We start from the raw sequence: 72,089 nt of genomic DNA, 5'->3' as shown, positions 1-72,089 counted from the left end.
AACTCCAACTTCAAAAAGATTAACCAAATAATATTTATCAAAAATATTTGGCGCTCACCATGTGGATAAATTCTAGTGGGCCACACAATTTCCTAACCAAAAGATAATGTATCTTAATTCGTCATCACTATGACAATCCTCTTTCAAAACCATAATTATAGCACGTCAAGGATGTGAAACTGAACGATCTTCCCTGTTAATTGAATCCTACAATTCAATATTATTTCAAATTACTGCTCATATGTAATTTATCTCCCTCCTTTCTCTTCTTTGATGGTCGGAGATATGCTTGCAACCGAATGATCAAATTACGAATGGATCCCAATTGCATGGCCGTCGCTAAAAACTTTTATCGTTTTCTATTTAAGTTGGTAATAAATGATATAATGGTGAAAGTTAGTTTCATTACATCAAATAAATTTCTGTCATTAAGTAAAAGAACATGTATATGTTAACTGGAAATTGACGTTTCTGAAACAAATAAACATTTCTGACTCTCAAGAATTTTAGGATTTACTTTGTAGCAGTTACGAAATACATGTTTAATTACTCAAATTGGATGAGCTAGTTTTAATTAAATGAGAGATTACACATTCTAAATTGTTGTAGAGTGAGTAATGAACTCTATTGGATTTTGCTTTCAATATTTATTGTGCCTAGTTGCTTGTTACTATAATTAAATTAGCACTACATATTTAACACTTATCCTAAAAACAGTATCTGATATGCCATATATTAGAGTGAAATTAGATGCGTAGCAAATCGTTTCTGCCATGTTAAATATTTTTTTTAATTACATAATTGGATCCTAATATCATGTTAGATCGCAATGTGTTTCTTTTAAGTAGGAATAAATGACTACAATATATCAGGTAGACAAAATGTTTAAAGCTAAGCTAAGCTAAGCTAAGCTTGATATACTATTTGTCTACTGCTATAAGTGATTTTATTACGAAAGTGTCTGTTGAAATGGTTTTTATATGGGTGAACACTACAGTCAACAGTCATTTTGAATTTAATTGGGTATCGATATCTTTATTTAATTAAATAATGATATTCAATGTCACATTATTTTTTATTTTTTATTTATTTTTAAAATTTAAATTTAAATCAATTTATAACTAAAGGTAATGGTATCCAACTAAAATTCATGGTTACCAAATAATTTATCTTTTATATTTTATTAATTTTGTTTGGCTTATTGGCAATATCAGATTATAACATATTTGGATTTGAATACACACTTAGTGAAATTCTAACAGTTGAAGGCAAGAATTTCAATACCGACTACACTAACACATTGACTAAACAACATGCAGGAAGAATTTCAAGGTCCGTGGTTGTCTTTTGGGGTCCCAACATCCTTAACAAATTTATCTTATCAAAACAGTGATGTAGAGTCGGTGCCATAAGATTGTTGGGATCTTAAAGGAGATCGACTTCGAAACTAGACAACATTTTCAAAATTACTACTAACCCATTATGTTTTTTCAAATTGTATATCATTATTCAGTTACAAAGCTCAGACAAAAACTTACTCTCCTTCCAACGCCAACAAAACGAAGATCAAGATCAACAAATATTCTTGATTCAACTAGCTTGGCGGTGGCTCATGACCCTATCTAGGCTTTCTGACCACATTATGTCAAGGTCTCTCGCGACCTTATAAATATATACTGCAAACTTATATGCTTTAAATATGAAATAACGACAGAAAGTTTGGTGTAAGAAGTGACGAGGAATTGACAACGGTGCACTTATATCTATATCAAGCCACTGAACTCGCAAGCATGTATACGAGAAACCAAGAGGCCGAACATATGCAAGTTATATATGAAGTAATTATTTTGTTGGATAAGGCGAGTTAATGTCTCTGACGCTTGTAACTAGCCATTTCAAAGTTCACTTTAGACAATGGGTATCGTTCGCTTCCCTGTGTGGACGGGAGGCTCCCCTCATTTTTAAATTCTTAAAATTATACGGGGTGATTGTCGAAAGAAACTATATCCTACGGAAAAACTCTAATTTTCAGTAAGAGGACATCGAATATTAGGATCAAAAGAAACCAAGATGTCACATGAATTAAACAAATAGGAAGTTGAAAAAGACAGATCGATTGATCTCACCAGGACAACAATCAGATGCAAATTTTGACATCATTTTCTGAGTATTATGAATTGTTTGTGCTTTAATCATTTATATGTCATTCATCAGGTACAGAGCCCGAACAAAGATTTACTCTCAAACATAAGTGAGGGTCGAGAATGACGACGACCTAAGACCTCCACTGGAGGCATTAGGCTAAGTTAACATACCTCTAGCATGGTCATGCCACAATGCCCCTGACCATGAAATCGACCAAGTTAACATACCTCTTACCCGGTCATAGCATAATGCCCCTGACAACTGAATAGACTAATTTACATATCTCTGGCCCAGTCATGCCACAATACCCCTAACCACCAAAACGACTAAGTTAACATACCTCTGGTCTGGTCATGCCTCCTCTGACCACTAAATTGTCAGAACAGGTAGAGATTCCTGTTGAGGTAGTAATAATGACTATTTTTTCAATTGTGTCCTTTAATAATTTCACTTTACACTACTTCCGATATATTTATAAGTTCAATTTACTAAAAGTACCATATATTATAACAATATGATTAAATTTCTTAATGTATGTGTAAAACTTTTAAACGACACTAGTTTAAAACGGTTGAAGTAGAAGATTGAGAGAAAGTTTAGGGTTGGACAAACGGGTGGGTTAGGTCGGATTCAGTCCCAAATTCTCAATCCGGCCCAATCCATGGAAGATAAACACAGACCCAACTTCGACCATTTTCATTTCGGTTTCTGCTGTTTTCGGTTTTTTGGATATATCTGATTTTCGGTTCGGTTAAATCGGTAGTAAATTATTTTAGAAAATTTTATAAAATTAAGTATAAGAAAAATGCAAAAACGGCAAAAGAATTTTCAACACAATAAATGAACATTTACACAGGATTGACAGATGAAAAGAAGAGAAAAAAAATAATTTTTCAAGACTACTCCAATTCATTACCTTCATCATTCATTTTTTACTGAGAAAAATATATTACATAATCTAGATCTGATAAATAAGATTTTTAGTCATATCTCGTTAATATGATTCTATGCCAGTGATTCCAAATCATTGAAGAATCGAAAGAGATGAATATGATAAATAAGATTTTCAGTTAGATCTGGTTAATATGATTCTATATATTCATAGCAGTGATTAGAAACCATTGAAACAAGGATACAGATGAAAGAAAAGAAAGATATGAGAGAAGAAGAGTAGGGCGGCGACTGATTTACTATGTAAGAGAAAGAGAGAAGTAACATATGCTCATAGCTAACCCTATTACTAATAACTACTCCCTCCGTCTCATAATAAGTGTCTTATTTGAGCTTTGTGCGGTTCTTAAGAAAATGATTAGATGTGTTGGTTTTAATGAAAAGGTTAGTATCATTTACTAAAGTACCCTTATTTATTATAGGTAGTGGAGTAGTTGAAAAACGTGAAAGTTAATATATAGGGGTATAGTAGTGGAAAAAAATAATAAATATTGCATTGGTATTCTAAAGAGACATTTATTTTGAGACATAGAAAAAGTGCAAATGAGACACTTAAATATAAAATAAGATCGGTCGGACCGGATTCCGATGGGCCTAAAATTAACATCCAAATTCGACTGGTTCAACCTAATATAACCCCTTTCTGCATTCCGTTCCAAACCGTTTTTCGATCCAACCGAACCGCTTTATCCAAACACCAACGGATCGGACGGTTTTCGTCGAACGGTGAAATTCTGTCCACCCCTGAGAGAAAGCATAGCATAATTCATACTAGTTGCATCTCTACCAAACACAGTTCCATTTTTGGTTGGTATCAAAATACTACTCTTTGGAGTTTTTCTACTTATAGAATGTAATAATGAGAAGCATGTGACTGGTTAGATAAAGTACTATCAATCCCAATTTCTTATACTTTTTCAGTTCTTTTTAAGTTGTACTCCTTCTGTCCCTCAACTATCCTACAACGAGTAAAACATGTACTCCCTCTGGTCCCATTTATAAGAAAAGACATTCTTTTTAGATACATTGAATAAATAATGTATCTGGACAACATACTATCTAGATACATTATTTATTCAATGTATCTAAAAAAAGAATCTTTTCTTATAAATGAGACCGGATGTAGTAGAATAAAATATTGTTTATTAAATAAATAACTATTTCAATTTTTAATAATTTTTTCGTTTTTCTTTTAATTAATAAATTTTTTTATTATTTACAATATGAGTATTATAATAAAAATGTTATTCTCACTTAATCATATACTCCCTCCGTCCCATAATGAGTGACTCATTGGGTCATTTCACACATATTAAGAAAAAGTTATAAAAGTAAGAGAGAGAATAATGTTTTTACTATAGTGTCCCTATTATTTATTGGGAATGATGAAATTTTTATTAATTAGAGGGTAAAATTGGAAAAGTGTATTGGAAATTGAAATGGGTCATTCATTTTTTGACACTATTTTATTCCAAATGGGTCACTCATTATGGGACGAAGGGAGTAGTAGTCTAGTCACGCGTTGTAGGAAGGAGGGAGTACCACTTTTTCAAAAAAAATATTCATTTTTAATTATTGTTTTCCAATTTTAAAATAATATTAATTATCATTATTTAATAAAAAATAAAATATTTTAATAAAAAAATGTTATTAAAAATTATAAAATAATTAATTTTATTTTATCATATAAAAAATCTAAAAAAAAAAAAAGTAAAAACATACTCTCTCTAATTTTAAGAAAAAAATTACTTTATAAATTTATCGAGTATATGCATAGACGGTATAACATAAATCTAAAAATTCCTAGTACTAATTTTGTTTCATAAATAGAATAGTAACGTAGGACTCTAAGAGTACTTTTTTATAGGCAAAATACCCTTTTTGGTCCCTTAAGTATACCCCAAGGTCCATTCTGGTCCCTTATCTCTAAAAAGTGTCAAAGTGATCCTTTAATTGTCCAAAAAGGACCACGTTTGTCCTTTCTGTCCAAATGGCACAAACGGACGTTAGGTCTGTATACGTGGCAGGTGACGTGGAATGATATAAACTCGTTATTCAACGTTCTCTTCTTCATCGTTTGCAGAATTTCTTCCCCAAATTCTAGGGTTCATCGTTTGCCTCCTTTCTTTCCCAAATTCTAGGGTTCATCAGTTTCCAATGAAGCAGACATCATCATCAATCGCAGGTAGGGGTGGGAATAGGCTGGGCCGAGCTAGGCTTTGTCAAGCCTGAGCCTGGCCTGCTATAATATTCAAAGCTTAAGCCTGGCCTGTAGCCTATCATAGGCTTATTTTTTTGGCCTGGGCCTGGCCTTTTTGAAGGCCTGATTGACCTATTAGCCTAATTAAAAGCCTATTTCATTTGAACATTTGTAATGAAATAGGCTTTAGGCCCCTGTTAGTCGGCCTGGCCTATTCCCACCCCTAATCGCAGGGCCATGTTCATACGAATCTAACACGAAGAATGATGGTTTTGCTGCAAACTTGAGATGGAGACCCGTATGTGGGTGTGGAGAGATAGCTTTGCTTCGTAGGGCTTCAACAAGCACGAATTTCGGGAAGCAATTCTGGGACTGTCGTAATTACAAAGTAAAAACGAACTTCACTTGTTTGTTCATGTCATTTATTGCCTTATGAATGATTGGTATTTTGAATTTCATAGGGTTCAACCCAAACAGGGTGTGGCTATTTTCAATGGTTCTTTGATGATGTGATGGATGAGAAAGACCAGTATATGAAGATGCAGAATAGTAGGATGGAGAAGATTCAAATTGAACTTGATGCAGCAAAATGGAGTTGGTAACTCTTAAGGCAACAAATGACAGACTAAAACAAAAGACAAGAGAGTTGAAGAAGATGATGAATTCTGAGAAAAATTGGAAAAGGCTTTTCTGTGTTATTTTAGTGTTGGTCATTTGGAAAAGTCTGTATTAGTATGTTGTAAGGTTATGAATTAGTATGTACTGAATTTGATATTTATTCATGTATTGAATTTTAGTGTTGGTCATTTGTAATGTTATGGTTTAGTGTTGTAATGTTTTAAAGTTATCAATGGCAAAAATTATGTTATGGTTTAGTGTTGTAATGTTATGATTTGTTACACACTGCTAAGTATGTATTGACTTTTGCTAAAGGTCACAAACAACTAATATTCATATGACAGAAAAAGGCAAAAATTATAGGCCAAAATATTGCATTAACTTTAACATTAACCTTGCCATCAGAAATCACATGTTCAAAAGCACAAAATTACTTGGCCAAAATACTGCATACCAGGTTCTAAAAACACAAAATATTCAAACACATTACAAAATATTCAAACTGATGTCTAAAATTCCAAAACACTACATAAAATAAAGAGACTATGGTTTCCATTTTGGTGTGGCCCTTTTAGTAGGTGTTGTCCTCCTTGTTGTTGGACCTATAGCTATTTTTGCAGCAGTCAGCCTTGTGGTTGGACCAGGTGGGATAAAAGGGGCATTTGGCCTTCTAACTGCCAACTTCTTTGCTTTAGGAGTAATCTTCTTGGCTGATTTTGGAGTAGTCTTCTGAGCTTGGGATGATTGTGATGGAGCTGCTTGAGATGACTGTGATGGAGCTGCTTGAGATGACTGTGATGGAGCTGAAGGAGCTGTTTGGGATACTTGTACAGAAGTAGTCTGAGATGGAGCTGCTTGTGATGGAGCTGCTTGTGCAGTAGTTGATGGTACCTTGCAAGTAAGTTTGTTGTGTCCTTGTTTCTTGCATCTACTGCACTTCACAATGAAGCCAGTTCTTCTCATCTTTCTATCCGTGCCATCCAGTTCACCTTGTTCCAAATTCCTCCTTTTTTTGGGTCTTCCTGGCATTTTCCTAAATTTGGGTGGCAGAACATCAGGGTACTCTGTCCTCTCCCATAGGTTTGAGCCATTGACTGGAAAAATGACTGGCTGGTACACTTGCATATATCTTGATTTCCTGTAATACTCAGGGACATAATCATCAATCTTTTGGTTCCTGCTTTTGATTGCTGATAGTGAATGAACACAGGGGAGGCCTGTCAACTCCCACCTTCGACATGAACAAGTCCTATCTTTCAGATTGACTGTAAATTTTTCAGCATTGTTTTCCAAATTCCTCACTTCAAATATAAACTCATCAGACATCCTAAAAATCAGAATTTATATCAGAATGAAGTCAGCATTTATTTCAGTATTACTTCAGAACTTATTTCAATATAAACTCAACAAACAGGATTGAATTCAGAATTTAAATCAGAATGAAATCAGAATTTAAATAAAAATTCAAATCAGAATGAAATCAGAATTTACCTTACAAGCCACATATTTGTGTATGAACTTGTTTTTTCAATCTTCTTTTTAATGTTTGGTAACACATCAACATCTTCTAATTTTTGAAACCTCATCCTGTTTGTTGCCCACCTTTCCATCATGTATACCCTAATCTCTTCCACCATGGTGATCAATGGTTTTGCCCTTGACTCCAATATGACACTATTAAAGGCTTCTGACATATTGTTCAGTACAGCATCACACTTGTTATGAGTTTTGAAGTATGATCTGCTCCAAAATCTTGGAGGAGTGCTCATCATGTGCTTGTATGCTTCTACATTGACCTCTTTCATTACTTTCATCTCTCTCTCCCAAGCTTGGTAGTAAGTTGACTTGGTTGCTTTCCATATAATCTCCTTTAGTTTTTTTCCAGCAAACCTCTTCCTAAAATTGCTGTATAGATGCCTAACACAAAATCTCTGTTCAACTCTTGGAAGAAGTTCCTCCATTGCAGGCAATAAACCCTAAGTCATAAAAAATGAAAGTGTCATACATTTTGTCTATATCATATCAAATTTAATACATGAAAAATGAAAATTTTATACCTTTTGTTGATCAGAAATGAAAGTGTATGTGAGGCACTCTTCCCTCCCACCAAGATCATCAATAAGAAGCTCCAAGAACCATGTCCAGCTATCCTTGTTTTCACTTTCAACAACTGCAAATGCTATTGGTAGCATTTGATCATTGGGATCTCTGCCAATAACTGCAAGTATTTGACCTCCACATAAGCCTTTCAAAAAACATCCATCAAGTCCTATGAAATGTCTGCTCAACTTGAAGCTCTCCTTACAAGCTGCCAAGCATATGTACAACCTCTTGAAATGTAAATTCTCAACAGTTGAACCTTCTTGTGCAGGCTGGACACAAACCTTAATAGTTGAACCTGGGTTAGATCTTAGTAACTCATGTGCATAGTCATACACCCTTGTATAATCCCCTAGAAATGACCCATCAACCATGTCTCTGGCTGCAAACCTAGCCCTTATAGCCTTGGTTTTGTTGACCCCAACATTCCACTTCTTCTGAACCTTTTCCTTAATGTCCTTCAGCTTCAGTCTAGGGTTTGTTTTAAGTGAATTCTGTAACCTCTTGCTCAACCATTTTGTCTTCAGTAACTTTACATGATACTCTCTACTACAGCTATGGGTGTCAACTACTTTCCTTAGTTGCCATGAATCCTCAGTAGGCAACTTAGCACAGTAAGATTCCCATTCACATCCATCCTTACACCTGACCCTAACCCTTATCTTGTCATTCTTAGTGAACCTTAAATCTCTGCCAGAATGCACTGCATAAGTAACAATTGCCTCCTTGAAATCTTCCTTTGTAGTAAAATATGTTCCCACTTCCCATCTGTAATTGGACATATCCTTTAAAAGCTTAAAAATTGGATACTTCTTTCTCCTAGCCCTACTGCTATCATCACTATCACTATCACTTCCAAGATCCTCACTATCATTATCACTCCCTTTACTATCTTCTTTGTTTTCATCAGACATTTGTTTTCCTTTTTTACTTTTCATTTGTTCATTATCTTCAATATCACAGTCCAATAGGTTTCCATCCTCCTCTTCCAGTTCAGTACTATACTCATCAGAATCATCATCAAATACTATCTCCATTGCACTATCATACTCGAAGTTGCTATCATCAGAACTATCATCAGTCAGTCTTAAATCATCATCAACCTCACCACCCACAGGTCCATTATCAGCTCCAACTGCACTTACATCATCTTGTGCTAGATCTCTGGCCCTCTCATCATCTTGTGTTACATCATTAGTCCTCACATCATCCTGTGCTACATCATTGGCCCTCTCACCATCTTGTGTTACATCATTAGTCCTCACATCATCCTGTGCTACATCATTGGCCCTATCACCATCTTGTGTTACATCATTAGTCCTCACATCATCCTGTGCTACATCATTGGCCCTCTCACCATCTTGTGTTACATCATTAGTCCTCACATCATCCTGTGCTACATCATTGGCCCTCTCACCATCTTGTGTTACATCATTAGTCCTCACATCATCCTGTGCTACATCATTGGCCCTCTCATCAAATTCCTTCAATATTTCCTCAATCTCTACTGCTACCTCATCTACTATCTCATTAGGTGGCATTTCATTAAGTGGAATATCATCTAACACAACTTCAGCTTCATCAGCAAAAACAGCCTGGGACAATGCGTGCTTAATAAAGACCTCAACACTAAGATGAACCCTATATAAATCAGCAATCTCTAATGCCCCTCTGTCATCTACCAATATATTCATCCCACCAGTTGGATCCTTATAATATATGTTTTCTATGGCTCGATAACCTAGTTCCTTGATACTACCTAACAGCTCAAAAAAACTCCACTTATCAGCATCTACCCTTAGTTTAGCAATCTGACCTCCTACGTAAACGTTCAAGTCCTCACTCGCAAATTCACCACTATGGTGGATTGTAATGATTAGATACTCGTCCATTTCAAACGAAACCCTAAATAGAAGCGCAGGATATAAACTTCAGAAACATGGAATTAAAACCATAATAGAGTACCAGGCATAGAGATGCAGAAACTTACCTCTGATGTCGTCTTCGTCTTTGCTTTCACCTTGAATGTCGTCTTCGTTCTCGTTCGCATCAACTAGAGATTGGAGTTTCGTCAATGGCAGCTGCGCTAGGGTTTCCTCCAAGAACCAACGAAGAGAAAATGAGGTTTCTATTTCATTTTCCTTTCTATTTTATGTCAATTGCTGATTTACACATCTGGCAATTAAAATAAACCACCTGGCAATAAAGATAAAAACGTAAATGCCACATGTATGCCACCCATGCCTTTCCTTTGACTTTGACTAACGGAGCTGACAGAAAGGACAAACGTGGTCCTTTTTGGACAATTAAAGGATCACTTTGACACTTTTTAGAGATAAGGGACCAGAATGGACCTTGGAGTATACTTAAGGGACCAAATGGGTCACTCATTATGGGACGAAGGGAGTAGTAGTCTAGTCACGCGTTGTAGGAAGGAGGGAGTACCACTTTTTCAAAAAAAAATATTCATTTTTAATTATTGTTTTCCAATTTTAAAATAATATTAATTATCATTATTTAATAAAAAATAAAATATTTTAATAAAAAAATGTTATTAAAAATTATAAAATAATTAATTTTATTTTATCATATAAAAAATCTATTAAAAAAAAAGTAAAAACATACTCTCTCTAATCTTAAGAAAAAAATTACTTTATAAATTTATCGAGTATATGCATAGACGGTATAACATAAATCTAAAAATTCCTAGTACTAATTTTGTTTCATAAATAGAATTGTAACGTAGGATTCTAAGAGTACTTTTTTATAATACTAATTTATATCATTAAATAAAAAATAATTTTTTTATAGAAATTAAGTTAACTCATATCATTAAATTTTTTTTTTTTTTGAAAAAACCAAGTTAATTCATATATTAAAAAATAAAATTTTTTTGGAGTACTTATTTGTCCATATTTATCATTAGTCAATATGGATTGTGGGGCTTGAACCTTGAAAAAGTAGACAGGAAATGATTCCTTTCATTTTCAAAGATCAGGAGGTGGCTTGTACAAGTTCGATTATTGCGTGTCACAATGCCCTTTTCCTTTGAATTATTGCGAGTCAGAGTGCCTTTGTATTGTAGTACTAGTACTATATAAACTTGAGCCGTTAAAATGGGCTAGTCCATATCAGCCGGTCTGTCGAGTCCGAAAAATTATAGGGCTTGAACCTTAAAATTACCGTTCATATTTTTCAGGGACTTTTTAGCCCAGCCCTGAAAAGTCCGCCACCCATTAGAGCTAGCCCATATGGGTCGTGGGTAGCCCATCAGCCCGCATAATTATAAATTTTAAAAATATATATATTAATATTTATATTATCTTACTTCAAAATAACATATTGATTTTTCTTACTTCACTAAATTTTATCTCTATTTTATTCGATATTTCTCTTTTAAATATTATACATTAATATAATACACATTTTTTCATCGTATTATATTAGTTTTTCTTTTTTAATAAATATTCAAGTATTATTTTATACAATTTAAACATATATTGTATTTAGAAACACATTATAGTATTTATAAGAGATAATATAGTACTTAAAAATGTATTAAAAATGTATTATGTTTAAAATAACATAATTTTTAATTTTATTTATAATAAATATCATGGAGTTTTTATTTTTATTTTTTTAAATAAAAAAGCTCATTTAAGGTCGGGTAGCCCATCTAAGGCCGGACTCGGGTAGTAAATCTCGAGCCCATATTATACAGGGCCTTTTTAGCCCAGTCCCGAAAAGCCCAGGACCCGCTAGGGCCGACCCGTTTAGGGGCGGGTAGTCCATATTGACAGCTCTAATACAAACGATTTAAATTTAAATTAATTAAAAAAATGAGAAATCACAAAAAATATTAATATTATTAAATATATTTAATTATGAGTGATTAAATATTAGAAAATTTCTTATTCCATCCATCAACTTCTCACGCACCATTTGCATTTTCAAAAATACTTTATGCTTTTGGAGGTGTATTTACGAAAACATTTTTTTAGTCAATTTTAATTTGTTCCGTATGTGTATTTACGTAATTTTCTCTTAACTAAACTACTACCTCTGGTCCCATTTTTAAGAAAAGATTCTGTTTTCAGATACATTAAATAAATAATGTATCTGGACAATATATTATCTAGTGATATAATTTATTCAATGTATTTAAAAAGATAATATTTTCTTATAAATAGGACCAGAGGGAGTATTATGAAATTTTTTTAATTATTTCACAGGTGTATCTACGGAATCTTCTCTTAATTAAATTATTATAAAAATGTCTCAATTTGGTTCGTATGTGTATCTACGGAACCTTCTTTTAACTGAATTATTATGAAAATTTTCTAACGTTTATGATTTTAAACTACTTCCGTACATACATCTCTGAAAGAAAAAAAAACTAAATATTAATAAAAAAAAATGTACTTCCTAATGTATATCTCCGGAAGTAGAAGACATAATTGAAATTTCGTCAAATATCCAAGAGAATCCATAAATGGATTGAGATATCTCAAATATTATATTGTTACAATGAATGAAATGTACGAAGAGATGACCTAATAACATACATAATATTTAGAAAATTTGAGTGAAAATGCAATGTCTCATTCTCTTTATGGTCTAGAGATCTAGAGCATTGTTGCTCTCATCTTTTCTTGACATCTCAACAAGTGACATGAGTCCTGGTTCAAATTGGTGGAGAACAAAAGCTTGATTGTGCATTAGATTATGTAATAAGAGGTGAGGACACACACTTATATGAAAGATGATTGGATTTAAGAGTAAATGCTTCAATTCAATATCAACTATAAATAATTAGAATGTTGGATCTATATAAATAAATGACTAGAATGTTAGATCTATTAGACTATTTTTGCGAGTTTGGAGGGAAAGGGAGGGAAGAGCTTTGAAAAATAGGAAGAATTGAGTGAAAAAGATAAAAAGATTTTGGGTAGGAGGGTTTTGGAGAGTTTGAGTTTATTCATAACACCAAAAACCCCATAAAATAGAGAACTTAAAAATTGTATTGAATGAGGGTTTTGGAGGGTTTTGAAGGGCTTACATAAATTTTTCAAATATCTTTTAGGTTGTTATAGTATTCTGAAAATTAAAAATTTAGTAATGATAAGGACTCTTTTATCATTCTAAACAAAACTATTTTTTCAAAAAATATCAAATATTTCCCTATATTTTTTTAAAATTTTATTTTTGGAAGTTTTTCCCTCCCCTCCCCTTCAAACTCCAGTAATAGACTACTTTCTTCCGACTCTTCAATAAGTAATATCAAATTCATTATTTTAGTTTCTCGGAAGATCGAAAGTTTGCATTGTGTCTTTCGGAGACTTGATCATGCATTTATAATAAGACACATGTGAACAAATTATTTAATTTAAATGTTAGTGATCAAGTCTCGTATAAATTGATATAAAGTTAGATATATAATAGCTAATGTATTTAAAATTTAAGTACTTATGTGATATCTCTCTTTTGTGATCCTATACTTGAATCTCAATTTATATAAAAAAATATTTATTAAGAAACTAAAAAGTAATAGTTTAGTGTATTTTTTTTGGATTATCTTAAAATAAACTTTGAGGGAGGATATTAGCCTATATTAGTTTTGTAGCCTTTTTGGTTTATTCTAACCGTGTATTTCACCTTATTCTTCTTCCTTATGACGAGAGTCTCCATTGTAGACAATATGGAATGAAAAAATGCTTCCAAACTTCACTATTTGCATAACACAAATCACCATGAATGCAATTTAGAGCATTTTTAAGAGACATATATTATTGTTTTTATCACACACTAAATTGAGTTAAAATATGATAACTTATATATATTATCTTTTTCCTTGATGACACATTAGTCAGGTAATAATACCCAACATTTTAGAGATGTACGTAAGATAACTTAGTCCTCATCTAAATAAAAATACAACATACTCAGCAATTTAACATAGACCATATTCAAATGGTGTACCCAAATTACAGTTTATTTTTATTAAAAGCATACAAGAAATTCACTTAGAACTTAGCTAAGCCATCTCCTTAATCACTTTGCATGGTGGAAGCGGTGACCCACACAAACCCTTATTGTGAAAATAAGCATAAACATCAAACCTCTTCTGCAATTCACCACCCTGCGGTATCTGACCAGACAACAGGTTATAACTCACATTAAACTGCTGCAAATTTTCCACTTTCGTCAACGCCACCGGAATCTTCCCATATATCTTGTTATGATTCAGATCCAACCATATCAAACTCTGCTTTGGAAAATCAACATTTGACAAATCAAAGGACAGCAAGTTCCTTGAAACATCAAGGATCTGTGTCCTTTTCTTGCTCCCGAAAAGCACAGACGCGTCACCTTCAAGCTTGTTTCGGGATAAGTCTATTCTCTCTGGGTCTATCTGGCCTAATGAAGCTGGAATAGGCCCAGAAAGCTGGTTGTGAGATAGGATGATGTCTGGCCCGGGCTTTTTGAATGAACCGAATGATTCTGGAATTGGGCCTGTGAGCTTGTTTCTGTCTAAGTGTAAGGACTCGAGGTTAGGTAATTGTGAAAGTGAACTGGGGATTGAACCGGTGAGGTTGTTGGTGGAAAGATGAAGAAGCTGGAGATTTGTGAGTTGAGACAAGAAAGAGGGTATTGGGCCTGAGACATTGGTGTATTCAATGAAAAGATATTTGAGGTTTTTGAGCTTGGCTATGGTGGGTTGAATTGGGCCTGTGAGTCTGGGAAGTTTGTGGAATTCGAGATTCTGGAGATAAGGGAGGTCACCGACGGAAGGAGGGATCTGGCCGGAGAGATTTGTGTATGGTACGGAGTCTTGTATGATTAAGGCGGTGATACGGTGAGATTTGATGTCGCACTCGATACAGTACCAGTCACAACAATCTGTTTTTGGGTCCCATGAGGCTAGAAGGTAAGGGTTGTTGAGTTCTTGTTTGATTTTGAGGAGAACTTTCTTGTCTTGTGGGTTGCATTTTTCAGAGAATGTAACTGGGGTGAGTAACAAGAGGGAGAGGAAGCTTAGAGCTATTGCAGGATTAAACATGTTTCTCATTTTTGATGGGTTTGGAAATTTAGAAGGTTGAATGGTAAGAACTGAGTTGGAGGGTGCTGATACTTATAGAATGTTTAACCTGTTAACGTGTGGTTCAGATTTGACTGGATAAACAATTTGGAGAAAATCCACTCCTATATAATAATGTGAAACACGTGACTTGTTGAATGCTGGTTGCTTTTATTAGATGAAAAGACAAAAAATATGGAATATGTTTACGCCTTTGTCTGATTTATTTAAAGCTGATTCAAGAGATATTAGAGCATCCAAAGAGAGCAAGTCTTAGGGTGTGTTTGGTTCAAATGAGGGGGAGGGGAGGGGAGGGGATTTAAAGGAGGGAAGGGGAGGGGAGGGGAGGTGAGGGATTTTTTTTAATCAAATAAGTGTTTGGTTCAAAATAAGAGAGGGGAGGGGAAGGGAGGGGTTTTAATTAAAAATATGTTTGGTTCAGGAGGGGAGGGGAGGGATTTTATAAATAAATTACATTTTTACCCTTATGATCTTATATAAGTGATATAATATTCAAATATGAAAATTTCATAAATGTTATATTGGTAATAATTTTTTTAATATTTACGGACTAAAACGTTATAATTTACCATAACGTTAATAAACTGAGTACACTTGATTCATATTATAACTCTCTGACACAAATGAAACTATATGCTAATAATAATTTTTAAATAGTGATGAATCATCTAACAAAACAAATACATAAAATAAGTTATTATTAAAACTAATAATTTAAATTTCTAATAAAATGAATAAAAAAATAAAATAAAGTAAATGATTTAAAATTTGATATAAAGAAAATGTAATAGGATAAATAACAAAACTAGAAGAAAAAATAACATAAAAAAATATTTAAAAAATTATAAAAATAATGTAATGATTATGATTTGTATTAAGTTAAAAAAAATTGAAAAAAATTTGAAGGTGGATATAATTATAATAAGTTGATGGAAATAATCGAGAAAACTCACATAGAAGAGAAGCATTAACACGAAAAAAAATTGAAATATTAAAATTAAACTGAGGATATTTTAGTAAATATAATAATTTTTTACGTTTAAAATTCAGATTCCCTCCCCTCCCCTCCAAATCCCCCCAATTCGGAGGAACTCAAAAAGTGAGATTTGGAGGGATTTTGCTCTCCTCCCCTCCCCTCCCTTCCCCTCCTTAAATTTGAACCAAACATATTTAATTAAAAATTTCCCCTCCCCTCCCCTCCCCTCCCCTCCCCTCCCCTCCCCTCCATCTACTTCGAACCAAACACACCCTTAGTTTGGCATAAACCAGGTGGACAACCGGTCGGACCGGTTCGGTTTCGGGCCCAAAACCCCAAACCGGCCCAACCCTCGGATTAGTAATATAGGCCCATTTTCGTCCGGTTCATTAATCGGTTATTTCGGATTCGGTTTTTTCCGGGTTCGGTTTTCTAGCTCGATTTAATCCGGTTTTGTTTCAATATATTTTTTTATTTAATTTATATAATTTAATTGGCACTTTTTTCCAAATTTTTTAAATTTAAATTTGGACAGTAGTAATTTTATTCTTTAAACAGACAGTATTTTACTTATTCAACAAATTAAGATTATCATTATTACATATAAATTTTATTTGTGTATAGTGTATAAAATGATTTAAAATATATCTAAACAAAAAAGTTACATAATAGGTCATTACTCAATTAAACTACAACAGTCTCAACCCTTCAAAACATGATAATACAAATAAGTCATCCTAATCCATATAGAGCACCGCATATATTCACAGAGTATTGATGAACCTCTTGCAAATAGACACCTAAAAAATAAATAAAAAATAACAAATCAAAATAAAAGAAATATCACAGTATTAGTAAGTAAAATTAAAGGAAAAGTGAAAAATTAAAACTGTAAAATAACATAAATACCTATACTCCAATTTCTTTTCAACTCTTGAACACCCAGAAAATATATAGGATAAAAACAACAAGAAGCTGATTAAGGAAATGAAGAAACAGAAATGGTTGAGTTAAAACATAAATGATACCCATAGATTGAAAAAGACAGAACTTTAGGAATGGTTGAGTTAAAAACCTTTGCCACTTCTTTGATTTTGTGAAAGGGATTCGATTTTGTGAAAGAGATTATATGAAAGGTATAATTTGTGAAGCTGTGAGAGAAAGGAGAGAAGAATAGATTGTACTATTGCAGCGGCTAGGGTTTTCAAGATTCATCACTTGTGTTGTGTTAGGTTTATATAGAGATTTGGTAAAACTTTTGGGCTTCTCAAACAATACAGTCCAGCCCAGTATAAATATTAAATAAAACAAAAAAAATAAGGCTATTATGCGGTCGGATTCGGTTACCTTTGGATTCACTTTAATCAACCGAACCGAACCGTGACTATCCACAGCAAACCGGAAGATGCACCCGTTTGACCCGAAGACCCGACTTTGACCCGACCGAAACAATTCGGATTGCATGGATCGGTCGGATAGTAACGGACGGTGGTTTTTTGTCCACCCCTAAACCATACACAAATGAATTTAGTCAAATCTTCTAAAATTATTTACTAACTTTTATCTTTTTTTAATCCATACATTTACATAAGACTGCCTAAACATTAATTATTTGTGATTTTGCCTAACTAAATATGTTTCATCTACATAATCCATCTTTTAAGTCCCTCACAACTTTATTGTATCAAATTCCAAATATTTTCATAGATGTATAAACAAGAGAAGAAAGGACAATGAGATATTATGCCTTGACATAAATGGAAGAAGGGCTACGGAGGTGAAGGAAATCAAAGACGCAATATACGAACATTTCAGTCGTCATTTCACTAGTAGAGAATCTAGAGCAATACCAGAAAACCTAAATTGTTATCATATCGAAGAGACTCAAAACGAAGATCTTGTGCGTGAGTTTTTCAGAAGAAGAAATCAAAAGAGCAGTGTGGGAGTGTGACAGTGACAAAAGCCCAGGACCGGATGGCGTAAATTTCGGGTTCGTGAAAGAATTTTGGGAGGAAATAAAACAAGACTTTTTGAGGGTCATGTCGGAATTTCATGAACATGGCAGGATGGTGAAAGGTGCCAATAGCTCGTTTATTGTGTTAATACCTAAGAAGAGTAATCCTTCAAAAATTTCAGACTACAGGCCAATTGCATTAATAGGCTGCATTTACAAGGTGTTATCCAAAGTTCTTGCAAATAGATTAAAAAAAGTGATAGGATCTGTCATTTCTGAATCACAATCAGCATTTTTATCAAACAGGCAGATCCTTGATGGGATCTTAATTGCGAACGAGATAGCGGATGAGGCTAAGAGAAATAAAAAGGAATTGCTTATGTTCAAAGTCGATTTCAAGAAGGCGTATGATTCAGTGGACTGGAATTTTTTGGACTGTGTGATGTTTAAAATGGGCTTTCATGAAAAGTGGAGGCAGTGGATAACAGAATGTCTATAATTTTCGGCAGTATCTATTCTAGTGAACGGCAGCCCGACTAACGAGTTCATGATGCAAAGAGGATTACGGCAAGGTGATCCTTTATCACCATTCCTTTTTCTTATTGTCGCGGAAGGGTTTAGTATGTTGATGAAAAAGGCAGTTGACAGCGGCAAATTCACTGGGTATAAATTCGAGAAAGGAACAGATCGTTTCACCCATTTGCAATATGCTGATGATACCTTAATTATTGGGGAAAAAAGTTGGTCAAATATCAGGATTATTAAGGCAAACCTACTGCTGTTCGAAGTTATGTCAGGCCTTAAGGTTAATTTCAACAAGAGCACGATTGTAGGGCTTAACATTCATGTTAGATGGATTGAAGAGGCGGCAAATATTCTAAATTGTAAAAAAGGTGCTACTCCATTCAAATACCTTGGCCTGCCCATTGGTGATAACATGAACAGATTAGATGCATGGCAAAGTGTTTTAGAGGCTGTTAGAGCTAGATTATGGAGCTGGAGAAACAGGTACATTTCCTTTGGTGGCCGGGTAGTACTAATCAAATCAGTCCTTCATGCGCTTCCGGTCTACTTTCTCTCGTTCTTCAAAGCTCCGACAGGTATTATTTCTAAGCTAGAATCGATATTTAAACAATTTTTATGGGGAGGGAGTGAGAATTCTAGAAAAATAAATTGGGTCAATTGGGAGAAAGTGTGTTCTCCATACGAGGAGGGGGTTTGGGCATTAGAAACTTGAAATTGTTTAATTTGGCTCTCTTAGGAAAATGGAAATGGAAAATTAAATCGGAAGGGATCGAGCTTTGGTTAAAAGCTCTAAAGAATAGATATGGGGAGGTAGAGGTCATGAGGGGCATCGTTAGTAGCAAAGACTCAAATTGGTGGAAAAAGCTTTGTGAGCTTGAAATAGGAGATTGGGAAAACTCAACTTATTTTTCCGTTAAAGAATTGTATAAGGAGTTAACAAACTCTGATCCGAATATTGACACTTTTCCTTGGTTCAAGGTTTGGTACAAAGTGATACCACCTAAAGTTTCATGCCTAGGATGGAAGTTATTACATAATAGTTTAGCCACTAAGAATAACCTCCTTAGAAGGAATGTCATAGGACAAGATTCCAATAGGTGTAGCGGGGAATGCGACGTTGAGGAAACCATACCTCACTTGTTTTTCGAGTGTAATTATTTTTCAGGTGTTTGGAAATCCATTTGCAAGTGGCTGCAGATATCTACTGCTCTACACAGATATAGTAGAGATCATTTTGCTCAATTCGAAGGTTTGATTAGAAGTGATAAGGAAACGGCATCGAAAGTCAGAGTCATTTGGTTTGCGTGTGTCTGGAATATCAGGAAAGCGAGGAATGCCAAAATTTTCTGCAACAAAAAAGCGGCAACTGAAAAGATGTTCGATGACACTATTGAATTTGCTTAGAGGTGGCTGTCCTCAACCAACTTGGACGTAAAATTCAACTACGCTCAATGGAGGGCAAATCCTAGGCCATGTCTTGGCCTTTGATTGCACAGGTGAATGCCGTCTCGGATCTGATTTGGTTCAGCTTTGGATTCCCTACTGTTAGTCATTAGAGATGAAGATAGCAGTGTGTCTGAATCGATGTAGTGTTGTTAGAGTTTGTGTGTGGAGGTTTGTCGTTTTTGTCGGCGTTTCCTGTTTGGTTCCTTTGTAAAGGTTATGGAATGTTGGCAGTTCTGCTGATATGGATATCAATATAGAAATTGTAGAGTGCAGGTAGTTTTCTGAAAAATGTGTATCTAATATGAATTTCTGTTCTAGGAGGGATTGGCTGCTGATGTTTCATTATGTGGCAATGGTGTATTTTTCTGTTTTAGGGTGGTCTAGTATGGATGTTTCATTCTGTGGCAATGATGTATTTTTCTGTCTTAGTGTGGTCTAATCTGGATGCTATTTTGATAGCAATATGTAATATAAGTTAAGGATTTTGGCATGGCTCATGCCCTGTGCTTTTCAATAAATTAGTTTGCTGTTTCAAAAAAAATTGGGCTTTTGTGAGGGTTCAAGATCCTATGCAAGACCCTTGGGTCATGGGGGTCACGGCTATTGTAGACAATTTCTTTTGAGGATTTTTTTTAATCCCTTGTGGGAAGAATTTCCAACAAAAATTTAAAAATACTCCTATTTTAAAAATGCATGTTTGAAATAATTTTTTTTTAGATTTTTCCAGAATTCAGAAATGTATCTCCGAAAACACTCATTTTGTGATGTTTTCGGAGATGCGTCTCAGAAAGCTCTGAAAATTATAAAAAAAACGTTAGATTTAAGTATCAGATATTGTTTCGGAGATATATCTCCGAAATAATCTGTTCATATACAATTTTCCCTCCTTCACTATTTCATCATTTTCATCACAAACCCTCTCCAAAACCTCCATCATTCTCAATCAATTTTTCGTCTCAAAATCAAGTTTCAAACGGTTGATCATACTAAAGGGAACATAGAAAGCTACAATTGAGGTAAACATCATTCATTTTATCTCCTATTACACTACATTGTTGATGGTTTAGTAGACTGAAAACTGCGTTAGTTCGGAAGTACATTTCCGAAATAAATCACCTAACAAATTTCGAAAATGTACTTCTGAAATAAGTTTTGGCAAAAATAAAAAACAATTTTAACAACTTTATTATATTTTTGCATATGTTAGATGACTTAAAAGTTTCGAAAAGGGTCAACGTTGATAAAGAGCCGGTTAACAATGTTAAAAACAATTCAACTAACTTTTATATATATATATATATATATATATATATATATATATATATATATATATATATATATATATTCAAATATAAATCAATTCTAGTAAAACTCAATTATATTAAATCAATTATATCAATTTTAATTCTAATAGAATCAATTTTGTCCACCGTCAATCCAAATCATTTTAGTCTCAAAATATGTATGCTTTGAATTGATGATTTCATTCGGTTTTTTTTCAAATGTCGTCTTTTGCAGGAGGTAGAGCAGTCAAAATGGACTATAGCCCATATGAGTCGGCCTGCAAGGCCCAAATAATCACAGGGCTTAAGCCTTAAAATTAGAGCACATAATTTTCAGGGTTTTTTTAGCTCGACCCCGAAAAGTCTGATACCCATTAGGGCTAGCCCATATGAATCGTGGATAGACCATTACGCCTGAATACTTATAAATTTAAAAAATATATATTAACATTTATATTGTCTTACTATAAAACAACACATTGATTTTTATCACTTCACTAAATCTTATCTCTATTTTATTCAATCTTTCTATTTAAATATTATACATTAATATAATCAACATTATTTCATCGTATTATATTAGTTTTTCCCTTATGTTAAATATTTAAGTATTATTTTATACAATTTAAACATATATATTTAGAAACAAGTTATAGTATTTATAAGAGATAATGTAGTACTTAAAAAATGTATTATATTTAAAATAAAATAATTTTAAATTTTATTTATAATAAATATTATGGAGTTTTTTATTTAATTTTTTAAAATAAAAAAAGTAAGTTTAGAGTCAGATAGCGCGAAGCCTTCCAGGGCCGAGTAGTCCAAAGTTATCTAAGGTCAAATTTAAATAATAATTTTCGAATCCATATTATAGAAGACCTTTTTAGTCTAGGACTCACTAGCACCCGCTCATTTATTGTCGGATTAATCCGTTTTAACATCTCAAGAGATTTACCGCTGTAGTCCAATTACTGGGCTAAGATTACATCAAAGAGGTTTTGGAACTATATCATGAATGGCTATTTCTTGGTTTCTTTATTTTCCAAAGTTTAAAGAAATACTTAATGAAGATGACAAAGAAATGGCTTGTAGTTTTGTGAATAAAAGGAAACCTATGAGAAACATATTTAATCCTAAAAATAAAAGGTAAGGAACCAAATCCAAATTCAAATTTTGTAGTGATTTGTCTGCATTGTCATTATGTGCTCTGTGGGGGCAAATGATTCTTTTCATAAAGATAGCATATTCATGAGGTGCCTTCTTCATCTTTAATTATTGTTTGTAGCAATACCACTTTTAGTATCTCTTAGCTGTATCAACATTAAAGGATAAGAAACAAAAATGTGTCCGGTTGATTGAAAAAGAAAAGAAAAACGACTGAATAGATAAATACTTTTAAAGATATTTATAAATATGTTTTCACCAAAAATCTTAAGCCATTTATTTACACCCTATATGTATTAAGAAACTTTAACTCCACTCATTAGGTTTCTTATCCACCATACGCACGTTGTAAAAAATATCATCTTATTTTTATAGATGTATATTCAAATGTATTTTTTTTAAGTATATTTACGAAAACGTATAAAATTAAAATGACATAGATGTACATACAAAACATTATGTTATATTTTCGTGTTCGATTTTTTTAAACTCTAAATCATAAATCCTAACTCTAACGTAATGGAAAATAGTACACTCAAAGAATGTATCGCATAAACTGCACTATAATTTAATGTTCTATTTTTTTAAACCGTAAACCATAAGTCCTAAATCCTAAGGCAATGGAAAATAGTACACCAAGATACATCTATACATGTATAAATTGCACACTGTAATTTGATGTTCCATTTTTGTTAAAAAAATTGAATTTAGAAAGTTTTGTATGTAAATATACGAAACACTCTGTTTTTAATACGTTCCGTAGATGCATCTCTAGAAGATTTATTAAGCTAAAATTATTTGTATTTTCCAAACTTTCACTATGTTTTTAACGCTTCCGTAGATGTACCTACAAAATAAACCAAATCTAAAAAAAAATTCCAAATGTGCATTTACGAAGATATAATTAAAATTTTATCAGACGGCAGAGAGAATCAAGAAGTGTAATGAGATATTTTCTATGTATTTTTTTTATCAAAACAAATAAAAAATAATAGTAAAAAAGTTTATAAAATCAAAACCTTATACCGTGTGGCAGTTACTTTTAGTGTAAAAGTAACTTTTCAATTGTAACATTTACTGTATGTTTTAAAATATATATATATATATATATATATATATATATATATATATATATATATATATATATATATATATATATATATATATATATATATATATATATATATATATATATATATATATATATATATATATATATAAACAAGAGGGCCAAAACCCGTAAGAGAGCTAAAATAATATGACTCCTTTAAATAAAACTAATAATATATATAATAGTAAAATAAAAAGAGAATAATTTTTTTATAAAAAAACATATTTATTAATTATTAAGATGTTTTAATTATTACAAGTATAAAATCAATACTAATAAATTAAAAGTGATGCATTAGCATTAATTAGATAGTGACTTTATTAAGAAAAACAAACATTTAACTAGAAATCTAAAGAGTACTAGTATAAATTTGGAATTTGGATGCATTTAACATGGGTGGGATTGATCTAGAAAATCTCATTTTTCTTTTGGTACAAGAAACATTTCATTCATTTCTATTTTCTAGTATATACATGCACATGACACTTAAGTTTTTGTAGAGAATGTGCAGTATTTAGTCAATTTTTCCTGCATGATGATCAATCACGACGACTTAAATATTTCGATAAAAGAGGGCTTCATCTTGTTGGTTTCCTGCCTAACTCACTTGTCTCTTGAAGAATTCAGAAAGAGGGTTAATAGTAATACTTTTGTCTCTATTATATAATTGTTTTTTTTTTAAACACAAAAAACACGTGACATTTTATTCTCTTCTTTGTCTTTATATTTATTTTAAGTGAGTTTAGATTGAGGGTAAATATAATTGATTTTGAAAGAATTAAATTTGATAAAGTTGATTTCAACAAAATTGAATTTAGAAATATTAATTTATGTTTATTATAATAACATCCAAAACTTCATCATCTTTATCTTTTCATACCATTTCAAATTTAAATAAATATTAAAAAGAAAATCAACATTTTTAAAATAAATATTTATCTACATAATTTAGTATTTTTAAAACTAAATTGAAATGTTAGACTGAGAATCAAGATCTACTTTAAAAAAAAAATTTTTTTTCTAAATTTTAATAAAGATATAAACGTAGAGAGGAAAAATATAAAATATAAGCATGAATCCAAAATTTTAAATATTTAGTCATTTTTATCTATATCAAGCATTTATGAGTGCGATAAAAAAAATATTGTATTGATTCAGTTAAAAAGTTAATTTAAGTATTAAGTGAATAATTTGTTACAGAAATAAAATTCAGATAATAAAGGTTTAGAAAAAATAGTTCAGATTTAAATAAAGTTTTTGTGAGGAGATTGAGGGTGATTTTAAAATTCCTTGAGTTGATTGGATTGATGTGTGTAAGCCTAAGAATAGAGGTGGTTTGGAATTATATATCTCCGTATAGTCAATTTAGCTTTTTTGATTAAGTGGAGACGACCTCTTATTTCGAGTGTCTTTGGCATTTGAAATGATATCTTGATTTCTCGTTATGGTGCGACTATGGTCTCCTATTTAAGAGGTGGTAGAGACTCGGGCTTATGAAATTCATCCTCTTGGTAAAAATGTGTTTCCCTTCTTGGTTATAAACAGGAAGACCTTTCATACTGGTTTGTTGAAAATATCACTAGGAAGGTCATATCAGAGTTCCAGATGTCTTTTTGGTTTAACCTTTGGATTGGGAGTATACACCTTAAGGATAGGTTTCATTATTTTTTATGATCACTAAGTATCATGAGGTGGATAGGGGAGAGGTAAGGAGGTGGCTAGATGAGACCCTTATTTGGAACTTCATGTGGAAGAGGTTTTTTTATGAGGAACTGGTTGTTGTTGAGTTCTTCTTAGTCATTCGAGGGCATATTTTTCCTTAGAGACAGAGCGAATTGAATTTGGAAGCTTGTGAGGGATGGTACTTTCTCGGTGTCTTTTGCTTATCATTCACTTCTAGCATCTTCAAGTTTTTCAAGTCAACTCTCCTCCATAAGAAATTTGTCTCACCCCTTCATTTGGGGGTATTTAGACACAATCTAAGGTAATTGTTTTCTCTGGGTAGCTTTTTCTTGATAGGTTTCCCTCTCTTCTAGAGAAAATTTATTAAAGAGAAAGGTAATTGTGGACTCTGGTTTTATATTATGTCCTATTTTTGATGTTTTCATTGAGCCAGCTTCGCACATGTTTTTCACTAGCGATTACGTTAGTAGTGTTTGGTATAAGATTTTTAATTGGTTAGGGTGACATATTGTTCTTCCTATGGATACTAGTATTATTTTTTAGAGTTTTCTTTCTTTAGGTGGTAAGGATGATAAATGCTTAATTCATGTTAAAATATCATATTAAAACATAGCATTTATCTTACTTAGTTTGGTGTGCATTTGTGCAGGATATGGCCTTAAAGCAAAAATCAGCAATCAGAGTATTCACTGCAGCGAACTATATTTCGTGTAGCGAACGCCAGTGCAGTCAAAGGCAAAATCCAGAAAACAGACAATTCGCTGCAGCGAATGTGTAGCGAAGGCCCGATTCGCTGCAGCGAGCCATATTTCGCTGTAGCGAACAAAGTCAGAAGCAAATCATCCAGTTTCGCTAGCAGCAAGCAGCAGCAAAGGTAGTTCGCTGCAGCGAACCATATTTCGCTATAGCGAACTTTGGCGGTCTGTTGAAGGCGGTTCAAACTCAAAGACTTAAACCTGAAGCAAACGTTCGCTGTAGCGAACTTCCTTTCGCGTAGCGAACTCAGGCGGCCAGATCTGCTATAAAAGGAGCAGAGCATAGTTCAGAAATCATTCATTCAGTTTTTACTCTTGTAACATAACATATAATTGTGATAGAAATAGGAATAGAGGTTGTTTTAGGTAGAAGGAGTTGGATACACATCAAGAGTCGGGAAATCATCGTTAATGTCAATTCAACTCCATTCTCCCATTGTTCATCAAGCTACCATGAGTAGCTAAATCCCTCTCTTGTTGGGATTGGTCGTAGTTCACCGAAACAGTGTGTATTTTCTTTGATCATGGGGTTATATATAATTTATGTTTGAATCATTATTGTTGTTATCTTCGTTTTACCGTCTATTTGATGGATTGAATTGATATTGACAAATACGATTCTAATCTCGATCCAAGATAACAACTATTAAACTCTAAATGCTAGACATAGATTTAAGTTTAATATTCACTTTAAGTATTGAATCTTAATGCTACCGTATCGTTTAATAGGTTGAGAAATCATCAATTAAACCATAAGGTAAGAAATCTCAACAAATGTTTAGACATGACCATTGTTGTGAGAAATACGTGATGATAATGAAATAAGCATAAATTGTGTATAACTGATCCGAGATTTGCAAGTTGAATCGGTGAATGAAAACCAATTCCCAACAAGTTTATTCCTTTGAACTTATCTTTCGTTATTTACGCAATTTTTACTTTTCGTACTTTAAACCAAACAAATTTGAAACTTTATGCTTAGAAATATAGAAATTGTTGAACGGTTTTGATATCACCCTAATCCCTGTGGATACGATAATATAAAATACTTACCGTTGATTTTACTCAACATCAAAGGCAAAGTCTAAAAGGGGGTTTTATGATTTGGCATGTCATGGTATGAACTATTTGGAGGCTCAAAATGAGATTATCCGTTATCAAAATTATCATGGAACAACAAATCTCGAGGTAGTTGTGTTTTGTTTGGAATTAAGTGTCGGGTTATGAAATCGAACTTATCATTAATCACATTTATCTCTCCAATTAAGACTTTGAAATTGTCATAAGTTGTGGGAAGTTAAGGAGTTGTATGAATGGAGTAGTCGGAGTCGTATACTTCTATGAGTACTTCTTGTTTGCTTGCTTTTTTTCTTCTTATTCAAAGAAGTTTTTTCAGTAATTTACCATTGATGATCTAAAACCTCATTGTCGGTAGGACTGATTTTTCTATTTTAGTTACCTCCTTATTGTATTATTCATCTCTGAAGTTGTATATGGATTTGAAGCAACCAGAAAAACTCATCAAAACAATGAAGTCGCCATCGAATATTTATTTATCTCACGAGAAGGGAAAGGAAAACACCAAAGAAAACCTAAAAGGGAAAAAGCAAGGTTTCACGACCAAGAGAAAAGATAAGGGTGTCGGTTATGCGAGGGGAAGGTATGAGCACCCCTCACATTTGTGGTACTCTACAGGATCCGCTCTCGCTTGTCTCTAATCTAAGGGTGTGTGTGTGAGTCTAAAGCTTAATGCTAAGGGAACATGCAATGAAAGAATAAACAAGTTAATAATTAAGTCGCCCGCTAGATTTTTCGAACTCTATGCCTAAGTACCTCCAACATGCAATGGAGAAATCAGAGCGTCATAGTTTAGCTAACTACATTCTGTTTCTATCTCAATCCACGTCTCCTAGCGAGACAGAGTCAAGAAATTAAGGGAGCATGCGATGAACAAGCAACATCACAAAAACCCTAACAAGCATCAGGTAAGACATGTGAACATACATCAGAAATAGGCATGTGAACAGGCATCACAGATAACATGTGAACAAACATCACAGGTAAGCGGGTGAACAGGAATCACAAGATAAGCATGTGAACAGACATCACAAATAAGCATGCGAATAAGAATCATAAGTATAACATGTGAACAAGGATCACAAATATAACATGTGAACACAAATTACAAACATAACAGGTGAACAAGAATCACAAACATAACAGGCGAACAGGAATCGCAAACATAACATGTGAACATAAATCACAAATAAGCATGCGAACAGGAAACACAAATATAACATACACGTAACAGGAATAAATGCATCGTAAACATGTAACATGAAATACATGTGAAAGATATGTGAACATAAATCACATATATAACATGTGAACAAGAATTAGAAACATAACAGGAAACACGAATCACAAATATATCATGCGAAGAGGAATCACAAACATAACAGGCGAGCGGGAATCACAAACATAACAGGCGAACAGGAATCACAAACATAACAGGCGAACAGGAATCACAAATATATCATGTGAACATGAATCAAAAATATAAAAGGCGAACAGGAATCACAAATATAACATACACGTAACAGGAATACATGTATGGTAAACATGTAACAGGAATACATGTGAAAGATATGTGAACAGGAATCACAATCAAGTAAACATACATGTAACAGGAATACACGCATGGCAAACATGAAGCAGAAATACATGTGAAATATGTGAACAGGAATCAAAATTGGGAACATACATGTAAGATGAATACATGCATGGAAAACATGTAATAGGAATACATGTGAAAGATATGTGAACATGAATTAAAATTTGGTAAACATACACGTAACAGGAATACATGCATGGAAATGCCAACAAGCAAGGCAAACATGTAATAATCAAGCACTTTACCAAGTCAAGAAAACCAAACTATAAATCTTGAGGAATATCCACTCACTCAAGTAGCACATACCTTAACCATGATATCTTCCATCAAGGTAGGACAAAGGGGGAGATTAACCAAGATATCGAGTCATCAAGGTAAGAAAAATGGAGGATAAATCTCTTAACCATAATATCATGTCATCAGGCAAGAAAAGTAGGGGATAAGATCGCATCATAGCATCAACGTCGACCAACGCGAGCTAAAGACAAATTGCGGAGTACCGATTGATGGCCCTTTTCCACTTGACCGACTCGATAAAAAAGCACACTTGTTTGAAGCATCAACGCGTGACGCGGGCTAAGAACGACCTAGGACTTGAAAGGTGGGGGCCGATTGCGGGTCCTTTCCACTTGACTTCTTTGAGGACTTATCAATGGGAAATGGGGAAGAAGACACCTTCTTTGAGGTCTTTGGCACAAAAATAAACACACAATGTATCAATAAGAATTCTCCGCTATATAAAAGGTACAATATACTTTGGCTTACGGTTCTCGTCAGATAAGGGATATAAGCTAGTTGGTTATAGTGACTGTGATTGGGTTGGAGATAGAGATGTCTGGAAGAGTACTAGCGGATTTGTGTTCCTAATGAGAAATACAGTTTACATTTGACTATCGAAGAATCAAACAATTGTCCCACTTTCAACTTTTGAGGAAGAATACGTTACAGCTACATATGTTATGTTTGTCATGTAGTGTGGCTTAGGAATATTTGAAAGCACTATGAATGTCACATGAGGAACCAACCAACACTTTTGTGGATTACAAGTCAGCCATAGCTCTTGCAAAGAATCCTGTTTTTCATGATCGTAACAAACATATTGATACACGCTATCACTACCTAAATAAGTGCATAGAGAGAAAAGATGTGTAGGCCAAATATACACTACAACACGGAAGCCCTATAAGAGCGCTTTTTTTGGGCTTTAAGAGCGCTTTAAAGCGCTGCCAAAGCCAGCGCTGGCGTATGTAACGAAAGCACTTTTAAAAGCGCTCTGGTAGCCCCCTATAAGAGCGTTTTTTCCAGAAAAGCGCTCTGGTAGACCCCCCCTATAAGAGCGCTTTTTCCAGAAATAGCGCTTTGGTAGACCCCCCTATAAGAGCGCTTTTTCTGGAAAAAGCGCTCTTGTAGCCCCCCCTATAAGAGCGCTTTTCCAAAAGCGCTTTCGTAGGTTGCGTATTTTTGTATTTATTTTTCTTTTTTTTAATCTTAGGCAGCGCTTTAGTAGGTGGCCCTTTAAGAGCGTTTTTTGAAAGCGCTGTTGTTGCTAAATGAGGTATTTTAAAGTGCAACTTGTAATTTTAGCCTCCCAATTCGACCTGCAATATTTTCGACCTGTAATATATTTTCAATCTGTAATATTTTCGACCTGTAATATATTTTCGACAATATATTTTCAACCATAGGTAGGACTATATATATACTAATATAATACCATTATAATATCCAAAATTATATATATACATCATTATAGTTCTTGTCAAACAAACTAAATCATGTAAAGTATGAATACAGAAAGTTTCACATGTAACTAACTCATGTCAAACAAACTAAATCTGTAACATCAACAATATTATACTTCAAATATTGGCAACAGTATGAACAAAGTTAGTAACCATATATCCTAGAGTACTATAATATTAAATCGACACAAATCCTACTGCATGAATAGCTGATGAATATAAAATTGACACAAATCCTCTTTGATTTCTTCCAACTTAAGTCTCGTGTAAGAAGCAACACGGAATTCGTCAAAGTACTACAGAACAAAAACATAATATGAATGATTTAGTTAAATGTAATAAATTATAAGAAGTTATCTAATTAAGTTATAAATCCATACCGTGATTGGAATCTCTAATTGATTCATTTGAAGGATTTCTTTCATAAACCTCAAAACATAGTATCCGCAATCTGAACTGTTTCGTTGTATCGGACACTACATAGAAAAAAAAATAAGATTTTATAGTTGTCTTGTTTTATTAAGTAGCATAAATATTATAAGCAAAATTGTGAAAAATAATGTACCTGCACTTTGATCCAAGTAATGTTGTTTGATTTAGTCCGGGATACCTGTGCGTCTCGGTGACTTCGGAACACTTGTATTGATCTAACAAAAATATAAAAGCATATATATTAGATCAATTTCACAAATAATTAAATATATAAATATACACGAATATTTAGAATGATCCCACTTACAAATCCATGATTTCCTTCATAGCCGGATAATTGCTCCACTCACCATCTACCGAAGAAATTCTACAAGTCTTCAAAAGCGTTAGTGGAATGAAACACCAAACTAAGCTGCTGGAAAAAATTCTACAAATCTTTAACCGAGCTTGAGTAAAGCGAGCTTCAAAGAACAAAATGAAATCAATTAAGCTAATGGAAAAATTGGAGATAATCACACATAACAACCAAGTTTTAATAATCACACATAACAATTTCTAAACATGTATTAGTAAAGGAAATAATCACACATAACAACCAAGTTTTAATAGATAACTACAAAGAATAAACATTCATAATAACAAAACTAACTAAAACAAAGATTAAAAGTGTTTAAATCAGAAAGAGTTAGAACAATTTCAATAGTTTATTCCAAGAGAAAAAGCCACTAAACTTGATTCAATAATTTTCCTCAAATGTGAGTTATCACATCACGTCACTGAACTTGATTCGTGTTAAGATTTGACTCTCACTCTCCTACCAAAACGAACCTAAAATCTAATACTAATTTTCGAAAAGTCTAGAAAAACAATGAACTAAACGATCAAGATTTATAAAGATCAGTAAACTAACCATAATGGAAGAAATGTCTAATTTGTTCACTAACTTTTAGTTGTTTTTTTTTTCTAACTAGTTTTAAGGCACTTATTAATGAAGATGTAAAACTAAAGTTAAAACATATGGTAAGAAAGAACCAAATTCCTCTCAAGTGAATAAAATCTAAGAAATGTCTATGTGTAAGAATGAAGACCTCAACAAAGAACTACAAATAACAAATGACAATCTCCAAGTTAAGATATCCTTTTGACTATGTGACTTTGCACTAAGGAACTAGGACAAGTACTGTCCAACTTTCTTCAATTATTAGCTAAAACATTAAGAATAAAGATTTATTTCAAACACATATTCATATTTTCAAACCTTTCAATTGTTTGAATCAACATCAGCATACAAACAGAATGAAGAATTGAAATGAAATAATCCCTTAATAACCCCATTACATCAGAATCAACATAGAGAATCAGCATACAAACATAAATGAAGAATTGAAATGAAAATGGAAGAACCTGTACGTTTCTTCAGCTTCAATATCTCCTTCGTCTTCTCTCGGCTTCTTCTTTGCGTGAGTTATGGATAATCAGTTTCTGCAGCCGACGGTTGAATTCGTGAATTCGTGGATTCGTGAATTCGTGAATGCGTGTGCGTGAAATCGTGAATTCCTGAATGAGGTTGAAGTTTGCAAGTTGATTTTCTGAGTTTTCTGCGTTTTCTGGGCAGAGAAAGAGGAATTAGGGATTATGAAACGCGCGTTAGTATAATTTTGTTTTTAAAAATTTTAATTTTAAAAAGGCTATGACAGCGCTTCTGAAAAGCGCCTTCGTACCCAGGCCTTTACCATCGCTTTCTAGGGAAAAAGCGCTCTTGTACCCCACCCTCTATAGCAGCGCTTCTGAAAGCGCTTTCATAACCCCCCTATAAGAGCGCTTTTGAAAAGCGCTTTCGTACCCATGCCTTTACCAGCGCTTTTTGAAAGCGCTTTCGTAACCCCCCCTATAAGAGCGCTTTTTTTGCATGTTTTTTAATTTTGTTTTTAGCGAAACCTATACCAACGCTTTTTCCTAAAAGCGCTTTCGTAGGAGTGCTGCTAAAAGACAAATTTGACATAGTGATATGAAGTTTCAATATCAAGTGACTGACATCTTCATGAAACAACTCAAGCATGAAGACTTTATTATGTTAAGAGACTTACTTGGAATGACAAATCAAGTTTAAGAGGGAGTGTTAGATTATCAACATGTTTGATCCATTTAACTAATAAATGCTTAAGCCCTTTGTTAGTGTTAGTGGAATAGTCCAAAGAAAAATGTTGAGAAATTAAGAAGTAGATTAGTGAAGTCATAATAGTAAATGTAGTATGTAGAGAGAAATATGTGAAGTCATAATAATAAATGTAGTATGTAGAGAGAAGTGCGTGGAACTCTCACTCTCTCTCAGTGTTTAAAATACTCTATGGATGTATTTAGAAATTTCTCTTATAGGCTGTAAACATGGGAAATTTATGGTTTGTAAATCAAACAAATAGAAACAAGTAAACAAACTTATAAAATATCCTCTCGATAGAAATTATCATTCTCCCAAGAAAATTTCTTCACCCACCTCCTAACCGTCTTGCCCACCCCTGGTGAATTTACCACAATACCCCTTGTTTCGGAAGTTCATTTCCGAAACTGTACTTTTTTTCTTAAAAAAGGTGTTTTCGGAAATGTATCTTTGAAAACGTGTTTTTTTTAATATAAAATATTGATTTCGGAGATGCATCTCCGAAATAAAGTTACTTTTCAGAAAATGTGGTGTTTCGGAAGTTCATCTCCGAACGCACCCCCCTTGGAGAATTCGGAAATGAACCTCCGAAAATATGTCTGGACAGAATAAAATGAAAAACAACAACAATTCGCTTTATTTAATCGGGTGAAGATTACAACGATAATATTACATAAAATTAAAGTTACATATTGTTGAACACGGGTAGGTGGGGATGAGAGAGTGGTGAGGAGAAAAAAAGGCTTCCAAATTTCAAAAGGTTTTTTTATTCTTTTAATAAAAATACGTACTACTGTAAGTAACAAATGACGGAGGAGGTGTAACCGGGGCCGGAACATATGACGGAGGAGGTGGATGTCCGGAGGAAGAAGAACCGGAGGTACGTCCACCGCGAGACAAAGGAGCCAATCAATGTAAGTTATAGTTTATCATTATCATCAGGGGACGTCATTACAAAAAATTGGGAAAAAAATCTTATTATTTTTAATCTTGATTTTTTAGAAATGACGTCCCCAGATGATAATGATAAACTATAGCTTACATTGATTGGCTCCTTTGTCTCGCGGTGGACGTACCTCCGATTCTTCTTCCTCCGAACATCCACCTCCTCCGTCATATGTTCCGACCCCGGTTACCACTTCCAAAAACTAACATGATAAATCTAATACAAAAACACTGTGCGATACAATCCGAAATCAGAACAAAACAAAACAAAACACGTCAAACAAAACAAAAACATGTTATTCTGCCCGACGAGCGTTACAAAATACACATCAAACAAAATAAAAACACGTTATTCTTCCCGACGAGCGAACTCCTCCGAATGAAGATAATTATACCAATCCTCATCCCACTCAGTATCAGAACCATCAGCGTTGATCACGCCTGAAGGCTGAGCCTACACGTCCGAGCCATGGACCCCCAGGGGACGAGAAGCAGAACCAGTCAAAAGCTTCTTCTTCTCCTTCACCTCCTTCACCTCCTTCACCTCTTTCACCTCCTTCTTTGAAGAACCCTTTCTTCCCTTAGCGCCCTCTTTAGAAGACGCAGTCCTGCGTGCTGGTTGGTTGCCTGACATGTTCCTGTAAACAATTGAAAACGATTAATATGCATAGACAAAATAAAAAACAAAAAAATTTGAACTTCTGATACATTTCGGAAGTTCATTTCCGAAAACTGGGATGGAGGTGTTTTCGGAAATGAACTTCCGAAACACCCCTGCGATGGAGTTTTCTGCAACTTCCATGGCAGACCCCTAAACCAAACTTCAAAACCAAATCAAAATGCTTCTAAACAACCTAAATACTACTAACAACCTAACCATATATCATTTATGCAATTAAAACCCTAAATAACATGCATTTGAATAATAGATCTAAAAATTTCAAAACTTACAAAGTGTTAGGATTGAGGGCTTTTGAATGTTGTTTAGCAGTGTGATTGGAGCCTTGATGCAGCTTTGGAATTTTGTTTGCACAAATTTTCGCCTTTGCCACTTTTTGTTTTGATTTAGGGTAAATGATTGGGGGAGGGGGAGTGTTTTGATAAATCTGCAGAAATCGCAGTATTTCGGAAGTGAACTTCCGAAATAATGTTTTCGGAAATGAACTTCCGAAATAAGTCAATTTTTTCAAAAAAAAAACGCTTTCGGAAATGAAATAGTTTCTCCTACTAATTTCTCACAAAAATCTCTTTATAGCCTTATTCTTTTTTCCAACATTGTTGTATTGTGATAACCAATATGTAAGATATATTTATATTACACCCAATTCTTCATTACATAAGAGAATAAAACAGATAGAGTTAAAGTGTCATTTGGTTAAGAAAAAGATGAAACATCTCTTTCATTTGCTACCTATTTCATCATTTGAGCAACTAGCTGATTTATTCACTTAGATTATGTTTGGGAGTTTGGAGGGGAGGGGAGGGGATAGAGTTAAATTTACTGTTTTGCTTCACAATGGTAGAAAATTCATGACATACTTCTTTATTTGGCGCCTAATTATAGTTATGGATCAGGTACAGTTGGGAAGTGGAGAACCACACAAGCACTTATTATGAAAATATTCATAAACATCAAAACTTTGCAATTTTCCACCAACCGGAATCTCACCGCACAACCTGTTGTAACTCACATTCAAATTCTGCAGGTTGAGGTTTACAAACGAGGTTGGGATGGAACCATTGAGAAGGTTATGGGAGAGATAGAGATATAAACTGGACTTAAACGAACCAAACGATGAAGGGATCGAACCAGTTAAGTGGTTACGGTCCAAGTGAAGTGCGGCGAGTTTTGGAAGCTGAGAGAGTGAACCGGGGATTGAACCGGTAAGGTTGTTGAAAGAGAGGTCTAAAAACGTGAGATTTGTGAGTTGGGTTAAGAAGGAAGGAACCGGGCCTGATAAATTTGTGTTACTGATTCTGAGGAACTTGAGGTTGGTGAGTTTGGCAATGGCGGGCTGGAGTGGGCCTGTGAGGTTTGGAAGTTTTTTAAAGACGAGAGTTTCGAGGTATGGAAGCAGGCCGATGGAGGGAGGGATCTGGGCGGAGAAATTGGTGTGTGAGGTGGAGGAGTCGAAGATAGTAAGGGAGTTGATACGGTGGGTATTGGGGTCGCACTCGACGGTGTACCAGTCAGTGCAGCAATCGGCGTCTGGGTTCCATGAGGCTAGAAGGTAAGGGCTGTTGAGGTCTTTCTTGATTTGGAGCAATGCTTTTTTATCTTGTGGGTTGCATAGATCAGAGACTGCATTTGATAGTAATATCAGAAGCAAGGATAAGCGAAAAACAGTGGTTGCCATTTTTTTTTAATGAGATTATGCTGAGAAATATTTGATAGTATATATAGCTTCAGCTGCGAACTTTTGCGGTTAGATGTTAATTGCATCATGCGTGACACACCCAAAGTCAGAGTTTTATCGATTATTACAAAAAAAATTCCACGACGGTGGCATATAGTTTGGCTTCGAAGTCAAATTCATGAAAGAGATGTTTGAAAATGATACTGCTACCAGATTTTTTTTTAAACAAGAAAAGCCTTCTATTAAGGGCTTTGTTACTTTATTGTTTGGATGGGCCAAAGAGTTATAATGCTAGAAGATAAGATTTTTTCTTGCTACCATCGACTTATACTTTTGACACATCCCCTAATTTTTTTATTAATCAAAATGTTTATTTTTTTTCATTTTGTCCTACCACCCCCACTTATACATCATTCTCTTATTTTGTAACAACCAAAATATATTTCTTATTATTTACCTATTTTAAAATTACAGTTGATAAAAAAAATTATTCTAATTGAAGCTAAATTCACTCTAATTAAAGCTGAAAATTATGAAATATCTGATAGCGGTGACAAAAAATTGTGCAAATATCTGATAGCTGGAAATTATTTGATTTTTTTTTTTGGAATTGGTGAAAATTTTGCAAATTTTTCCCATTTTTAAAAATATGGTATGAGTTTTTATTGAATTTTTTAAGAAAATCGTTGCACATAAATTCATTCAGATGATTTACCCATAAATCGACTTATAATCTTGTGTTCAATTAACTTAAGCAATTTGCTTTTATAGACAAAGTTTTAAATATAATACAACGATGAAACTCCTATGGCAACATTCGACAAAAATTTGTAGGATATTAGGAGTGAAACCGAAAATGCTTCAAAGATATTTGGAGTAAAAGTTGTTGTGTTTGGTGGTGATTTTCGATAAATCCTCCCGGTTAAACTAAGAGGTACTAAAGCTGATATTGTACATGTAACCATAAATGCTTCACACATTTAGGGTCATTGTAAGGTCTTACGGCTTACAAAACATATGCGCCTAAACAGTGGTTCTACGTCATCAACACCCGAAGAAATCCAAAAGTTTTTGGATTGGATACTAAAATTGGTGATGGCAAAATATCCTAACCAATTGATAGATATGCTGAATTTTCAATTTCAAATGAGTTCTTATTATCTGATTTCACCAATCCAATTGAAGCTATTGTTACAAGTACTTATTTGAATTTCATTACCAACTACAAAGATCCCTTCAACTATTGACGTTGTTGATGATATAAATGATTATGTCACAAATCTAATAACAGCACTTTCTCACAAACTCACAACTACTTTAATATCATTACTCTAAGAAACTCATGTACAATGTTGTTAAGACGTAGTTTATTTTGTAGGAAATGAAAAGGAATATCTGAGTTCTGATTCAATTGACCAATCCGTAGCTAATTATTTTGACGCTTTGAGCATTTATTACCAGAGTTCTTGAGTTGTTTGTAAACTTCTTGCTTACCAAATCATTCAATAAAATTGAAAATAGGCACAACTTCTATGTTGTTGCGAAATTTGGATCAACCTAAGGGGTATGTAATGGTACAAGGTTGATTGTTACTAGCCTAGCAATTCATATTGGGAGGCTAAAATCAGCGTTGGAAAAAATATAGAAAATATCACCTATATTCCAAGGATGTCTATGTCTCCTTCACAATCACCATGGTCATTCAAGCTTGTAAGACGTCAATTTCCAATTATTATCTCATTTGCCATGACCATTAACAAGTCACAAGACCAAAGTTTAGACTATGTCGGATTATATTTTTCTGTAGAGGTTTTTAGTCATCCCGAGTTCTCGAGATACAGTATTGCATGCTCTAAAAACTTCCATCTCGGCTGAAGATAATAATTTGTTGACAGAATCTTTTGTTCTTGAGGAATTTAAAGAAGCAGTTTACTCCATGAAATCCGACAAAAGCCCTGGTCCTGATGGCTACAATCCTGGATTTTACCAACACTTCTGGGATACCTGTGGGGCGGAAATTTTTACGGCTTGCTGCTCGTGGTTAGATAACGGTATTTTTCCGCCAAGTCTAAATATGACCAATATTACCCTCATTCCGAAAGGAGAGACACAAACTTCTCTGAAAGACTGGAGACCGATAGCTCTATGCAACGTTCTGTATAAGGTGATTGCCAAAGTCCTTGCAAATCGCCTAAAGAAAGTTTTGCACAAATGCATCTCAGACAACCAATCGGCATTCGTCCTTGGTAGATCAATCTTAGATAATGCTATGGCAGCCATAGAGGTGGTACATCATATGAAGACTAAAACCAAAGGTAAGATCGGTGAGATTGCTCTAAAACTTGATATCAGTAAAGCATACGACAGGATTGATTGGGATTATCTGAGGGATGTCCTCATCACCATGGGTTTCAGCCAAAAGTGGGTAGGATGGATTATGATGTGTGTGGAAACGGTTGACTATTCGGTGAATTTGAATGGTAACATGGTTGGTCCTATAGTTCCTGGAAGGGGGTTGCGGCAAGGGGACCCCTTATCTCCATATTTATTTATTCTTTGTTCTGAAGGTCTCACATCGCTCATTAAACAAGCAGAATCAAGGGGAGATATTCATGGCATTAAAATTTGCAAGAACGCCCCTATCATATCCCATCTTCTATTCGCCGATGATTGTTTTCTGTTCTTCAAAGTTGCCCCTAATGAAGCTACCACGATGAAGAATATTTTAGCAACCTATGAAGAAGCTTCTGGTCAAACTATCAACTTGCAAAAATCTGAACTATTTTGTAGTAGAAATGTTGGGGCTGATGTTAAAGCTGTGTTGGCAGCCACGTTAGGAGTTCAACAAGTATTAGGAACGGGTAAGTACCTTGGTGTCCCGTCCATGATCGGTAGAAGTAAAAAATCAACATTCAAGTACATAAAAGATAGGATTTGGAAAAAGATCAACTCTTGGAGTAGCAGGTGTCTATCTCAAGCAGGAAGGGAAACTCTATTTAAATCCGTTCTGCAAGCTATCCTTTCTTATATTATGAGTATTTTCTTGTTACCGTCCTCTTTAAGTGATGAAATTGAGAAAATGTTGAATTCTTTTTGGTGGGGGCATAATCGTGATAGGGCCAAAGGTTTGCATTGGCTTTCTTGGGACAGGCTATCTATGACTAAGAAGAATGGAGGTATGGGTTTTAAGAATCTCAGTGCGTTTAACTATGCAATGCTAGGTAAACAAGCGTGGAGACTTATGACGAAGCCAAACAGTTTAGTTACCAGGTTGTACAAGGCTAGATACTACCCAAACTGTGACTTTCTTGATTCTACAATTGGGCACAACCCGAGTTATGTTTGGAGAAGCATCTGGAGTTCAAAATTTGTGGTTCGAGGAGGGTACAAATGGAGTATCGGTTCAGGAGAGAGTATTTCAGCTTGGGGTCAAAATTGGTTGCATGATAGTAAGTTGTTGATGAATCCATGGCCGAATAACCAAGTGATATCCAGGCTGAAAGTTTCAGACTTGATGCTTCCAAATATCAAGCAGTGGAACGCTAATCTGATTTATTCTCTTGTAGGGGAAGATTTAGCGGAGATAGTTCTCAATAATCCGTTATTTGAAGTGGTTCAGGAGGATAAAACTGTGTGGAAATTAGAAAGGAATGGTGAATATTCAGTGCGCAGTGCTTACCGTTTTTGTATAAATGATGCCATTGATACATCTCACCTTAGGATTGCTGAGAATTGGGATTTAATTTGGAACATTAAGGCCCCTCCAAAGATTAAAAACTTCTTGTGGCGCCTGTGCAGGAACTGTGTGCCAACTAGAATGCGCTTGATAGAAAAAGGTGTTAATTGTCCGCCTAGTTGTGGTATATGTGGGGATCATGAAGAGAATAATAATCACTTATTCTTCCAATGCTCAAAGAGTGTAGAGTGCTGGAAAAAAATGGGTCTATGGCCGGTGTTGCAACAATTACAGAATAATCAAACTGCTTGTGCTACTGTTGTATTCTCCTTTTTGCAGGTCGCTAATCAAGAGCAACAAGCCGTATTCTCTACTTCCCTGTGGAGTATATGGAAATGCAGAAATAATCATGTTTGGAATCAAATTGAAGAACCTCAAGATACTATCTGTAATCGTGCAATAAGCCTGCTTCATGGATGGAGAAGCGCTCAACATATCAGGAACAACAATATCTTTCAATCTCAAAGTCCTATGGATTCTAAATGGAGCAAGCCTTCGGTTGGGCGTCTCAAATGCAACATTGACGCATCTTTCTCTAATAACAAGGTTGGTTTAGGTGCTTGTATAAGAGATGATAAAGGTTCTTTTATTACAGCCAGGACCGAGTGGTTTTCTCCCATCACAGAAGTCGTTGTTGGGGAAGCTTTAGGGCTCTTAGCATCGATTAAGTGGGTGCACGAGCTGGGATATGATAATATGGATTTTGAGATGGATGCGAAAAGCGTTGTTGATAGTGTTAATAGTGAACAATCTAACTATACAGATTGTGGAGCTATTATTCGGGAATGTAAACGCTTATTAGGTGAATATTTTAGGAACTCTCATGTGAAGTTCGCTAGGAGACAAGCTAATGAAATTGCTCACGCTTTAGCTCGGGTGGCTCCAAGTTTTGCTAGTTTCCATATTTTTACTGATGTACCGACATGTATCCAGAACCTTATTACTATTGAAATGAATTAAGAGTTTTACCGTCAAAAAAAAAACTATATGTTGCATTTTCAAGAGTAAAAACAAAAAAGGATTCAAAGTCTTGATTAATGATAAGCAAAAATAAAATTTGGCTATAACTACAAATATTTTACTTAAGGAAGTTTTACATAACATTTCAGAGGTAAAATTATTATTTCATATGTCTATGTATTAATTATTGTCTTAAATTGCTTCTATATCATCTTTCCAACAAATTTTTAATTTTATTTTTCAGGTTCAACAATAATTTCTTTGTATATCATTATGCAAACGAAACTTCCATCACAATTTGCTCATTTATTGTTGCTTTTTTTAAATTTGTAATCGATGTTATTGTTACTCCGGTTTAATTGCACTTTTTTGAAATTTGTCATTACATTACGTTGATATACACTAAATTTATTATTAAGATCATTTTATAACAATTTCATTTACTCATACGGGCGCACGAGTGTCTTACTAGTTTTATTGTCACTAATATATATTCTATTTTAGTGCAATTATAACTTCCTATTTTAGTGTGTAGATGTGTTTCATTAGTCTCTACTTAGAACATGAAAGGGAGGAAAACTTCACATAGGCGCTGGAGAAGCTCAAGAAATTGTTTGTATCAGAAAATTTACTACCGATGATTACAGTGACGGAACAGGAACTTGCAATGATGAATGTCATGGAAGTTGTGTTCTCATCCTCAATTCATTTGTTGTGTGTGTTCCATATTTCAAAAAATAATAGTGTGGAGTGTAAGAAGTATGTCAAATCTAATAGGCAAGAGCATGTTATGAACCTATGGAACAAAGTCGTGTATTCAAATAGAGAGTCCGATTTTGTGGAACACTTGAGCATTTTTATATAGTATGTGTTGGTATTCCTTTATTTGTTCAGTATGTGCACTAAACATTGTTGACACCCTATAAAAAAATTTGTTGCTGCATAAACTAATAGAGCCACTCATTTAGGAAACTCGACAACAAACATGTACATCCTTGTGACTTTGATTTTATTACATTACTATTTTTCAATTTATAACTTCTTTTTATATTTTTGTTTTTTAGGATTGAGTCTGCTCATGAGAGACTCAAAAATATGTTGACTACTAGTCAGGGAGATTTATGAAGAAGTTGGGATGCTTTGAACACCATGTTGAAGTTGCAACTAGGTGCAATAAGAGTATCATTCCAAAAAAGTATTGCCAACGTTAAACGTCATTATAACACTCCTGTTTACTCCAGATTTCACACCTTTGTTTCAAGACAGTGTATACAACATGTTGAAAAGGAGTTGGAAAGGGTAAAATTCGTTGGTTTTGACAAAGATGCATGTGATTGCTTCATTAGAACAAAACATGGGTTGTCTTGTGCGTGTGAACTTGTAGGTATTTAAATACAAGGACACCGGGTTTAGTTAGAATCTATTCACGTGTTTTAGAAGAAATTTAACATTAAAGAACATGAATCACACAATAAGAAAGTGGGACAAAATTGGATTAAGAAGAATAGTGTGAAAAGTTGAAGAGGTTGTTAGACGATATACTACAATCTAGAGGGGGTGAATAGATTGCAAATGAAATTTTCTTAATAAACTTTTTTTTAAATGGTTTTAATTATGGCATGCGGAAACAATCCTGGATCGAAAGTCGTCTATCCCAAACCGTTATTGAAAAGACCGTATATGCGTTAACCGATCAAACGACTATGTAAGATGAGAAAATTAACCAATATATTTTCAGAAATTTGTGTTTGAATATAAATCACATAGTAGTAACCAATTTCCAATGAATTAACATAAAAAAAACGACTTAAGCAGTTTGTTGAACACTTTGTGTGCAATCGATTCAAACCATATTTTTCTTTGAATTTGGTTGATATGAGAAACCAATTACAATCACATAGAATGTAATCAACTCAAAAAAATTGTTTGAAGAATTAGACAAAGAAGAATTCTCTATGAATCAATCATACAATCAATGGTTTAACAATTTGCGTGTAAACGTAAGAAAGAGGGAGGGAGAGATACATAGAGAGAGACACAGAGAGAGAGAGGGAGAGAGAGAGAGAGAGAGAGAGAGAGAGAGAGAGAGAGGAGACAAGGATTTGTTTAGGCAGTTCCCCGGTCGGTCTCGTTATGGGTACGTCTGCCTCTAATTCCAAAGGAATTGAGAAAATGAAAATTAACCTTTGCAAATGTAGTTTTACAAGAGAAAAAGTAGTAATCCAACCCTCCAAAACCAATGCCTAGCAAAGGAGGAATGTGAAAATTTTTAATTCCTTGGATAAGTTGGTTATTGAGAAATTGTTGATTGTTGCTATCTCAGTTCTTCATGTTCTGTATTTGTGTCTGTTGTACTCGTCATTTGCAAAATGATCAATGAAATATCTTTATATTTTCAGTTCTTTGTCTATCATTTGCGCTTAATAGACATTATTTTTTATTGATGATAAAGGGGGAGAACAAGGGTAATGATTTTGATATATTTGTTTCCCTAATCAAATCCAAATATTCTAAATATATGATGGGAACTCTGATATTTAAGCTAATCTGATTGTTATATCCTTGTTTCTTCTAAAGAAATTATGTAAACAGGACACTCATATATAATATTAAATTGGCACGTTTAACTCTGATTAAGATTTTCTTGTTCTAAAAGCGAGCTTGCAAACCTCATTCTAATGAGATTGAAAATTTAATATGTTTAAACTTAGAGGGAGCTTGCAAACCTATCTCTGATGTTGTAAACTATTGTGGATCTTTCAGATTGATTAAAAAAGGCACATTATTATTGATAATAAATTTCTGGACTACCAAAAATTTCTAAACCTTACTCTCACGGGGAGCTTCAACCCTAACTCTGAAGTAGTCATGAATTTTTTTGATATTATTCTCAGGGGGGAGCTTGCAAACCTCACTTTGTTGAAGTTGAAAATTTTAATAAGTTTTAAACTCGGGGGGAGCTTACAAACCTAACTCAGATGTTTTTAACTATTATGCGTTTATCTAAGGAAATTGGTTCATCAAAATACATGGTATTGTCATCATCAAAAAGTGGGAGATTGTTGGAACAAGTTTGGTCAGTTAACTAATCCTTGAAGTTTTGATGATAAAAAGTACATTTTTATGAAGAACAATTATGTACTATAATATTTTTTAAATTATGCATATTTTGTTACCTGGGATACCTTCTGAAGGAGACTATGCCTTTGAACGATATTCTGACTCAAAAGATGAGTCGGAGTCTGAAGGTAACGCTGAAGGCGAGTCTGACTCTGAAGGTGAATCTGATTCTGATCCAGATTCTGATGATGATCCAAACTCTAGTGGTAATCCAACCTATGACAGTAGTCATACCTCTGAAGGTAGTCCAACATCTGATCTGGTTCCAACATCTGAAGAAGATTCTAAACAAGTTCAGAGGTCACAAAGAATCAGACAAATACCAAGAAGATTTGCAGAGTTTGACATGTTGCAAGATAATGAGATAGACTCTGAAGGAGAATTCATTCAATGTGTCATGTTAGTATGCTCTGAACTAGTTAATACATGAGAAGCTCTCAAGAAGAAAGTGTGGTTGAAGGTCATGAAAGAAGAACTTGAGGCTATAGAAAGAAATAAGATCTAGGATTTGATTGAGCTTCCAAAGAACAAGAAAGTCATCAGTGTTAGATGGATTTTCAAGATAAAGCTAAAGCCAGATTGATTAATTCGCAAACACAAAGCAAGGTTGGTGACTAGAGGATTTCTACAGAAATCTGGTTTAGACTATTTTGAAGTATTTGCTCTTGTAACTAGACATGAAACAATCATATTGGTGATTGCTATAGCTGCAAATATGAATTGGGTTTTGGTGCATTTAGATGTGAAATTTGAATTTCTGAATGGTCCTTTACAAGAGGAAATCAATGTGTTACAACCTTCTGAAATTGTGAAAAAGAATCAGGAAAGGATGATGTACAAGTTGTATAAAGCCTTGTATGGACTGAAACAAGCTTCTAGAGTTTGGAATTTGAAAATTAATTTATTTTTCAAGCTTCAAGGTTTCAGAAAATGTGAGATGAAGTATGGGGTTTATGTTCAGCATACCTCTGAAAGCAATATGATTCTGGCATGCCTCTATGTTGATGACATATTACTAATAGGGAGATGTTCATATTAGATAGTCAAGTTCAAAACGGTGTTGACAAATGAGTTTGAGATGACTGATCTAGAAAATATACTATATTTTCTAGGGATGGAGATTTTGTACTCTGAGAAGGGTATAATTCTGCATTAGCTTAAGTATGAACTTGTTCTAAAGAGATTTGAATTAACAAATTGCAAGTCTGCAATCACACATGCTGAAACAAATCACATGTTGGATTCTTTTGTTGAGGGTGATGATGTAGATGCTTCAACTTTTAAACACTTGGTTGGCTCATTGAGATATCTCTGTAACACCAAACCTGACATCTGCTATGCAGTTGGAATGGTGAGTAGGTTTATGAACAAACCAAAGTTATTACAATACCAAGTTGTTGTTAGGATACTAAGGTAAATTAAGGGGACTCTGAGGTATGGAGTTTTATTTCTTCAATTATTTGAGAAGTCCCATTTCTTAGTGCTCCAAGAAGCAACTTGTAGTTGCCTTGTCAACCTGTGAAACTGAGTACATTGCAGGTATTTTGTCTGCGTGTCAAGCTGTTTGGCTGATGAATTTATTACAGTATCTGAAGATCAAAGTAAGCAAGCTTGTGAAGCTGATGTTAGACAACAAATCTACCATAAGCCCTGCCAAGAACTCAGTACTGCATGACAGATGTAAACACATTGACACGAAGTTCTATTTACTGCGCAACCAGGTTCAGAATGGAATGCTTTAAGTTGTTCACTGTAGCACTCAGAAGCAACTTGCAGCCGTGCTGACTAAAGCTATCAAGACTTAACACTTTATCCACTTGAGAGATGGACTTGGTGTTATTAATTTTAGTATTTAATGTGGATTAAGGGACGGTATTGAAGTGTAATCCATATTCAACATATTTTAGATTTGCATTTCAATTTAATTTGAGTTGCATTTAAGTTTGGTAGTATAAATACTGAACTTTAAGTTTCAGTTGTAAGGAAAATTCCATTTGTAACCGTCCTTTTTATGTTTTGAGAAAGAAAGTTAGTTAGAGTTTTTTTTCTCTCTCTCTTCTTCCATTTTCATCTTTATCTTCAATCTTGTACACCAACATTTTTTCGTCAAGAATTGAAAGAGAATATAGAATATTGTCATTGTTACCATTCATCTTTGCAGCGATTGATTAACAACCCATGATCTCGGAAACACAGTCACCGACGTGTGATTCTTAAAAACACGATCAAAAACCTAACTGGAACACTAGATACCAATTTGTTAATCCGTGAGACACTTTGATTGAAAGAATGAAGAATATAATTGTTGTATTATTATCGTTGTTTCTAAACTGCATTACAATATATATATATATATATATATATATATATATATATATATATATATATATATATATATATATATATATATATATATATATATATATATAAAAACTTGTTAACCAAATAACTTAACTTGAATTATACTCTCAATAATATGCAAGGACATTTGTTTGTTTTTATATACGTTGATAAGGTGTATGGAAAGGTGTCAAAATAGCATACCTGTTATTAGAGTCATAGTCAATACATATATAGGAACACTAAATGGCCGTTTGTCTTTAATAAAACTCAGTATTAATTTTTCTTCCTGACATGTAAAATTGACTCTTGCAACTAATCTTGTAAGAATGGACCACGTAATTTACTCATTCATATTGATAACATTTAAAAAAAAAACAGCGTGCAAAGAAAGATATGTAAAAAGTAATTAAAGATTTAGAGTCAAAATTAAAGACATGGTTCACATCATGTGATGATGTGAAGTAACTATGCATTCAACCTTTCAAGACCAAATAAACTACTGAGTTCAATACAAGCTTCCCTGATTTCCAAACAATTTAAGACAAAGAGCCCTAGAGTTGTTAAAATTCAATTCTATATAGATTATATATAGTTATCTGTCAATCTGTACATAGAGAAAAAAAACATTAAATTTATAAGGTTAAGTGAAATTAAGAAGCTACAAATTAAGGACCATATATATAGATATTGCTATAGTTAGCTTTAAGTGGGGAAGGTAGTATGTGGCACCACCACTGCATGCTATTCTTGACGAGGGCGTGCCAACCAGAGAGAACTCAAAGCTCGCATTCGATGGAAGTACTCCGCCATGGCAACAAAACATCTCGCTGCTTGTCGCGTCGTTAGGATCTGATTCAGACGGTGAATGGTTTGGTGTCGTAGATTATCTGCCTGTAAGTTCAATTCATATCTCAAACATGTTATTTTCTTCTATAGTCAAATTTATGTTATTTTTGACAATGTATATGTTTATGTTTCTGTGTGTTGGAAATTCCAACTTTTGCTTCTAGATTCAAACAAAAAGAGGTTGGAAAAGAAACTAGAACAAGCATCTTTTCTCTTAATTTCTACCTTTGAAACTCTAACCAATAGGTTTCTATAGTCAAATTTGGGCCATCTATAACATTTACACTCTTCATATATATAGAAAAGTAGACTAGTACTAGTTTTTTCAAAACCTTGTTAATTAGTACTTCCTCCGTTCAATATTATAAGCAAATTTAACCTTCTTATATTGATTCAATAATTAATGTATCTAGTATGTATATAGACTAAATATATTAATTATTGTATGAATCTGAAAAAGTGAAATTTGTTTATAATATAGGACGGAGGAAATAATATATATATATATATATATATATATATATATATATATATATATATATATATATATATATATATATATATATATATAGAATACAAGACTATTATTATGTATTGTTTCCAAAGAGTGTCTGTATGTGTGACTATTGTTTATTACAATTGTAATACTACAAATTGGTCAAACTAAGGACTAGATGAGGTTATAGAGGAATAATGAAAAATGATTACTTATGCTACTAATATTCATAATCACTATAATTACTTGAGAAAATACTATCCTACTTTTTTTCTAGTCAAAATTCAAAAAGGAGTGGTTATGGGGAAAGGTCTATAAGTTTGTGTCTTCAAGTCAAACGGTTATGACCATGACATCACATTAGATATGGGGCTAGTATCGGTGTGGGACCACTGATTTCAACTGTCACGTGTATAGCATACACATTACCAACTTTACAAATTCATCAATGTCAATAAAAATCTTCATTATAATATTAATGAAAGTATAAGGTAATGTATTTATGTTATGTACCTCTCTAGCAAAACTTTCAAGAGTGGAAAGTTTGTTCATGGCCCTAGCCAATTGTTCCATGTAGTTATTCATATTTGGAGGATAGCTCAATGGTTCTGATGATATAGTTTCTGAAATAGATTGATTCAAAGCTTCAAGTCCTTGTGAGAGAGCATCTTCTCCTTCTTGTGTAGATTGTTGCAATCCGTATATACTCATTATTTGTTGCTCCGTTACAGGCTCAATTTGACTCACAATAATCTAAAATACACATAAAGTTAATTAAACTAATATAAATTATAATCTTCAACTTACATTATGGGCATATCATAAATGTTAAGTATGGTTGTCAAATCATAGAATTCAATGATTTGTAACTAATTAGAGATTGTTTATTATGATTAACTATAATACAAAAGAGACATAGGTATGGAACTTGTGTTTTGCCACATTCTTTTTCTTTACTAAATTTCTTAATCATTCTTCATTTCCACGCAAGAACATTTGGGTTAAAGGTATGGCTTTTATGGAGATGAAGCCTAACTAGGCTAACTCCACCATACATTATGGTTATCTTTCATCATTTCATTGATTACATTAAATTCTTAATGCACTCAAATTTTTGTTTTCTTTGATATATAGTCCCACCAACAATAAAATTTATACAAAGTTATCATAAAAATTCAACTAAAATAAAGCATATGCTAAATTCAATAACTTTGTATTTTGTCATCATGTTGTTCCATAAATGTTGAGTCATCTCATGACATGAATGAACTGAATAATTGGATAATTAAAACATAATGTTATACCATATGTTACCTTGATGAGTTCAGAAGGTTTGAATCCACCAATCCACAAGAAGCAACGTTCAGCTGGGGTCACCCACATGCCAGAAACTAGATGGAATATGTCTGCTTTTGCAAGTAAGCTCTTAAGATGCATTAGTTGATCAAATTGTGCCAAGAATTTGTCCACAAACATTCTAAGCTCATCCTCATGAATGTGCTCTTGAACCGCCGCTCTTAGTTCGCATACTATACGGTGGTGCTCCTCTATCCACCTTGCATATTCCACGTCAAACATCGCGGCCTCTAAAAAAATTCATAAAATTACAAAATCAACATTTTATTATATAAGGGATTAAATTAGTTAAACATGCATTGTGAGGGAAGATACAGACCTGAGCTAATGCTGTTCATTGAAATAGGAAGGTTTTGTTCTCCTCCCATGACTGCACCTCCACCAAAGAACATGCCCTAAAAATAGAATGATGCAATTTAAATTTAGGTTCCAAGAAAATGATTTTTTTGAATTTCTTTTTGTTTCTTACTTGATTTCTAGCACGCTGTAGCTCTTGTTCCATTTGACTAAGCCTAATTCTGCTTGACTCAAGCTGCTGAATATATGCCTGTGAAAGAGAAATAAAGAAATATATGCTATTCATAAAGAGTGTAAAAAAATCAACACAAATATGGAATTTGTGGATTTATTTACCTTTTTTCTCAACCTGCTTTTTCTAGCTGCTTCTCTATTCTGAGCAAGTCTTCTCAGTGTCTGTGCAATGCAATGCATAACATTTTATAAACATATAAACCAGAAGAAAAAAAATAATACTACGTATTACGTAACATACAAGATTGAAAAAATCATGAGAGAGAGTAGTAGTAACCTTGGGATCTGGTGTTTTAGGTCCTTCTTGTTCAGAACTTGAAGTTGGACCCTTACCATGATTTCTCTCTGGCTGCTATAAGTTAGGTGATTAATTTAGATAAACAAAATAATTATAATAATAAACATCTAGCAATAATTGATCACTAGCTTAATAATTTAGCTCAAAGATGCTATCTATTCTACCAAATTTTTATTCTTGGTCTTCTCCATTTTTATTAAAAATATAATCTAACATATAGTCTATAGACATATTTGTTTAATATATTGATTTTGAGTACATGCCTTGACAGTTTTGGATGGTTCAGAGCCAGAGAAGACTTGTTTTGGTAGATTGGTTTTCCTTGATCCACTTGTTTCCGAAGAAACTAACTCCATGTTAGCCTAAAAATAAACAACAAAAACTTGTTAAATAAGTGTAACAAAATGAAAGAGAAGTACCAGTGTAACACAATTTATTAGACCTTTGAGTTGGAAGATGATGGCTCTACATGCATAGGCTCAGAAGGAAAAATGTTAAGAGTTGGTGGCCTCATTCCTGATGTTGAATTTTCTGCATAAACACACAAAAAATGCAACAAGTTTAGCAGCATTAAATAATTGTTGCGTAAATATGTGTATAACATAAATATAGTAATCAAGAGAGAAATGATTACACAAGAAGAGTGAGTGTGATGCAAAGAAAACAAGACAAGTGTGAGAAATATATAATGAAAATGAGTTTTTCATTTTTTCTGCAAAAAGGATCTGGTCAAAGGTAGTACTACTGTTCTGCAGATATGATTCTGATCATGATGTACATGCTTTTGGTGTGAGCCATAAAGATTCTCTATAACAAACTAAAAGTGAAAGGAAAAAAACCCTTTTTTTGAATTTCTGATTAAGAAACAAAGCTCACGTTTTTGGTCTTGAATACTTGATGTGTCTGTTTGTCCATTAAGATAGAGAAAAAGTGCTTGATCCAATTCACCTAAATCATAAGCTGAATCTTTATTTCTGCCATCACATAAACAAACAAAAACCAAAACACAATCAATGGTTATGGTTCATCTTGATATATACATATATACATGAAAGATGAAAGAAACTCACATGAAGTTTCCAGGGAGAGAGGTTGATGAAGAAGCTTGCATCATTCCAAATGAAATTTGATTATTTTGATGATGGTGATGATGATGATGATGTTGATGATGTTGTGATGGTGGGAGTGGTTCTAGTTGAGTAGTGGTTTGGTTTGGTTTTTCAACACTTGAAGCCATATATATAACAAAAAGAAAAAAAACAACCTAAACACTTTGTCTCTTTGTTCTTGTTTCGTATGCTTCATGAACTATGAAACCGCCTTTTGTTTCTTCTACTTAAAATCACTTTCATTTTTCCACGGAAAATCAGAGAGAGTCGGTTATGCAGTTATAATCCAAGAGCTAGAGAGAGAAAGAGAATTGAATTGAATGCTACTTTCTCTCTCATATATATATATATGGCACTTAGAATTAGATGATTTTCTGCAAACATAAAAACTTTATTTTGTGATGATAAACACGAAAAACCATAGAAGAAGAACAAGAGAATATGTTTTTGTTGTGTTTTATTAGAGAGGAAAAAAGAATAGAGTTTGAATTGTTCATTGAAAATAACTTATAATAAAAGCTTTCTTGTGTGGCCTTCTTATTATTCGAGAGTGAAATGACAAAAATGCCATCTTTTATTTTCAACTCTTATTGGCATTTCATTTCATGCAAACTTACACGTAGATAGATCATTGATGCTGCTTCTTTTTTTAAGAATATTGGCAAAAGTCAATCACATATTATTTCTATTTTTTATTATATGTTATTTTAACATGTAATAAAAATCAGACTGGATCGGTCGGTTTAACCAATCGAATCAAAAATTAAAATGCTAACCAGTCTCTTTGAATCTAAAATCAACAGGCAACAGAACCGAGATTTAAATTGATAGATCGATCAAAATTAGAAAAATGACCGTTTAGACTATTTTTAAGGTTGGATTGAATTTTTCTTTTAATTTATAAAAATTTGATAAACAAATTTGATATTTGGTGTTGTTTGATTTAATTTTCTTCTTTCTTACTGTTAAAAATTAAGATAAAAACTATTTTTCAATTTCTATGATGTCTATTCGTTTGATAATGATAAATGAAAATAGATTTTATGTAACATTATATATTAGCAAATGCAATAAAATAGAGTGCAAACATAACATATGAGAAGAAGAAATGAAAATTAGTTTTGTAAACAAACAATTGATAACATCATTAAATTATTAATTTAATTTATTATTATCATATTAAAAATATAAAAAGTTATAAAAAAAACTATTAAGTTATTAATAAATTTTTTATACTATTTCAAAGATATAATTATTTTTGTGTAATATTATTCTTATATATAAATAAAAAACACTATTTCTTTATAACCGATTCAATTTGATTTCAACCGCGGTCTAATACACAAAAATAATTATCTTGTATTTTTAGGATAAAAATGCAATTGCTTCAAAGTTTTGTATAAATAGTTTTAGTAACATTTAACACTTTTTCTTTTAAATTAAAAAACTTAAATGTCATTATCGGATATAATTAAATAGTATAAAAAAAATATTTTTCATATTTTTTCTTATCTATTAGTTTTATTTTCTATTGAGACCAAAGGCTTTGTATTGACATTGTTGTCCTATCTCTTTCACACACACAAAAAAAAAATGTAAAGCCTGATTTCAAATTAATAATACAATGCAATAATGATCTGAAAAAATATACATGATCTGAAACCACTTGTGTAAACTTGGATTATAATAATCACCCTATACATTGAATTATATTAATTTCAAATAAGTGGTTATGCTCAAGATATATTAATAAATTATTGTTAAGGTCGACTCTATAGGGAACACGTGAGTTAGACCATTATATATATTCCTTAATTTTGAAAATGATTTTGTTGAAGTTTTAATCGTATAAGTCATTTTCAAGACTGAAGAATATTATATCTTTTTTGAATAATGATAGGTAAACAAAAACAATTCCCCACTCTTGAATTTTATTTGGGATGATACAACTTTTTTTTAGGGAAAAATTATACCTTCTCTCTAGATTCTTATCAACCTGAAACTGGTAACATACATCGGATTACAGTCTTAGTACTATGATTAATCATGGAATAGCAAACAGTTCATAGAAGGAGACAATCAAGAGGAAGAGCAAAATAGTAGGTGGGATATTTGAGAAAGTAATTTTTTGTGTCGAAATTATGTTGTGTGTTGAACTGTAAGAAGTCAAAATATCGAAAAAGCGTCTCGACAGAATTTTGACTTAGCATTATTTTGTTTTCTTTAATTAGCTATTTAGAAACTGCTTATTTTGTTTTTTTTAATTAGCTATTTAGAAACTGCTTAGTGAGCAAACAACGTCATCCTATAAATATGGAAGTACCCTAATATTGTAAAAAAAAGTTGAGTTGTCAAAATTATAATATTGCAGTAAGCAAAATAAAGAGCAGAGGGTTTTTCTTGGCAGAATTCTCAACTTCTTCTTCTTCCTCTTTCGTAGACCCTATTTCTCTTTTCTAATTCCTCAATTCATTTTTTCTTTTCTCATAATCTTTGTACAGCGAAATTATCTTACAACTAATGTGTGGTTGATTCACTCGAGTGAAGAACAAAAGGCAAAATCAATCGAAATATTGATTCTTGTTCATCTAGATTGATTCGAAATTCTCCAACTTTTTGGTGTAATTCCAACATCTGGTATGTAAAGCACTAGTTGTGTGATTTTGGGAAGCATAACGCGATGAATTATCCGAATGGGCATTTTTCCATGAGTCTCTCAATTTTGAAGAGTCGGAATTACTAGAATTGGTGTAAGTATATGAAGATTGTTTTTTGCTATCAAGATCTTTGGGATTTTGTGAAGGAAGGAGTAACACCACATGCAGAAAACGCGATAGTTGAACAAAAGGTTGCACATAAAGAATTGAAGAAAAAAGATTATAAATCCCTCTTTATAATTCATCAATGTCTTGATCTAGATAACTTTGAAAAGCTTAGTGATGTTGAATCAGCTAAAGAAGCGTGGGAAATTCTGGAAAAACTATTTGGAGGCGCTGAGAAGGTAAAAGAGGTGAGGTTACAAACTCATAAAAGAACGTATAAATTGCTTCAGATGGAAGAAAGTGAAACCATAGTTGATTTCTTCACTAGATTACAAAGTAAAAAGAAAAAATTACTTTTTTTTAAAGTTGACTTTTTGTTCAAATAGTTGACTTTTTTATCAACTGTTGACTTTAGGCCAACTTTCCACCACCGACTCAATTTTTCCCTGATTTTTCCGAGACCTATTTGACAAAGGATTCATCACCATTCATGAGAAAAATGACTTATGTCATGATTATGCTACATGTAGATTTCCAACAAAAATCAACTTCCATCAAGTCTTCTTATTTCCATGCCTCTATCTCCATTTTCCGACATCGGTTCAAGCTCATTCTTCCTCCATGATGTTCATCTTGATACAAGGAAAAATACACATCAAATAATTCGCAAGTATCATGAACCAAGGTCATTCAAAAGTTGCTCGAAAGTGAAGGAAAAATTCTGCATTTACACTTAGAAAAATTATGCATTTGTGCATTAAACTCAAGACATGGTTTCCTCTACTTTCGAGGCAATGCTATGTATGTAAAATTCGCACTCAAATGCATGGTTTAATCCATAAAAATTCAAGGCATAAAATGGAGAATTCAAACGCAAATTCAAAGCGATTTCAAGGCATTTTCAAGTTACAAGGATATGACCATTAGTCTTACATTGAGACTTGGTACTTATGTTAAACTCCAACATGTCTTGTCTCTAACTTCCCTGAACTACCTACTTATTCTCTAACTCATGCATTTACCCATTTACCCTTAACTCTCCTAACTAACTTCAACTTCCTTAAAGTTTCCAAACTAACACAAAATCAAACCAATTTCCCACCAATTTTCATTCAATCGCAATCGTTCTTAACTTTTGATCCAACGGCTACGGTTGGTGATCCGCAACTAAGTCTCAAAATAATTTTCAACTGTTGACAAACTCCTAACTAGGATCACAATCCAAGGATCCACAACCAATCACAAAAATTATATAAACATGTCATTTTTTACAATTTTGGGACTTTCATATTACTACCTCCGTTTTTTATCATAAGTCATTTTGGACTTTTCACACATATTAAGAAAAATAATAATTGTATGAAAATGAGAAATTATGAAGGTTTTTACAAAATTGTCCTTCATTAATGACATGTGAAAGATAAATTTACATAATTAAAAGGAGAGAGAATAATAAATATTTAAGAATATATTAGAAAAAATATCATTAATTATTCATTAGAATTATAAAGCGGATTATATTTACGTACAAATTGAATAATTATTTAATAATTGTGACCCACTAATCATACTTCTTTTGAATTATTAATAATGAAAATGATAGCAATTAAATGGAAATAAGAGGATATGGATTCTCTCCTTCCCTTTCTCTCATGCTTCCATCATGCTCAAAATCTTAACTATTAATTCACTTAATTTATTTGTCTTTTATGAACCATTACTTTATGGTGTGGATCTAACAACCATTAAATTAAAAAAAAAAAAAAAAAGGAAGGAGGGATGAATCATAAATATTGGAGACGGGTAAGTTTGGTCTAGCAATTATACATACATTAATTTTATTTTTATTTTTTGGTTTAATTATTTAAAATTTGGTGTTGAGTAGATAGTGTAACAGATTCTGAAAATTAATCAAATTGAAATCAACTATAATTATAAATAGTAGTATTATATTGTATTAGTAACTATGATTTTTTTATTCCGATCATAAATGATCGATGAACAATTGATATGGATTGTAACGATGGACTCAAGCTTCCAGTACAGTAGAGTAGCAGCCGACTTACAAGGTTAACTCTCTAACGCCAAAGTTAATATGAGTGAGATAAAACAAATGAGATTTGAATTCGAATTACCTAAGAAATAGTTCATTCTCCCTTTTACGAAGTTTATATGGAGATCAGGAGATTTTGCTGAATTCTTTTGTGTGATGTCAGAGGTTAGCTTCTCCATCTTGACGAGATCTAGTAGCAACCTGGCTTTAGATCGGAGGTGATAGGGTCGTAAATTTTCGCAGGACTCAGTTATTGATTAACGGAGATGATGCCACAGTTCTGTACTAGAACCATAATTGTGATTGATTTGTGGTGATGGACTCATGATGCGGTGGTGCAGGGTGGATTTGCAAGGTTAACATTCTAACGCTCAAGTCGGTTACAGAGTCCAAAATGAGTGAAGTGAAAGTATAAAATTAGAAAGTGTATATTACGTCTGACGTGTGTCATATATATATATATATATATATATATATATATAATGGACAATTTTATTTAGGCTTGATATTTGGATCTTACCTGTATTGGGTCTCTAGTTGGCTCATAACAGTTTCAAATGTTTGGATCAACTTATCAAAGAGTAGTCTTATATGAGTTAATGTAACTTTGAAATTCTAGAGGATGGATAAAGTTTCCTGAACTACAAGTTATGAGCTTTCCCCTTTAGGTATTTGGGCTTTATAATGGGGGATGGTCCTCGCTTGGAGGCTACATGGGAACCCCTGATCTCTCATACTTTTAATTGACTTGAATCTATGTTCTATGTGGGAACCATTTAAGTTTACTCTCCATATTTTACCTTTCTTTCTTGAAGATGTTGAAAAAGATTGTCATAATTTATAGGATGTCTTATTATGGAAGAGTTAAAGGGGGTTTAAGATTTATTGGGCTTGGCGGTCATATATTTGCAAGTTGAAGTATGGAAGTGGGATAAGTATCATAGATCTGCATCAGGTCAACTTTGTTATAAAAGGAAAATTGTGTTTAAAAATTCTTAGAACTGATGATGGTCTTTGGCACGATATTTTATTAGTGTGTTATAGGTCTCTCTTAATTTTGGGAGTATGTAGGGTAGGGCTCATTGGTTTAGGAAGACACCATCTTAATATAAAAGTATTTTTCTTCTTGGATCTGATTAGTCTATTGATTCACGTTGGTTCATGGATGGTATGTAAAAAATATTCATGTTGGTCTTTGAACATCCTTTTGGGAGGATTTAGAGTGTGAAAAGGTATTTCTTAAAACTAAGTTTGGAAGACTCTATCAAGTTTCAACCCAAAAAGACTTCACCGAAATTAACATGGTATCATGATAGATAGGTGTTTGGGATTGGGGCTTTGGGTGGATGAGAGGTATTTTTATGGGAGAATGACCTTCTTAGAACATTATTGTCATGAATCGCTTTGTCCCAATAGGGTGTTGACGTTTTTAAGTGGTGTCATAATGTGAGGTTTTATATACTTTTAGCCCAACTTATAATGCTCTAGTAAATCAGCTATTGCTGAAGAATAAAATATAACACTATTACATATTCTCTAATATGGTATCTAGATCCCTGGTTAGGGTTTTCCATAACTACTGAGAATACTTACCATTATACTACAACGACTTGTTGGGATATTGACCACTATACAACAACAACTTGTATTATAAATTGACTTCGTACGACTTAACCCAATTCAATGGAGATGGATCCTACTCGATGTCCACTATCCCTAATTGGTTAAAGTGTGAGCAATGATGACAATAATGAAAATGATTTTCCACCAATTGTCATCGGCCATGGAGGAGGTTATGGTAACATCAACAGTAGAGGTCGTGAGAACAGCAACGGAGGAGGTAATGGAAATGGTAACAACATCACTGGTCGTTTTGACGATGATCTCGATTGTAGTGATAGAGATTATGGGACATGCTTCAATGATTTATAGGGTTCTTCAACCTTCCTCAAAGTCAATGTCTCGAAGATTAACAATTGAAAGATATAATTCATGGGCTAGAGACGTCACTTTGGCAATGAACGATAAATTCCTCCCAAATCTTTGGTTTGAATTCAAAGTTATGTCATGCTAAGCATGGCAATACAGATGTAACTAGTTATTACAAAGAAATTTTAACCTTGTGAAAAAAATTAGATCTTTGTTATGATGGAAACTGGAAATGTGTAGAAGTCTCGTTCCTTGAGTCACAAGAACATGGTAGTGTCTTCGTGTTTCTTGTTGGACTAAATAAAGATCTTGATGAAGTTATAGATCTAAGTTTATGAAAGACACATTTAAAAACCTTTGGGAAAACATTTTTTTGAAATAACAAGGGAAGAAGCATGACAAACAGTTACGATTGGACAGATCTCTCAGAGTATTTAACATGAAAGTGTTATTACGGCCGCTAGAAACTTCATTAAAGGTGGGAAACCACACAAACCATGTTGTGATCACTATATGCGTGATTATCATACTCGTGAAACATGCTGGAAGTTCAATAGAAAACCTACTAATTGAAAGAAGAAAAGAGATAATGAGTGTTGTTCCCTTCAAACTAGTAATTTTGATCAAGGAAAGGTGATTCTCTTGATTTTATAATGATATCATAATAACAGCAGCGATCACAAAACATATTATATAGCGATCACAAATTTGTATTTCCATCATTTATTTTAAAATCTAATAATTCAGATTCATTCTCATGTTCTCACATAAAAATAGCATTCTCATATGATACGTCATATATATATATATATATATATATATATATATATATATATATATATATATATATATATATATATATATATATATATATATACTATGAAAATTAAAACATAATGAGAAGACAAGAGAATACTTTTGAAAGGTTTTCAAATTGTTAGTGTGATTTCAAATGAGCACCAGGCCCCTTTATATAATATGGAAGTCATAAATTATGAGGTCAAATCAAATGTCAGATGAATGGACACTAAACATTTTAGATCCAATTTATAAGAGCAAGGAGGATATACAAATTTGTGCAAATTATAAAGAGATTAAGCTTATGAGTCATACCATGAAGTTATGTGAAAGAGTGAGTGAACGGGGACTAAGAATAGAAACTCAAATTACTCAATATCAATTTGGTTTTATGTGTGGGAGGTCAATCATGGAAGCAATCTATCTACTACGGTGTATGATGAAATAATATTTGTTGGACCAACAAGAACTTGTACTTAATTTTCATTTATTTGGAAAAGACAGATTATTGAGTGCCTAGAGTGATTATGTGAAAATTCCTAGAGAAGAAAAGGGTTATAATTGTTTATATTCGATGTATTCAATATATATATGTATGAAAGGGGTATTGACTAGTGTGCAAACACATGACGAGAGATGAATTATTTCTCCATTGCAATAGGATTGCATCAAGGTTCAACCCTAAGCCCCCACCTTTTTTTTTAATTTTGAATGTACTCACATAACACATCTAAGAGCTAGCACTGAGATGTAAGGTTTTTTCATATGACATAGTCCTACTTGAAGAGTCGAATGAGATTTAAATAAGAGATTTGAGACTTGGAGACGAGTCATAGAAATGTGCAATATTCGCCCAAGTAAAAGTAAGACGAGGTATGTAAAATATAAGTTCAGCAAAAAAAGTATTTTTAACTTAGAAGTGAAAGTAGTATAAATGAGAATGTTACGCTAGATGTATGGTAAAATTAGACTGGATAAGATTAGAAATGTTAATATTAAATAAAATGTTAGGATAACTTATTGTAAAAAAGATGGTAGAAAATCGACTTAGGTTATTTGGACATTTAGAGAACACATGAAAAATCCTATTGTAAGGAGAGTGGATCAAAACGAATTCAGACATAACCGACACCATTTAATTGAATAATGCAATGTATGGATCCGTGTTTCCCCATACAATTATCGCGTCCAAGACACGTTAATGTAAAAGCTACACTTTTCAGCTTCTATTGAACGCACAGTAGCGGTGCTTCATCGGAAAAACAAACATATACTAAGTAGTCTTATTCATGAATCATTTTCTTAATATCTCTCCTGAAGCTCTAAAATACTTTAGTTGTTGTCATGTCATTTAGTTGTTGTCATGTCATATATTGGTGGTTGTAATACTTGCATTGCATACTACTTTTTACCTTATACGTAACTTGATGAGAAAAGTAACCTAACATTACAAAGCAAAAATGTTACACGATATTGCTCCTCTCCCTCAAATTCGTAGACAAAAGCTAAACGCCAAAATCAAAAATAAAAGTAATCTTGAAGAGTAAGAATCATATAATAATAATAACAAAAGAAAATCACCATTGACCCAGATTTCCATTAGAGAAAGTTCTTCCCTGCATCTAATTAAACATGAAGTTGATTAAAGACAAATTAATTTCAACTCACCCTACAAAATTACACATTTTAATTTAACAACAACTAGTACCATAAGTTCCAAAATATAATAAAATTCTATGACATAATTGAAACTACAAATCCACACAATCTGGTGGAGAACAAACAAATAAAAAACAACCAAATTTTCCATGTCTGTTTTTCTGCACATTCCAATCCAATTTCACTTGTCCAACATCAAAGCATGCAATCAGTTCTTGCAGGCAACCTTCTGAAGAAATTGAGAGGCACTGAAGGAAGCTTGTGTCGAAACCTTGGATGTCTCAACACATAAATTCCACTGAGAAGAGCCACAACTTGAAATGGAGTCACATAAAGAACAATAGCAGTAATCAAACAGAATAGTACAAACAGTGCAGTAGCTCTTGGATCTCTCCAGCTAAGCAAAGACTGCAGTCTTTCACCTTGAGTAGCCAAATCGCCGACAACAGTTTGAATTCTACCCGCGATACTTCTAAGACGGTCGTATCGCATCCTCACTATGTCGGAAGGTCTTGTGGTCGGGAATGTGTCGAACTCTTCATCTAGCTCGTCAGGGTGTGCGGAATCTGCGTGCGAGAGACGTGTGTCCATGTGAGGAGGGTGTCTCGGCCTCCATCTATAGTACCAAACTCCAATCAAAAAGAGGTAAAGGAAAATTGTTGGTAAGATAAGTTCAGGGTACATGACAAGTATTATAAACAAGATGTGAATCAGAACTGTTGTGATAGGGTTTTTCCAATTGCAGATTTGGTCAAACCATTTTCCAACAGCAATTAATCCACTTAAAACTCCCATGATTCTGAAAAAATTCGCTTTGCTTCGTCGCATACTCCACATGTGTGAACCTACATCCAGCATATATTCCACAACCTCCTTTCTCAGAGGCGGCTCAGCACGACTCAGTCTCATCGAAACAATCTGAGTGGCTTGATGCCTCAGACTATCGAGCTGGCTTACGGTTAATGGATGAATGTAATGCATCTTAGGCAACAGAGGATTTGAATACATGTGCATCATGTTAAGCAAAGATGAGCAAGTAAACCTTACAGCCAATTGAATTTCTCCCATTTTCTTCACCCCAGTTGGATGAAGAACTAGAAGCGGATACGAATGTGTGTATACTCGGTCAGTCTCGAGTGTGGAAAGACGGATTCTTACCTTCCCGATTTTTGAATCTCTCTGTCCTCCAGGTTTATCACCACCACCGTGCAAATGACAGTTATCAAATACACCTATTGTAATGACAGTGCATGGATCGAAAACCTCCCAAGTATACTGCTCGTTCCACCTAGGTGCAAAGCTATCGATGATGGTTCTCGTCCGCACCCACTTCTGTCCATACTTAGCTACACAATAAGCATCTGTTGTCCCCCTACCGTTACTTGTTTTCATCGGCATCAAACCTGAAGCATTCAATATCCCAACTTCAAGAACTCCAATATTGGACTTCCACAGCTGTTTCGCAGTTGGTCGAAGATCACTACTGTAGTGAGTAGATTCGTCCAAAACGTGATAACCACCTTCTAAACAGACCCTCATATGAATCCTGCTTGAAAACTTGATTTCCTTCTTCTTATCCCCTTCCATAATAACAACATGCTTTTCAATAGTGAACCACCTAGTGTTCACAGGTTTGTGATCGAGTCTCCGGTCCATCATCTGTAAAGGAATAGCACACTTCCCTAGCAGTTCCTCTTTGTTAGGTGCAACCCTATCTTCCACACTCAAAATTAGCGGCTCCTCAAACGGTTCTGCAGCCACAAACATCAAATCCTCATTCCACATTGGATTAATACTCCTGCTCTGAGATATTCTAGTCCTCAACGTCTGATTTCCCAAAATAGCCTTCACATAAACCTCTGGAAACCTTCCCTTGTCCGACGGCTGCAAATCCTGTGCCTCAATCACATTAACCCTCAAATACCAAAGCTTAGGCGACAGATAAACCTTCGACCTAATGTTTGCAAGAGCATCTGTCCCACTAACAGTGGCCGCATCCGAATGCCACGCCTCAGGAAAAGCTTCATCCGCTTGTGTACCCATCCAAACAGCTAACATCAACTCCCCTTTCGCCTTATCCCCCTTCCTATCCTCCAACCTATACCACTGCGGCGCAAGAGGACTATCCGGAGGAACCCTCTTCGGAACCTCATTAAGATCAAACCAAACCCTCCCAATAAAATCATCCTTAACAACATCCTTATCCTTCACAGTAACCTCAAGAACAGACGCCTGAATCCGATCCTTCGAAAACGCAAAAACCTGACTCCACTCCGGATTAGTCTTCTTCTCAAAATGCCTAGTAGTCCCTTTATAGTTACCAAGCTTAACCTCAACATAAGGGTCACAACTTCCAGTAACATCCTTTGCAGGTAACTCCTTAGCCTTCACAACCCTCACATAAAGATACTGCATTTGCTCAACAAGGTCATAAGTACTAGTAAGCTTATCTCCAGAAACCTTACCACCACCAAGGTGGGGTTTGGTCTCTTTCAACAGAAAATCTTCCGGTGGAGGCCTCTGCATCTTCTCAGCTCCAAGATTAGAATCTTTGTTCACAAGTGTTTTTGAATTAAACAATGAACCGTTCCAATGAGCCTAAAAAAGAGAAAAATACTGTCAGTCAAATAGCCGTTACAGTGTAGCAAATCGAGTCACCTAAATTCTCGGGAAATAAATTAAAATTAAATTAAAATAAAATACATAAACTAAGATAAATATAAGGAAACTCAAAAGCTGCAATTAATGCAATATATAGTGGATGTACACATAGATCTGTGACAATATCGAGAATGTGGAGAATCAAGATTTACCTTATAATAATTAATTAATAAATTAATTAATCTAACAGCTTTCTATGCTTTAGATCCGAATTTCACTCTGTAAGACCAGAAAATCAAAAAAATTAAAATTAAAAAATATAAATATAATAATAAAAGAGACCGAACAATAATCTCAACCTAAAAAGAATGTTTGAGAGCGGTTGCCGACACCGACAACAGAATGCAGCATGAATTTCATAAACAAAAGATGGATTATTGTGTTAAGAAGTACCTTGGATGGAGTGAATGGGTTTGTTTTAGAGAAGAAAAGGAAGTGCTGATGGAGGTGTAGATAGTGAGGGGTGTAGAAGGAAGAGTGTGATTTTGCTTTTGAGGTTAGGATCTGATGAATCTATGTGAAATATACAAAGAAGCTCCCTACTTTGCCTTTTTGCATACTGGTGGACTGGACCTCTGTTGCTGTACAGGGTGGTGAAGGAATGGACGTGGACCCACTTCAAGCGTGTGAAATACTTCGGTCGGTATTCACACGTGTGAGTTTTTGCCTTTATAATATCCAATACTTATGTTGCATGATTTCTTAGAGGTAAATACATTGGAGAAATTAACTTCGGTAAATAAATAAATATATAAAAAAAAAAAAGTTTATGAATCTAGGAAAAGTTATGTTATTTGTTGAAACATAAAGTAAAGTGATAAAGATGGAATGGCAAATGTAGTTGATATCTGACGATGGATTATGAGATTAGTGGTTTGAGAAAGGATAGAGATGGAATTTCAGCCTCGTACTTTTTTGGACTATTATTTATTGATCGGTTGGCAAGTTTGGAAGGGCTCTTATCTTTTCTATTGACTGAAGAAAGCTAACATGGCAACTTGTGACCCACTAATCATACTTCTTTTGAATTAATAATAGTAGAAATGATGGCAATTAAATGGAAATGAGATGGGTAGTTTGTTCACCAATTATATGGAAATAAGATGGGTGGTTTGTTCAACAATTATATACATTATTTACAGATTTGTTATTGGGTTGTTTGTTTAAAAATTGGTGTGGTGTAGAAAGTGTAATAGAGTCAGCAAATTAGTACATCGGTTATTGCGAACAAAAAAAAATACATCGGTTACCCTCGTACATGTTATATAACAAAAAATGTTGTTGTGTCATAATAATAAACTTAACAATTGTAAAGTATAAAATATTTTAAGTGAAAAAAACATTTGTAGTACATTGAACCTATAAAATTAATGAAAGAAACTAATTAAGATTTATGGTGAAAGTTTAGATTTAGGCTGAGATGCATTGCACCAATGTTTGGATTCAATGTGGGATAGACATTATTTAATTAACTTAGTATTTTAATCAAAAGTAAATTTAGAACTCTTCATCTTCATATTATAGCAAATAGAGTATTAGTCAAATTATTTACTTAGAAATGTATGGGTATGGTTCAATTGACTTAATCAGGCGGAAGGCTTTAGCCTTTTGATGGATAAAAGTGTTATGAGGAGACGGTTCATGATTACGAGTTTGGTAATGTAGAGATACAAGTATCTCACACTCACTACCCGGACGATACTGTTATTATAGGAAGAAGAAGTTGGAAAAACGTGTTGGCAGCCAAAGCAATTTTACAGCTTTTCGAAATGGTATCGAGGTTGAAGGTGAATTTCCACAAAAGTTGTTTAATATGCATAAATGTGTCGTAAGATTGGTTGGAAGAGGCGGCTTCAGTTCTGAATTGCAAGGTTGGAGGGACGTCTTTCAAGTACCTCGGAATTCCGGTTAAAGGGAGTCATCGTAGGTTGATCGTGTGGAAGACGATAATTGATGTAGTGAGAGGTAGATTGGCATCTTGGAATAATAGACACTTATTGATCGGAGGTCGGATAGTTCTTATAAAATCGATTCTGAGTGCCTTTCATGTGTATTATTTGTCATTTTTCAAAGCTCCCACACGTATTATTTCAAAGCTTGAATCCATGTTCAAGAATTTTCTTTGGGGTGGTGCTGGATGGGAGAAAGGTAAATTGGGTGCAGTGGGAGAAAATCTGTCGGGAGAATGGCGAAGGAGGATTGGAGATAAAAGACTTAAAAGCTTTCAATTTAGCAATGATGGGAAAGTGGAAGCGGCAGCTTCTAACGGAGGAAGATAGAGGTTGGGTGAAGACTTTGACAAGTAAGTACGGTAAAGTAGAGTTCGGGCAGAATACAACGAATTTGGTGGAGAGACTTGTGTCTTTTGGATAAAGAAGACAACGAATTTGGAACGCATTGGTTTTAGAATAATACGTTTGTACATTTAGGAGATGGGTCGGGTGCTTCATTTTGGGGAGATTTTTGGCTGGGAAAAAATAGCTTAAAGTGGAGGTACCCGGATTTGTTTAAACTAGCTAGTGTGAAGAATATAATTGTTAAAGAGGTAATTTTTGTGGCAACGGTTCTGCGGAATGGATTGGTGAATGGAAAACTAGTTTAAAAAGGGGCTAATAGTAAGTGTGAAGAGGAGATTAAAAGTAAAATCAGAGGGATTATTTTTTGGGATGAGGAGAAAGATAAGTAGAGGTGGGAAAAGGGCGAGTATTCGGTGAAGGATGCATATCAAGAAATCATGAAAAGGAAGAAATTCCAAACATACGCAAATACAAATCTAGAGGTTGCATGGAATTCTCCCGTATCTAAAAAAAATTGATTTTGGTTTGGAGAATTTGGCAAAATAGAATTCCTAGTAAGGACAACCTAGGTAAGAGAGGCATTTTAGTCAATTCTCAAAATTCATGTCTGTTTGGTTGCGGTATAGAGGAAAATGTCGCGCACATTTTCTTCGAATGTCCGTCGGTTATGGCTACATGGAGCGAGGTCCTAAGATGGCTCGAATTTTCTTATGTCCTACACAATCTGCTTTAATTTTGTTTTATTCGCAGGTTTATGCAATGGTGGTAGAGTTGCCCAGGACAGGTTCGTCGTCAATTGGTTCGCGATTATGTGGAATATTTAGAAAAGAAGGAACGAGAAGATTTTCAGAAATTCGAAAGAGAACATTAGAGCTGACATCTTCGACATTCAAGTTTCTTCGTGGAGATGGCTAAAATCAAAGATTAAAGGATTCTGCTACAACCTTCATCATTGGATGTCAAATCCAAAATTGTGCATTGGGTGGAAGGATTAGTTTGCAACTTCTTTGCCTTTGGCCGGCGTTACAGCCTTTGCGCCTCTCTTTCGGATAGGTCATGTTTGAGCTTGCAGAGCTATTGTCTGTTTTTTTGGCTTGACCATGGTATTTGGGTTGTTTGTTGTAAGTGTTTGTCTAATTTTTTTTTGTATACTTAAGAATTGGTTGGCACTGTAATCTTTTGTTCTGGTTTTTCTCCAAGGGATTGGTTATTTGGTTGTACTGGTTTAGGCATCTTTTAAAATACATTTAAAAAAATCATATAAGGCATGCTTTTATATAGTCTAAGGTTTACGAATGGACAATCAATCTTCTTAATAAATTCAATTCTTGCATAAAAAATTTGTGTGGACTTATAGCGCAGACAATAGAAAGTCGGTTGCTGCATCTTTGGAGGTTATTTGCATATTTTTTACAAGATATTGGTCACTCAAACAAACTCAGTCAGGCGAGCTTTCACACTTCCTCTCTTTCACAACTCTAAAGCTTCAAATCTTGTCATCTTCATTTTTTACTTTAGCATCATACAAAAACCTTGATTCTTTTTTACGAGGCTTAATATATCTTCATGTTGATTAACATCATCTGAGAGTTGAGAGGTCGGACCACCAGTGAACCTTAAAATAGAAGTATTCACTTGAATTTTGTTTGACTATAACATTGACTTCAAAGAGATGACTTGATCTTCAAGAGCATCTTTGTAAGACCCGTATAATTTTAATATTAATTTAATTGGAATATTGAATTAATAATTCGAATTATTAAGGATTTTTATGAAAATAATGGAAAATGATGGTTTATGGCATTTGGGCCATGTAAGAGATTAGTAAGAAGAAGGGGGTGTGATATAGTAATCCTTTTACTAATTTTATTATTATTTTCATTAAACAATTGGAATTTGGGAAACAAAGAAAGAACGTGAAAGAACAGAGGTTTTGGGAACACGAAGAACGTGAAGGAGAACTGAAGAGGGAGAGAGCGATCAAGAACTCTTGGCTAAGGTAAGGGGGGACTCTCCATTTAATCTCTTTTATCGTGTTATGGATGATGATGTTGATTAGGAATATTGTTTAGATCAATAGGTTATGTATTCTGATTTTACTATTGTGTTCATCATTGGATTTGAATCTGAATTCCCTAATAATGGAATATAATTAGGTTGTGATGAGTAAAATCGAATAGAGAATCATATACTATTGATGTGGGATGAATGTTATGTGTCTGGATATGTGAAATTGCTGGTTTCAAATCAAAATCGCAGACTATACAGGTGAAATCGGGAGGAAGACGAATGGGTAAGTTGCAGATTTTGAGAACTTTTGCCCGTTCACGTATGGTACGCGTATGATACGTGTTTATGGGGGGTGGTACGCGTATGATACGCTCCCCAAATGTGCATCAGAATGAACTTCCTGCTCATACGCGTATGGTACGCGTAGGGTACCTAGTTGATACGCGTATGCCTGGCTGGTACGCGTATGTGCATGTTTGGTGTGGAAAAATTGGTTCTGCTTATACGCGTATGATACGCGTATGGTGTGTGTGTGGTGTGGATTTTGGCCTCTGTTGGTACGCGTATGGTACGCATATGGCCAGCGTGACCTGCAGATTTTGCTGTTTTGTGATATTTGAAAGTCTGATGACGTGTGACTTTAAACTGATGAATCTGTGTGAAATATTGTTGTCTGATTTATTGAATGATGCAATTATATATATTGAACATACTTATTAGTGATGATGATGATGATGAACGATGATGAATGAGTATAAGATGATGCTACTCATAGTATGATGATGATGATAGTATGTTGTATATATGTTTGCATGCATTCATAATCATTTGATGAGGGCTGAAATCCTAATGATGAGAGGATTCAGTGAAGGGCAAGGTTCCCACTGTGTGGAATCTGTGCCGGCAGGGCCGTATCTGGATGATGATAGATCGGTCGGTGGGTTTTCCCACTGGTGATGTTTGATACCACATGCATAGTGTCAGTTTCATACATATGCATGATTTTTCTTATAACATGATTAATATATGTTATGTGATGACTTGATGTTTGTAGATGTGTAACAATGATGTGTCTGAATATGAAACGATTGGGTGAATGATATAACCATGATATATTGTTATTTATGATGCAATAACATTGATTAACTGTGATGAGACTCATCCTTACTTGTTGTCATTTTCAGATTGAGGATAGCGGCGCGACTTGGTGAGGATTAGCTCATAAGTCGGTTTAGTTGTTGTGTTGGTGTCATGCTCTGATAGATGTAACACTGGGAACGCGATGTTTTGAGTTTCGATTATAACTCTATTTGTTTATTTTGTTTGAAGTCTGATACATTAATGATGTAATGTTGACTTGATGTTTCAATTCCGCTGTGTAAACATGATTGTTATCTAATGAGTTATAATTCAGATGTCTTCAGTGAATGCATGACATATGTCGAACATGTGTTTCTTTTATTTATGAATTGTGGCACCTCTTTACATGTTACTCTGATTATTATTTGTTTAATTGTCGCGGGGTATTAGAGGGGTGTTACAATCTTCAAGAGGATAACTTGATAAACTTTGACTAGAACCTTGAATCTTATTCTGATAAGGCTTGAGATAAGTCTTCATAATAACCTCAATCATAAGGTTAAGTACTTGATCAGAGATCTTTGTTGGATTCACCAAATTCCACTTGACATAAGGTGTTGTCTTCACATATAGGCATAGATAAATTGATCTTCAAGTACAAAAATGATACTCGAACTTTATATTGTTCAAGCGCCATCACTTGAGTAACATACCAAGCACCATCACTTTATAAACAACTTTTCAAGCACCTTCATTTGAACAAATATATCACACACCAACACTTAAACAATCCTTAAACATCAAGCTTGATGGAGAGTCTTCTTAAGAGCGTTGTCAACATAAAATATAAATCTAACATGTTGTTGTAGACTTCATACCTACATGCACATAGATCCATAAAATTTAATAACCCTAAAGTACTTAAAAATATTTTGGTACCAAAGGTAAAAACTTAATTTATTCTATAGGGACACTTTACAGTTCCAAGGATCAAAATGGAAATTAAGAAAAGTTGGGCAAAGCATGAGTTCTAAAATTCCTCTAAAAGATTTAATCTGATGTTAGAAGAATTCTTTAGAAGAAGTTTTTAAAGAATTTTATTGAAAGATATCTGCAAGGTTGGAGGGACGTCTTTCAAGTACCTCGGAATTCCGGTTAAAGGGAGTCATCGTAGGTTGATCGTGTGGAAGACGATAATTGATGTAGTGAGAGGTAGATTGGCATCTTGGAATAATAGACACTTATTGATCGGAGGTCGGATAGTTCTTATAAAATCGATTCTGAGTGCCTTTCATGTGTATTATTTGTCATTTTTCAAAGCTCCCACACGTATTATTTCAAAGCTTGAATCCATGTTCAAGAATTTTCTTTGGGGTGGTGCTGGATGGGAGAAAGGTAAATTGGGTGCAGTGGGAGAAAATCTGTCGGGAGAATGGCGAAGGAGGATTGGAGATAAAAGACTTAAAAGCTTTCAATTTAGCAATGATGGGAAAGTGGAAGCGGCAGCTTCTAACGGAGGAAGATAGAGGTTGGGTGAAGACTTTGACAAGTAAGTACGGTAAAGTAGAGTTCGGGCAGAATACAACGAATTTGGTGGAGAGACTTGTGTCTTTTGGATAAAGAAGACAACGAATTTGGAACGCATTGGTTTTAGAATAATACGTTTGTACATTTAGGAGATGGGTCGGGTGCTTCATTTTGGGGAGATTTTTGGCTGGGAAAAAATAGCTTAAAGTGGAGGTACCCGGATTTGTTTAAACTAGCTAGTGTGAAGAATATAATTGTTAAAGAGGTAATTTTTGTGGCAACGGTTCTGCGGAATGGATTGGTGAATGGAAAACTAGTTTAAAAAGGGGCTAATAGTAAGTGTGAAGAGGAGATTAAAAGTAAAATCAGAGGGATTATTTTTTGGGATGAGGAGAAAGATAAGTAGAGGTGGGAAAAGGGCGAGTATTCGGTGAAGGATGCATATCAAGAAATCATGAAAAGGAAGAAATTCCAAACATACGCAAATACAAATCTAGAGGTTGCATGGAATTCTCCCGTATCTAAAAAAAATTGATTTTGGTTTGGAGAATTTGGCAAAATAGAATTCCTAGTAAGGACAACCTAGGTAAGAGAGGCATTTTAGTCAATTCTCAAAATTCATGTCTGTTTGGTTGCGGTATAGAGGAAAATGTCGCGCACATTTTCTTCGAATGTCCGTCGGTTATGGCTACATGGAGCGAGGTCCTAAGATGGCTCGAATTTTCTTATGTCCTACACAATCTGCTTTAATTTTGTTTTATTCGCAGGTTTATGCAATGGTGGTAGAGTTGCCCAGGACAGGTTCGTCGTCAATTGGTTCGCGATTATGTGGAATATTTAGAAAAGAAGGAACGAGAAGATTTTCAGAAATTCGAAAGAGAACATTAGAGCTGACATCTTCGACATTCAAGTTTCTTCGTGGAGATGGCTAAAATCAAAGATTAAAGGATTCTGCTACAACCTTCATCATTGGATGTCAAATCCAAAATTGTGCATTGGGTGGAAGGATTAGTTTGCAACTTCTTTGCCTTTGGCCGGCGTTACAGCCTTTGCGCCTCTCTTTCGGATAGGTCATGTTTGAGCTTGCAGAGCTATTGTCTGTTTTTTTGGCTTGACCATGGTATTTGGGTTGTTTGTTGTAAGTGTTTGTCTAATTTTTTTTTGTATACTTAAGAATTGGTTGGCACTGTAATCTTTTGTTCTGGTTTTTCTCCAAGGGATTGGTTATTTGGTTGTACTGGTTTAGGCATCTTTTAAAATACATTTAAAAAAATCATATAAGGCATGCTTTTATATAGTCTAAGGTTTACGAATGGACAATCAATCTTCTTAATAAATTCAATTCTTGCATAAAAAATTTGTGTGGACTTATAGCGCAGACAATAGAAAGTCGGTTGCTGCATCTTTGGAGGTTATTTGCATATTTTTTACAAGATATTGGTCACTCAAACAAACTCAGTCAGGCGAGCTTTCACACTTCCTCTCTTTCACAACTCTAAAGCTTCAAATCTTGTCATCTTCATTTTTTACTTTAGCATCATACAAAAACCTTGATTCTTTTTTACGAGGCTTAATATATCTTCATGTTGATTAACATCATCTGAGAGTTGAGAGGTCGGACCACCAGTGAACCTTAAAATAGAAGTATTCACTTGAATTTTGTTTGACTATAACATTGACTTCAAAGAGATGACTTGATCTTCAAGAGCATCTTTGTAAGACCCGTATAATTTTAATATTAATTTAATTGGAATATTGAATTAATAATTCGAATTATTAAGGATTTTTATGAAAATAATGGAAAATGATGGTTTATGGCATTTGGGCCATGTAAGAGATTAGTAAGAAGAAGGGGGTGTGATATAGTAATCCTTTTACTAATTTTATTATTATTTTCATTAAACAATTGGAATTTGGGAAACAAAGAAAGAACGTGAAAGAACAGAGGTTTTGGGAACACGAAGAACGTGAAGGAGAACTGAAGAGGGAGAGAGCGATCAAGAACTCTTGGCTAAGGTAAGGGGGGACTCTCCATTTAATCTCTTTTATCGTGTTATGGATGATGATGTTGATTAGGAATATTGTTTAGATCAATAGGTTATGTATTCTGATTTTACTATTGTGTTCATCATTGGATTTGAATCTGAATTCCCTAATAATGGAATATAATTAGGTTGTGATGAGTAAAATCGAATAGAGA

At 33.8% G+C, this 72,089-nt stretch overlaps 4 protein-coding genes and 1 long non-coding RNA gene across 5 annotated transcripts; all 5 read right to left on the bottom strand.

Moving 5' to 3' along the window:
- Positions 1-13,736: 13,736 nt before the first annotated feature.
- Positions 13,737-15,178, bottom strand: LOC131621528 (polygalacturonase inhibitor-like). Its single transcript, XM_058892571.1, has one exon. It carries the CDS (start codon positions 15,081-15,083, stop codon positions 14,049-14,051), a length of 1,035 nt encoding a protein of 344 aa, XP_058748554.1. The 5' UTR covers positions 15,084-15,178; the 3' UTR covers positions 13,737-14,048.
- Positions 15,179-16,691: 1,513 nt separating this feature from the next.
- On the bottom strand, positions 16,692-17,581 carry LOC131621527 (uncharacterized). Its single transcript, XR_009289619.1, has 2 exons — positions 16,999-17,581; positions 16,692-16,889 (listed from the first exon to the last, which is right to left on the bottom strand). It is a non-coding gene; the product is annotated as an uncharacterized LOC131621527 (long non-coding RNA).
- A 16,614-nt stretch (positions 17,582-34,195) lies between these two features.
- LOC131621526 (polygalacturonase inhibitor-like) lies at positions 34,196-36,340 on the bottom strand. Its single transcript, XM_058892570.1, has 2 exons — positions 34,913-36,340; positions 34,196-34,599 (listed from the first exon to the last, which is right to left on the bottom strand). Exon 1 carries the CDS (start codon positions 36,316-36,318, stop codon positions 35,533-35,535), a length of 786 nt encoding a protein of 261 aa, XP_058748553.1. The 5' UTR covers positions 36,319-36,340; the 3' UTR covers positions 34,196-34,599; positions 34,913-35,532.
- A 10,694-nt stretch (positions 36,341-47,034) lies between these two features.
- Positions 47,035-51,602, bottom strand: LOC131621568 (bZIP transcription factor TGA10-like). The gene is made up of 11 exons (XM_058892608.1): positions 51,075-51,602; positions 50,881-50,978; positions 50,447-50,535; positions 50,268-50,366; positions 49,984-50,058; positions 49,809-49,868; positions 49,645-49,722; positions 49,495-49,570; positions 49,134-49,405; positions 48,333-48,572; positions 47,035-47,368 (listed from the first exon to the last, which is right to left on the bottom strand). Exons 1-11 carry the CDS (start codon positions 51,239-51,241, stop codon positions 47,219-47,221), a joined length of 1,404 nt encoding a protein of 467 aa, XP_058748591.1. The 5' UTR covers positions 51,242-51,602; the 3' UTR covers positions 47,035-47,218.
- An 8,630-nt stretch (positions 51,603-60,232) lies between these two features.
- On the bottom strand, positions 60,233-63,706 carry LOC131621567 (FT-interacting protein 3-like). The gene is made up of 3 exons (XM_058892607.1): positions 63,369-63,706; positions 63,128-63,194; positions 60,233-62,912 (listed from the first exon to the last, which is right to left on the bottom strand). Exon 3 carries the CDS (start codon positions 62,838-62,840, stop codon positions 60,510-60,512), a length of 2,331 nt encoding a protein of 776 aa, XP_058748590.1. The 5' UTR covers positions 62,841-62,912; positions 63,128-63,194; positions 63,369-63,706; the 3' UTR covers positions 60,233-60,509.
- Between the last annotated feature and the right edge of the window lie 8,383 nt (positions 63,707-72,089).

Source organism: Vicia villosa, unplaced genomic scaffold, assembly GCF_029867415.1.
Source record: "Vicia villosa cultivar HV-30 ecotype Madison, WI unplaced genomic scaffold, Vvil1.0 ctg.000009F_1_1_3, whole genome shotgun sequence".
Taxonomy (NCBI): Eukaryota; Viridiplantae; Streptophyta; class Magnoliopsida; order Fabales; family Fabaceae; genus Vicia; species Vicia villosa.
The sequence above is the reverse complement of the archived record's forward strand: the minus strand, read 5'-3'. Positions and strand labels throughout refer to the sequence as shown.

Coding starts and splice junctions, on each gene's coding strand:
- LOC131621528 (XM_058892571.1), bottom strand. CDS start 15,083: ATGAGAAACATGTTTAATCCTGCAATAGCTCTAAGCTTCCTCTCCCTC.
- LOC131621526 (XM_058892570.1), bottom strand. CDS start 36,318: ATGGCAACCACTGTTTTTCGCTTATCCTTGCTTCTGATATTACTATCA.
- LOC131621568 (XM_058892608.1), bottom strand. CDS start 51,241: ATGGCTTCAAGTGTTGAAAAACCAAACCAAACCACTACTCAACTAGAA. Junction 50,367..50,446: donor CATCATCTTCCAACTCAAAG/GTCTAATAAATT, acceptor GTTTATTTTTAG/GCTAACATGGAGTTAGTTTC. Junction 49,571..49,644: donor TACAGCGTGCTAGAAATCAA/GTAAGAAACAAA, acceptor TTCTATTTTTAG/GGCATGTTCTTTGGTGGAGG.
- LOC131621567 (XM_058892607.1), bottom strand. CDS start 62,840: ATGCAGAGGCCTCCACCGGAAGATTTTCTGTTGAAAGAGACCAAACCC.